Source organism: Lygodium microphyllum, chromosome 29 (assembly GCF_053477565.2).
Source record: "Lygodium microphyllum isolate KBCC chromosome 29, Lygodium_microphyllum_v1.1.10, whole genome shotgun sequence".
NCBI lineage: Eukaryota > Viridiplantae > Streptophyta > Polypodiopsida > Schizaeales > Lygodiaceae > Lygodium > Lygodium microphyllum.
In genome coordinates this window covers 103,833,149-103,905,237 of record NC_141163.1, presented here as the reverse complement: position 1 = coordinate 103,905,237, position 72,089 = coordinate 103,833,149, and the positions used below count along the sequence as shown (strand labels likewise).

The window sequence follows — 72,089 nt, the reverse complement described above, 5'->3', positions numbered from 1 at the left end:
AAATAGTTCAATAGTAGATTTCAAAAGGGAACAGAACATTAAGAAAATCGGGAATCTACTACAAGAAAATCTATCTTGTATCATCAACAAGCATGTTCCTCATTTTTTATGTGTTCACAAGAAGGATGAAAAGAAAACCACGAACAAGAAATCTTCATGCAGCTTGATAGAAACAATTCTCCCACTGCTTTAACTTGAGAAAAATTGATTATGTTCTTCATATTATTCATAGAATTCATGAAGATACCACAAAGATACAAGAGAATACACCACTTTGAATGACAGATGATTTTTTATGCCGAGAAGTCCTTAAAAATAGCCAAAAATTACGAATTTCAGGGGAAAAATAGACTTCATCGAAGGCATCGGTGGCAAATCAGTACAATTTTAAGAAGCAATGCCCAGAAAAGGCTTAAAAGACCCACTTGACAACAATTGGTGAATTTTCATAATTTTTGGGCATGTCAGATGAGGCCCTAGGAGATGCCTGGCAGTGGAGGACTTCAAGATGGATGCCGGGATTTTTCAAACTACGAAACAGACACCAAATGCAAAAGAGGGAGTGCCCGAGAGGCCAAGTCTAAAGTCAAGTGGAAATGGACTTAGTCCATGCAAAAGGTTATGATGTTTTCCTCCCTTTAGGGAGCCCCCCCCAAAATTTTTGTGTGATGGGGGGGGGCCGTTTTTTCATCGCTTATTGCAGGGAAGAAGACACCATCAATTTTGGAGAAAATTGAGAGATGGGGACTGAAAGCAACCCCCCAACTGATCTTGGGCCTGTCCTACTCTTGATCTTCGCCCTCCATCGCTCCATTCCACTCCTCAAGTGGTTGCCCGGTTCAAGAGATCAGATTTTAGTCTTTCTCTCTTTTCCCTCTCTCTCCTGCAAGGGGCAGTTCCTTCATGTGAAGAAGAATGAAGCCCGGTTGATGCCGGCATGGTACGGGATTGCTTTCCAATCAAAGGTGGATTGAAGATTGCAATGTGGAGGCAGGCTGAGCATCAAACAGGCCCTGATTTGTAGACCTGCAACAAGTTTCAAAACCCGAAATAATAAAAAATACATGGTAATGACATTTTCACAAAGAAAATTGCTCTTTTTCCACATTTGATGAGGTTAGCAATGTTCATATGGGCTGAAAATTGATAGACATGTTGTTTTCTATTGGTTTTAGTCTTTCATAATAAAAAACTCAGAAAAAATACACTTAAAGTATAGGAAATAAATGGAAAAAATCCGAAAAGCATGGTTTTTAGAGTAAAAATGGGGTTTTTAGGCTTAAAATCGAAAAAACATGAAACAAAACACCAACAAAATCTACATGGTTGTTTTTTAAGGACTCAAGAACCACAGTTCTGAAATAATGATAATTTTTTTCCATTTTTATTGATAATAAATAGGGGAAAATAAGGAAAAATGAGGAAAAATGCTTTTTAAAAGGGGGGAAAATAGGAAATAGACTATGAAAATTATGGAAAATTAGAGATGTGTCTATGAGTGTATAATGAGGATAAATCAAGAGGTTTTGCCTCAAGTTATCCCCATTTATATGTTTTTGTGAGTATTTACTGCTTATTTCGTGTGAAATACACATGAAATTACTCTTTTACCTATCACCGCAAGCAAAACTCTAAACGATAGAGGGAGAGGGGAGTTTGAGTGCTGAAATATAATATAAAATCTAATGTATTTGCTGCATTATTCATATAGGATGATGTTAAGTTAAATAAAGGGAAGTACATCACGAGTGTAAGGCTCGGTGTCTTCTCTCATCGCAGCAATTATGAAAAGAATGGATTTGCACAATGCAGGAAGCTATTTTTCAATTGTTTGAGCACTTAATCATATACATATTTGCATCAAGCATCGTTAAATGGTATCAATTACAAGCTCCTGGATGCATAGCACTTGGTTTTTTTTAGGACTTAACCTACATAGAGAGAGTAAGCAACCCGGCTGGTAGGTTTAGACGGTGGATCAAAAGGGGATGGATAAGTGAGGATAAGTGCATTCCTGGAACATTAAATATATTGGCACTAAGAGGGGAGTTTGTTTCAAATGTGTCTAAGTGTGGAAGCAGCGCATCGAGGGGCTAATCCCCAAGATGTAGGAGAGCTGCAATAGGGCCACAGCAATCAGCTGGTTGGGTGCCCCTGTGTGTAATATGTGGCATTTGTTACCGATGTATGTGTAATCTCCCTCTGAGGAGATGGGAAAAGAGAATATCTGTTGGACTACATACTATAAACGCAAAGTGATTAGTGTTTAGGATAGTGTATCCCTCGATAGACGCTCCTCGTCCACGAGGCCATTAGGTGGGGTTGTCAGTTGAGGGCATGAGGTCTGGCTAGTGCCTTAGCTAGTGCCGGCCCATTTTAGGCCCCATTAGTGGTGCATCTATCGGGAGCCACCAACAAGTGGTTGTTCTAAAATCTAGGGTTTCTAGGGACCAAATAGTTGGTTTATGTCCTCTAACGACAGTTGGAGATTGTAAGATGTTATTCTCCTCAAAGGAGCATCCCGTTGCACATAAGAGGCAGTGGTTCTAGTAACCTAAGTGTTACAAGTAGCTCTTTGAGTGCAAGTGGAAGTCCTAGTGCTTCCCTACTTTTAGCTAATCAACCCACAACAAGTGGGGGTGTAGTTTTACCTACACAAACTCCTGTTGTGAATCCGGTTGTAGCCATGGCACAACCTATCACAATTCCAGTAGGGACACCAGATTTGCCGGCATTAGGAGCATCGTTGCCCATTTTCCATGGGTTAGCAGAAGAAGATGGAGAACTCCACATTAAGGAGTTTCAAACACTCGTGTTTAATTATCGAATCCAAGATGGACACCTAATGATATTCTTTAACATGACGTTAAAAGGAAGAGCGGTAGTATGGTACCACGGTCTCGAAGTCGGAACCATAACTAGCAGTGCCCAATTCTTTACGACTTTCTGTAGAGAGTTTTCCTCTGAGAAGGGTAGACAATATTGGTTGCGTGTGTTGAATGTAATACACCAAGAGCCAAATGAGAATGTCCAGGCCTATGCCAAGAAATTAAAGCAAGTTCTTCGTAAACTAAATACTTATATTCCCATTCCAGTGGCTGCCCAGTGACAATATTTCCTACATGGATTGGATTTTAATATCCAGGTGCAGCTGAGTAGTGTTTCTTTGGCCGACATTAATACTACTATTACCCAAGCAGAAGGAGTAGAGTCGCGCTTGCAAGCGGCTTATGCAACAAGGATAAATTGGAATGGTAATAACTGTTGAGATATCGAGCTCCACTCGTGATACGCCAGGGTGACCGTTGTGTATTTATGTCACCGACTTGTCAGTTGCAGACGCGGTTGGTACACCGCCCATGAATAATAGCTACATGATAGCTATCCTTATCTACTCTAGTTCGTGGCTCAGTTAGTATGCCACCTTAGTTAGTTGAGTTTGGTTTGAGACCCATATAGAGGGTTCTTCTATTTCTTTGTACTAGAGTTCTTTTGGCTTACACAACTAAGAAGAGGAAAACTGTTTTCAGCCTCCACCCTTGTGTGTCTTCCCCCATTGTGCAAGCCAGAAAGCTTCAAGCGAGACTCCTTCCTTCTCTCCCACAATCTTGACATGGTATCAGAGCCTTGTTCGTGGTAAGGAGCTCAAGAAAGCAAGCCAAGCTCGTGGTGTTCTGGTAAGAGGAGCAGTGTTGCTTTCATTTTCTGTTTTGGGAGCAGATCTCTGCAGGTAGCACAGTCGAAAATTGCAGGAGTGCATTGTCTCAGGTTGAGACGCCCTTCGCGGTGAAGCAAGAGGGCAGTATATGCTGCGGGAAAGAAGCTATAGCTCTTGGCGACCCTGTTTTTTTTATTTGAGGCCATTTCGGGGCCTGTTTTGGAGGCGGAAGTTTTCTGCACGCACTCAGAAAAAGGCTCAGTTTTATGCTGTTCAACCACTGTTCTACAGGTCGGTGAAAAGTTACTGTAGAAATTGCATCGTATGCTTGTGCGCATAGACATTGGGAGTTTCAGAATCATCCTTGGTTCCTGTTTATGCAAAATCGTCACTAGGAAGTGACTGTGTGATCAAATACCACTTTCGCCAGTTTTGCAGATTTGCCCTTGTGAGGGTGAAGCTGAGTTTTTGCAGTGACAGAATTTTTCGTAGTGTTCTGTAATGGCGTCTGATTCTCTTTCACAGATTGTAACTTAAAAGCTTGACAAGAACAACTTCCAAGCATGGAAGTTTAGAATGACGAATTTCCTTATGGGAAAAGGATATTGGGAATTTGTTGTAGGAAATGAAGAAGAACCAGTTCTTCCTGATGTTCCCAATCAACAGCAAATGCAGGCATTTAAAGCATGGCATGAGAGAGCCAGGAAAGTTATGTATTGGCTGTCTATCAGCATTTCAGACTCTATGATTGTGCATATTCAAGATGCAAGTACGCCAAAGGAGGCATGGGATACTTTGTCAAAAATGTATAGCACAAATACGCAAGCCAGGAAAATGCAGCTCAAGCAAGAGTTGCACAATGCGCAAAGAGAAAATATGAGCATCAACGACTACCACATGAAAGTGAAGAAGATTGCATATGCACTTGCTTCCATTGGGTCACCAGTGGAAGATGATGATTTAGTTTCTGTGACCTTGAATGGTCTAGGAAAGGATTATGCACAATTTCGGACATCCATTTCAGTTCGTGAAAGATTTCCTGATTTTGAGGAGTTGATTGCTCTTCTAATTTCTGAGGAACAGAGAAATGGTGGTGCATCTTCTTCAGGAGGAACTTCAAAAGAAGCTGTCTTCTACTCAAATGCTGGAAGAGGTAGAGGCAGAGGTAGAGGAGGCTGTGGCAGAAATCAGAATATGCAGCAAACTCAAGAAAACCAGTCCTATGGAGGAGGACGTGGAGACTTTAGAGGTAGGGGGAGCCAAAGAGGTCGTGGTGGATGGCAAAGAGGCCAAAATGCAAACAGTAATGTTGAATGCTACTATTGTGGTAAAATGGGTCATATGGCTAAAGACTGCTATAAAAAGCAGAATGACATCATGAATGGAAAACTGCAACAAGGGAATTATGCATCTTCTAGTAGACAGGGTGATGACAGAAATGAGCACTTGTTTATGGTGCAGCACATGAACAATTCTGTGACAAGTGCAGAAGAAAGCAATGATGTATGGTATGTTGACTCAGGTGCATCAAACCACATGACAAGTCATGCAGAATGGATGGAGGATGTAAGAAAAATGGAAAAACCAGGATTTGTGGAGACTGGTGATGATACTGCACATCCTATTGTGCAGATTGGAAAAATTCCTTTGTCTATGCAGGATGGGAAAAAGAAATACTTGTCCGATGTATTTCATGTCCCGAATATCACCAAGAATCTGGTTTCAGTTGGTCAAATGGTTGAGCAGGGCTTGCAGGTCAGATTTAATCCTCATGGATGCTTTGTTGAGGATATGAAAAATAAAGGTCGCTTGATAGCAAAAGGAAATAAGAAGGGCAGAATGTTTACATTGGATGCAGACATGTCTGAATTGAGTGCAGCAATGTTTGTACATGGGACCGGTGTAGTTGCAGATATTGATATCTGGCATAAACGCATTGGTCATGTTAATGTACAGCGACTTAAATCAATGCAGGCCTAAAATATTGTTGCAGGATTGCCAAAATTCAAGGTTGCAGAAATGCATAAGGTATGTGAAGCCTGTCAATTTGGAAAACAGGCAAGGAAACCATTTCCTAGACATGTTCAAGAGAGTAAGAAGCCATTGGAATTAATCCACTCTGATGTGTGGACAACTAAAGCTGCATCTCTTGGAGGCTGTCATTATTTTGTCAGTTTTATTGATGACTATAGCAGAAAAGTTTGGGTGTATTTTATGAAAAAGAAAAGTGAAGTTTTTGGGCATTTCAAAACTCTTAAAGCGATGGTTGAAAAAGAAACAGGCCTGCAGATAAAATGCCTAAGGTCAGATGGAGGGGGAGAGTACCTCTCAAATGAGTTTGCAAGGTTCCTGCAGGAGCATGGCATAAAGCAGCAATATTCATGCAGTCATACCCCACAACAAAATGGAATTGCAGAAAGAAAAAACAGGCATATTGGAGAGGTATCTCGTGCCATGCTCAATGAAAAAGACTTGCTAGATTTTTATTGGGCTGAAGCAGTTGCTACAGCAGTCTACATAATGAACAGGACTCCCACTGCAGCAATACATGGAATGACTCCAGAGGAGAGGTATACTGGTAGGAAACCAGATATTTCTCATTTGAAAATTTTTGGTTGCATTGCCTATGTACATGTGCCAGATGAGTTGAGATCCAAGTTGGATCCAAAAGCTGAGAAGTGCATCTTTATTGGTTACTCTCTGCAGCAAAAAGGGTATAGATGCTATAACCCTTCTACTCGTAAGTTTACAATGAGCAGAGATGTTGTTTTTGATGAGATGAGTAGCTGGTATAAACCAGTAAATGTGATTGATGATGTAGATGCACAAAATGGTAATGCTGCACAAAATTCACAGCAGCAGTCACAAAATATTAGTGGACCTGGAGCGTCCTCTAGTAGTGGTTCACATTCTTCGCCATGGACAGGCAGATTGAGATCAGGAGAATCTTCTCAAAGTAATGTAGATAGTGGTATGTAGGTATCACGAAAAGGAAAAGAGAAGGTTGATCAGCCCATGTTTGATGTGAATGCAGGTCACTCTTATGTGGATGGCGAATCCAGTGGCTCAGAACAGAGCATTGATGATGAGTTGGGTATTCCTTCTATTGTTACACCTGGAGTAAGGAAGACCAGGGATGTTTTGAGAGCACCTGGGAGTGAACCTACTTTGTGCAGGTCTACGAGAGCTAGGTATCTTGTGGATAGGCTGAAATATGATGGATTTACAGCCATTCACTATGCATATATGGTTAAAGTGATATAGGAACCAAAACCCACTTCTTTTGAGGAAGCCATGGAAAAAGAAAAATGGGAGAAAGCCATGGATGAAGAAATGGATGCCTTGGAAGCAAATGCTACATGGAAATTGGTACCTTTGCCTAAAGGTAAAAATGCAATTGGCTGTAAGTGGGTTTATAAGGTGAAGCACAATGCAGATGGTTCTGTGAATAGATACAAGGCAAGATTAGTAGTCAAGGGGTATGCACAAACATATGGTATTGACTATGAAGAAACATTCAGTCCGGTTGCAAGGATGGCAACCGTAAGAGCGGTCATTGCTATGGCTGCATCAAAGGGATGGTCTTTACATCAGATGGATGTAAAGAATGCCTTCTTGAATGGTGATTTGCAAGAAGAGGTCTATATGGAGCAGCCACCAGGTTATGTGCATGCTGTTTATCCTGAGTTTGTTTGCAGGTTGAAGAAAGCCTTGTATGGCTTGAAGCAAGCACCTAGAGCATGGTCTGACAAGATAGGACAGTATCTTGTCACTATTGGCTTTCAGATTTCCAAGGCAGATTTCTCACTTTATGTGAGAAAAACAGAGAAAGGTATTATGCTACTTATCATTTATGTTGATGATTTGATTATGACAGGTGACAGTGATGAAGATATCCTTCATGTGAAAATGCTATTGAAGCAGAAGTTTGAGATGAAGGATTTGGGAGAGCTGCATTATTTCTTGGGCATTGAGGTGATTAGATCAGCAAGTGGGATACAGCTCTTGCAGAGGCAGTATGTATTGGACATGTTGTCCAAATATGGGATGACAGGCTATAAGCCTATTTCAGTTCCTTTGGAGCAGAATGTGAAGCTGAGCACAGATGCATGTGAGCTTCTAGAAGACCCTACTATGTACAGACGCATAGTAGGAAGTTTGATTTATATGACTATTACCAGGCCAGATTTGAGCTATGCTATTGGATTGGTAAGTCAGTTTATGCAGGCTCCAAGGAAACCACATTTGGATGCGGCTAGACGCATACTCAGGTATGTGAAGTCCACATTGCAGTATGGACTATTTTATGAGACTGGGGTTCAGATACAGTTGCATGGATACACTGATGCTGATTGGGCTGGCAGTATTTCTGATAGACGATCTACCAGTGGATATGTGTTCTCTTTTGGGAGTGCTGCAGTCACTTGGAGCAGCAAGAAACAGCCTACAGTTGCCTTGTCGAGCACAGAGGCTGAGTACAGGGGTGCAGCAATGGCTGCATGTGAGGTAGCTTGGTTGCATAAGCTACTTTATGATATGCATCAGTCTACAGATAAACCAGTTGTCATTTATTGTGACAACATGAGTAGTATACACTTGGAAAATAACCCAGTCTATCATGCTAGAACAAAGCACATTGAGGTGCATTATCACTATGTGCGAGAGAGGGTTTTACTAGGTCTTATTGATCTAGTTTATGTCAGCACAGAGGATCAGGTAGCTGACATATTCATGAAGGCATTGGGCGCAGAGAAGCTGCGCAAGTTTAGAGACCTGCTTGGTGTGCAGGAATTGGGATTGAGCTCGAGGGGGAGTGTTGAGATATCGAGCTCCACTCATAATATGAGGAGAAGCCATATGCTCAATGCCCCACCCTCATAAGGTGCCACCAATGATCCATGGTGCTCAAAGTTGTAAGGTCCCCCATTATGAGGAGAAGCCATATATGAGCCCAGATATTGGTTGAGTCATGACTTGTATGTTAGATGAGGTGTATGTAACCAAATGGCAAAAAGGTGACCGTTGTGGATCTAATATTTGGGTTAGATGGAGTAGTTAAGCTAGTAGTGACTCGAGGCACATTACATCAAGTTGCGGGGTAAGGGAGTTATCAGGGCCCCTAGCCGACAGCGATAAAGGGAATACTCCCTAGCCAACTAGTGGAGGTGCACATGGAAGGTCAACAAACACATGTGCATATGGAAGGGCAATAGACACATGTGCACATGGAAGGTCAACATACACATATGCATATAGAAGGTCATCTATCATGATCCCCTTCACATGCTGTAAAGGCTAAACCCCTTCACAGCTATCAATCATCTATCTTTCACCCAGTCAGAGTTGTTCTAGCTAGCCTTAAGCTCTTCACCTATCTTCTTTCTAGATAGCCATCTAAGCTTCACAGTGGAAGCACACGAGTGGAAAGAGCCATCTTTGTATTAGTTGTTTGGAGCTAAAGAATTTTTCAATTCTCCTCTTATCTGTTGTGTACTCTCTATCTCTTTCTTAGACTCCCTTCACTACACCGTGTAATTTTTACATGGTATCAGAGCCCAGGGCCTCTAGGTATCGAAGAGTACACAAGAGGCAAAGGTGTAAGAAGCTAGGAATAAGGACTTAGTGTAAAATAATATTGATATTATGCCATGTCACACTGGCATTGGTATAATAGGAGAGGACATGTAATTTTTCACATCTTTTTGACACATTAATACAATTACTATCCTTCTCTCCCATCTTGCTCACAGCTTCCATGGCTTCTCTCTCTTTCTTGTCTTTCTCTCTCCAAATCTAGTCTTTCTTTCTCCTCATCACTCTCCTTCTCTCTTCTGCAGTCTTCTCTCTCTAGTTCACTCTCTGACAAGTGGTATCAGAGCATTGGTCTTTGATCCATTTTTCCCTTCTATTTTGCAGTCCTATTTTCTTCCATCAAAATCAATTTCAGACAAGTAGTATTGTACAAAGATAGTAACTAGTGGAGTGCTGTAGACCATCTACAGTTAGTAAGAGACTACATCTGGAGATCTCCAAGGTCAGATATGGTAGAGGATGGCTAAAGTGGCAGGTCGTCATCAAATTTCATGAAAAATTGGAGGTAATTAGAGTAAAGGAGAGTTAACCAGGCTTAGTTCGGAAACAAACTGTGGTTACTTTGAAAAGAGGGAGTTCTCTTTTCCCTTTCTTGGAGTTTCCTGTAGGTTTCATGGAAGTTCATCAGCAAGATGTGCTCATATCTCTCAGACCTTTGATCTTCTTGGCCAAGGACCACCTGGAATAGCTTCCTTGCTTCAATACCTACAGGATGACTACTCAGTTGCTTTAGATTGGCTCAGCAATGGAGCCAAGAACAGTCCCAAAAATTGTGGTACAATTTTGGCACTGATTCTAGCATGTTTCTTGCATCTGATGCTTCATCTCCAGCCCTTGGCACTCTCTCTGATCTTTGGCAAGTGAAAACCATGAGTGAAATTGGAGGATTGAACTCTATTCAAGAACCTTCAGCTCTCCTACAAACCCTAGATGAACAGTCCATGGCAGCCATGAAAGCTTCAGCCCAAGCTTTCATTTCTCAACAATTTCTTGAAGATTCTTCATCAATTCAGCCCGTGGCATGATCTCAGTGAGGAATGTTTGGTATTCAAGTGTTTAAGCAAGCCCCGAGGCATTGATTCTTCACGAATTTGATCATATTGGAGCTTGTATGGATTGATTCTATGGATATTTCAAGCTTTATGATGGATTTATGGTGGATTTTGAAGAATTCTTCCATCAATGGGATTGGAGCTGACATCTATCATCTTCTTCAAGCTTAATTGAGGTACTCATTTTACTTAATCTTTGAAATCTCTCAATATTCCACTTGTTAATGCTTTTCCACTTGTTGATGGGAGATTATTGATCAATTAATTCTCTAAATTGATCAATAGATCAAAGATTAGTATTATTCCTCATTAATCTCAGCCTATTCCATTGAATTTCAGTCTTGATTCAATCATTATGTCATCATAGATATCATTTGCCAAGTTTGATGCATAATCTTGACTTGTTTTGGTCGAATTCTTTTGCCCAAGCTGAAATATTGTACAAGGATAAGTACTAAAGCAATTAGTGAGTCACTGAACTGCATTGGTAAGACCCTTTCCCTATCCAAACTTTCAAGATTTCATTCAATTGCATCTCATGAAAGGGGCTGAATGAATATTTCAAGAATTCATTTCATGATGATTGATTAGATTAGCAAGTTATTGCCATGTTGATATACCCACCGAGGAAAAAGGTGGATGCCCGGGGAGATAGTGGGACAAAAGAGAGGTGACTCTCCCTCATTATCAAAGATCCTGAAGGGGTGCAACCAACCGACCCGGGGGGAACTTTGCCCACCTCCCAATGATTCAAAGGCCATGTAGGGACCTTGTCATACCGTTTTATCCCTCACACAAGTACAGCAAGTGGAGAATTGAAGATTGAAGACTTTCCAAAGGCTCAAGTATCTTCAGGATCAAAACAGGGTAAAATATGGATTTTACAGGGCACTACAGGGCATTTACAAGTTGTTACAGGTACACCCTTCATTACTGAAGTACAGGTGTAGGTACTACAGGGTACCCTCAGGTCCTACTCAGCCTTCTATAGGGTTTGGTAACCATTTTGGATTACTATCTTACCTTACAGGGTCAAAATAGGGCACTTACAGGTTAAAATAGGATGCAGGCTTGGACATTTCCGACTCAAAAATCGAGTTGCAGAATTTTATTTCCTAAATATTTTATAGCATGCTATAGCTCTTCTCTAAGAGGGCATTATTGGCTTTGATTTTAACTAAAAAGTTTTAAAATCGGAGTTCTCTAAAAAAAGTTATAGCCATTTTTCTGACAGTGGGTACTACAGGACTACACTATTATGGCAGGACATAAGGGTAAAAATAAGGTCCAGGAAGATTATGCTCAGCAAATCAGAGATTCCATGTTGGATAATGCACCTCAAGAGAGCCCTGAAGAGCCTAAACAACAAGGGGAATTTAGTATACTCAATAATACCTTGTGCGTACATGAACAAAGACATAGGGAACGTCATGAGGCCATATTATCAAGAATGGAGCAAATGATTTTGTCTCTACTAATCAAATGAAGTCTTCCATTGAGAAGTTAGTAGATCCAATGACTCAAACAAAGGCTTCTATTGATAAGTTTGTGGAATCTAATGCTCAAATTATTGCACAATTCTCCCAATGGATGCAAATGCAAATGGGATCTAAAGAAGCTAAGGAGAAAGCTTATTCAAATAGTGAGCCTTCAGTCCCACTTCAGCCGTCTAACCAAAACGGTCATGGTCATGGGATTATTGGAAGAAGAGGCATCCCAAATAGCCAATATGAAGTAGGTGAGGCTTCTCAAAGGCATGATGACTATTTGGGCAGTTTGAATGGAGCTAACTCTCAAGATTTTGGGCTGAATACTCAAATTTTTAGGGGTCCTTTACCAACAGGAAGATTGCATAGTGGTTCTCAACCACCTATTGGGAGATTTCCATCTCAATTTGGGGGTTCAATGCATGGTACTCATGATCAATCTATTTTGGGACAGCAACCATGCCATGAAAGAGAGCTAAAGGATAAGATTGTTTTAGCAAAATTTAATGGTCAGTCATCTTCACCATCTGATTTAGAGGATTGGACCTCTAAGATGGAATCCTACTTTGATATATTCCCTAAAACTGATGACATGAAGATTCATTTTGCTTCCTTGCATTTGGAGGGATTTGCCCATACTTGGTGGAGGTATATAAAAAAAGAACTTATGGCTGAAGTATTTGTCTCCCCTCTTGAAAAAGAGAATTTGGCACGGAGATGGTATGGTTTGGAACAAAGAGGCCTAAGTATAAGAGAGTACACTAACCAATTTCTCAACCTAACCATGTATGTAGAAAGCATCAGTGATGAGGCTAAGCTCCACAAGTACATGTATGGTTTAGAGCCATCTTTATCAGCTGATGTCATGGCACAAAATCCTACTTCCCTTTTAAAGGCTATTGAGGTTACAGAGCGTTATGGAAGAAAATATAGAAGAGAATCTTCATTTCAGCCTGGTTTTGGATAGCCAAGGACTCTTTTTAAATAGGGGCAAGTTGGTAACACTTATGGCAGCAATCATGTGCCAAATGGGAGCTTATGGGTACCAACTTATCCACCATTCAGTGCTTCTAAACCTCAAAGTAATTTCAGGACAGCAAATAGTCCTAGAGTTGACTTCAAACAAGGGGATAGCAAGCCTAAATCCATTTCAGCCAATATGAATCCTAAGTCTATTCCTATGGATCTTTACAAAGAAAGAAAGGAGAAAGGCTTATGTTTCAAGTGTGGGGAAAGGTATACACCTGATCATGCCTCAAAGTGTATATACAAAAATGTCAAATCCAAGCTTCAGAGTATGTTAGTCTTTGAGGATTTTCAAGATGAGATGGATTGTTGAGATATTTGCAATCACACCTAATGTAGCCTCTTTGTATGAGGCAGTCTGGGCTTAGGACATGCAGGCTGTAGTAATCCCATATGCACAGAGAGGGAAGATTGCTACCCATCCAACAACTATAAAGCATTGTACTTGACTACCACTTTTCATATGGAATGAATACAATGTCATGATGCTTTGTACTTTTAGTTAAGTGTCGTGTCATTCTCAGTCATACACAAGATTGTGTTTATGAGTCCAAGTCTCAATCTTGGAACCTAATTCACTTGTGTAACAAACAATGTCTTTGTCTCTATCATCATGAGTTCATTCTTCTTCTTCCATCCACCATAGCTCACTGCCATGTCCTAGATCACGCTCATTTCGACATGGTATCAGAGCCCAGTCAGGCATGGCATTGCTTCTCCATCCTTTCTTGATTCCTCTCAAAAAAAAAAATCGGGAACCCCTCCACGCCACACATAACCTTAAAACTAGGTTATGCCATAGCCTCCACTCTCTCTCTTTCCCATTTGTCTCTTCATCATTCATTGTTTTTTGCTAGCCGAGAGCAATCGTCCTTCTCCTGTGGACTCAAACATCTACAGCATCGTCCTGTTGATTGGAGCTTGCACGACTGCATCCTGGATCTCAAAACTGACCTCCTTTGCCAGGGAGACTGACCGTAGCCTGTGTGTCTCGTGAATTCACTAGATCTCAAAACTGACCACAACTTGTGTGTCCCGTGAATTCACTGCTTGCACCACTCACAGCATCGGCAGTGGTCTCTCCAAGAGTCAATCATCAGGGATTCCAACTATATGGCCTTTCACAGATTGCATCACACCATCAATATCTCCTACACAGGCCTATTTCTTAAACAGCTTTTAGATGGATCGTCTGAATTGCAACACCTGAGTTCTCCCTTTGTCCCCGTCTTCTCTAAGAGAGCAGCTACCTGTCCTTCCTCAGAAGATGAGAAAATCTGCCTGGATCGAAGGTCTCTCCTCGATCCTCCATTCCACCATATCAGCCGGCTACACATCGTGTGCATCTATAGGACTTGTTTCAAAAGCGGGTTTCCTCAGCTTACGGCGAGCTGCTAACAGGAGTGCATCATTTGACAATTTTGTCTACTGCCCCTCAATATTGAAGCTCGAAAAAGAGAGGTTGCATCATTTACAACAACATTGGCTTCAGGGTGAGCCTGCCATAGTGACAGATGTACTCGACAAGACCAAAGGCCTGAGCTGGGAACCTATGGTGATGTGGTGGGCCTTCAAAGAACAAACCAAGGACAAATTTGCTGAAGAAAGCTGCTTATGCGGCTGCATAGCTGACAGAAAATCAGCGCCAGAGTGATTGATAAATCTGATTTTGAAGCCTTCAACAATCATTTCACTCCGGGCTTGTGATTTGCAGTGGCTTGATTGATACTCAGTTCCCTTGATGGTCATATCTATGCACATATAATTGCCTATATATAGAGTAGAAGTGATGAAGGTTCCCATGCTGCAAGGCCTCGATCTTAGTCACACCAAGGTTTCAAACATTGACGCTCCATTGCACTCTGGTTCAAAGACATTTGTGAGGCTTCGCAGTAGGAAGAACGTTGAAATAGTAGCAGATGAGCTTCTGGTTGAGGACCTTTTCAGCACACCCACATTTGGAGCAAGGACACCAGCTAGGCTAAGGCTGTCTGTGGGAAAAAAACAGGCGCCAAATTTAGAGGCTGGTGACCAGGTGGCTCTAGGAGACGATGTGGAGATGATGAGTGAGCACAGACGCTCCTTGTTTGAACCTCTGGGTCCCAAGAGGGGTCGTGAGAGGTCGCCAAAGAGTCTGCTACCACCTCCAGATTTTGAAGCAGCTTCATACCCTCGTGGGTGGTGGATTTCTGGAAAGAAAAGGAAACTTGTGAACGTAGATGTTGTTGAGAGTATGAGGCGTATTGTAGTTCATGAGATGCATCGCAAGGATCAGGAGATTGAAGGGTTGGACATGGATATGAAGACTACCAATGCAATCAAAGACCAAGAGACTGAAGAGGACCAAATGACCAATGCAAGCAAAACGGTGGAGAAAAAGAAGAAGAAGAAAACCTACATCAAGATGAAGAAGGACAAGAAGATTTGTTATGCTCATGATGGCATACCTAAAAAGACTGAAAACCATAAGGGCCTGCCGGTCCTTGATACATCAATTTTTTATTGACTTCTTTAGCCTTGTAATGTTTAGCCCAAATGTCTTTATCATAAGCTTGTAAAACTCCTCATGTAGCCTTGTACTACAGCCTCTATAAGGCCCCTGCTAAAGCCTCTGAATGACCATCATGTTTGTGGTACCCACACTTAGCCTTTTCTGCGACAGCCTCTAGTGTTTTGCCATGTTTATGGTGTGCCCACACTTTGCAGGTGTTACTTTCACTAAAGCCTCTACACACTTTGTACTTTCTGGTTGTGATTGAGGAGGGGCGTTGAGATATTTGCAATCACACCTAATGTAGCCTCTTTGTATGAGGCAGTCTGGGCTTAGGACATGCAGGCTGTAGTAATCCCATATGCACAGAGAGGGAAGATTGCTACCCATCCAACAACTATAAAGCATTGTACTTGACTACCACTTTTCATATGGAATGAATACAATGTCATGATGCTTTGTACTTTCAGTTAAGTGCCGTGTCATTCTCAGTCATACACAAGATTGTGTTTATGAGTCCAAGTCTCAATCTTGGAACCTAATTCACTTGTGTAACAAACAATGTCTTTGTCTCTATCATCATGAGTTCATTCTTCTTCTTCCATCCACCATAGCTCACTACCATGTCCTAGATCACGCTCTTTTCGACATGGATGAAGTTAACGCAATTGCACTTAATGTTAAAAATGAAGATCTTGAGGAAGAAGTTGGGCAAGAGTATTTCTATGATCCAGCCAACTCTTTTCCTTTTGATCCAGGTGGAAGTGTTCCTTTTGATCCAAGTGAGACTTGTCATGAGCCATTTGCTGCCACTAATTGTTCTATTTCCATGGATGCTTGGACAAGATCTAAGAGCCCTAATACACTACGTATGAAGGAAAAAATTTGTGGAAAGCCAATGTTCATTCTAATAGACAGTGGCAGTACTCATAGTTTTGTGAATAAGTCCATCATGGACAAGCTGAATTGTATTCCCATAAATTTACATCAGCCCATTAGAGTTCAAGTGGCCAATGGTGAAGAGGAAATCAGCACAAAGATATGCCCACAAGTTTCTTTACAGCTAGCTGAAAATTTTGAAGCAAAAGTAAACCTGATCACTTTGGAAATGGGGCCTATAGACATTGTGCTTGGTTGTGATTGGTTGATGACATTAGGCAGGATCACTATGGATTTCTCATAGTTGTATATGGAGTTTATCTTCAATGGACAGCTCATCCATTTACAAGGAATTCTTAGTAGATCTGATTTTCAGCTTATTACCATTCAACAACTCAAAAGGGAGTACAAGAGGCACTCACAAATATTGGTTTTGCATTTGAATAAAGAGATGCAAGGTCAACCCAATAATTCAGCAAACCATCCAGCCTTGTGACAGCTCTTCTTGAGGAGTATAGGGATTTGTTTGAGGTACCTACTTCATTACCTCCCAAGAGAACAGTAGATCACCCCATTGATTTGCATCCCAACTCAAAGACAATCAATAAGCCACCTTACAGATTATCAAAGTCTGAATGAGAGGAAGTAGCCAAGAAAATCAAGGAGCTTCTTGAGATGGGATTCATTGAACCAAGTTCTTTGCCTTATGTATCTCCAGTTTTGTTAGTAAAAAAGAAAGATGGATCTTTCAAAATGTGCATTGACTACAGGGATCTTAATAAGATCACAGTGAAGAATAGGAATCTGATACCAAGGATTGATGATTTGCTTGATGAGCTCAATGGGGCTCGATTCTTTACAAAGATTGATTTGAGGTCAGAGTATCATCAGATTCGCATGCGATAGGGTGATGAAGTCAAGACTGCTTTTAGGACTAATCGGGGGCTCTATCATTTCTTAGTGATGCCATTTGGGCTTACAAATGCTCCAGCTATCTTCCTGAGCCTGATGAATAAGATTTTACAACCTTTCCTCTTTCAGCTTGTCTTGGTGTTCTTTGATGACATTCTGATCTACAATAAGACTTTACAAGATCACTTGGCACATATGAGGAGGGCTTTTTATGTATTGAGACATCACAGACTTTTTGCTAAGGAGAAGAAGTGTTCTTTCATGCAGACTGAAGTGGAATACTTGGGACATATTATCAGTGAAAAAGGAATACAGACTGATCCCAAGAAGGTGCAATGTATAAAAGATTGGCCAACACCCACTACTACTACTTCTCTTAGAGGATTCCTTGGTTTATCTTCATTCTATCACCGATTCATCAAGCATTATGCGGCCATTGCAGCTCCTTTAACTGATAGGTTGAATAAGGAGGCTTATTTTTAGGATGCTCTTGCATATAGTAGCTTCAACCAGTTAAAGGGACTCCTTACCTCTGCTCCTATCTTGGTACAGACTTTTCCTAAGAATTTACCATACAGTGTGATGCTAGTGGCCGTGGCATTGGGGCTGTTTTGTTACAGGAGCATGGAGTGATTGCCTTTGAGGGCTGTAAGCTTACAAATAAAGAAATGGCCATGAATGTTTATGACCAAGAGATGTTGCCTATCTTGCATGCAATTAAGAAGTGGCACCGTTACTTGTATGGCAGCCGATTCAGAGTACATAGTGATCACAGGGTTCTTAAGTATTTCCTTACTCAATCCAATCTTACTCCTAAGCAACATCGGTGGGTAGCTACACTACAGAATTATGATTTTGACATCACTCATACAAGGGCCAAAGACAATATAGTGGTTGATTCTCTTTCTCGTATGTGGGCTTGCAAAGTTTCAGCTATGACTGAGTTGGATAGTGATTGGATTAAAGAATTACAGGAGGCTTATCTTTTGGATGAAGAATTCAACCATATTTTTTAGAAATTACAGCAATTTATTATGGAAGAAAACTCGCATTATTAGTTCAAAAATGGCCTTATTTGGTTGAAAGGTAAGATTATTATTCCTTCTACCTCTTCTTTTACACGGAAATTTATGGAGGAATTACATTCTTTGTCTTTAGCTAGACATTTAGGAGTTTTCAAGACCTATGATAGGATCATCAAAAGTTTCTATTGGAAAGTACTGTGGAAAGATGTCAAGGGCTTTGTCATGAAGTGTATGCCTTGTCAGTAGAATAAGGACAACACCCATGAGCCAAGAGGTTTGTTATAGCCATTACCTATTCCTACAGGTAAATGGACTCATATTACTATGGATTTCATTACTGGCTTGCCTACTACCAAGAAGGGATGGAATAGTATATATGTGGTGGTAGATAGACTCATCAAGGCATCCCATTTTATTTCAACCAAGATTCAGTTTACTACCTCTCAAGTGGCCATTCAGTTTATGGAGCAGCTTTTTAGACTACATGGATTATCGTAGGTGATTATTCATGATAGAGACTCAAAGTTTATGAGTAACTTTTGGTAGGCGGTATTTACATATGTGGGCACTAAATTGGCTCCATCTATGGCCTATCATCCACAAACCGATGGACAGATAGAAAGAGTCAATAAATGGTTGGAGACTTATCTTTACCATTTCTGCTATGATGTCCAAACTTCATGGAATTCTTGGTTACGCTTGGCTGAGTTTGCTTATAACAATTCTACCCATGCTAGTATTGGAGTTTCACCCTTCAAGGCTCTATATGGTTACAAGGTGCCCTTACCCATAGTCATCTTTAATGAAAAGATTAATCCTCATGGGAAGGAAGAATTAGAAAGAATGCAGACCCTTCTTCAGCAATGCAAGATGAATCTTGGGAAAGCTTAAGACAAATGAAGATGTATGCTAATGAGAAGAGGCGGCCTTTAGAGTTCCAAGAAGGAGATTTGGTCTTACTAAAGGTGCCCAAGTCCTGGTACTCTACATTAAAAGATGGATCTAGTAATAAACTCGCCCACAGGCTTTATGGCCCTTACCGAATCCTTAAGCGAATTGGAGACTTGGCATATAGATTAGAGCTTCCCTCTTCCACAAAGATTCACAATGTCTTCCATGTTAGTCATCTCAAGCCTTTTTATGGTGATCCAGTGGATATAGTTGATGAGCTGCCACCTATTGATGAAGAAGGTCTTATTCAGTACATCCCAAAGGCTGTTATAGGTCAGTGTGAGAAGAAGCTTTGATCTCATTCTATCATGGAATATTTGATCAAATGGAGAGTTTTACCACCTGAGGAAGCTTCTTGGAGGCCTGATTCTATATTGGATGAGTTTCCTTTCTAAGGGATACATTGGTGGCTGAAGCTTATTGATTATGAAGCTAGTGATGATGCAGGCAAGGTCAGGACAGCACACTATTTTAGAACAATTTTTATCGTGCCTAATTTTCAGAATTAAGCTATCTACATAGGCTTAAATTACTCTTCAAGAGCTTTGTTTTGATATATGGCATGCCTCATTTGGACACTTCTACTAGAAGTTATGGTAGATTTGGTCCAGTAGAGTCTGTTTACACAACAAGCTATCTACTTCATTTTGAGATTATCTGTTGAAGATTTTATGGTTCCATATACTTTTGAAATATTCTACATCATGTACATAGCTGAGGCCTACTCTTGTTCTTCAATTTTAGTCCATATGGTTGGTCATACTTCATTCATTTTCCCATTTGTAAAGCTATAAAAACAGAGTAGTACTCTATTCTATCCATCCTTTTCTAGTCTTTCAGGTTTGTTTTTTAGGACAAAAACTTTTGGAAAGGGATGGATTATAAGAAGCTAGGAATAAGGACTTAGTGTAAAATAATATTGATATTATGCCATGTCACACTAACATTGGTATAATAGGAGAGAACATATAATTTTTCACATATTTTTGCCACATTAATACAATTACTGTCCTTCTCTCCCATCTTGCTCATAGCTTCCATGGCTTCTCTCTCTTTCCTATCTTTCTCTCTCCAAATCTAGTATTTCTCTCTCCTAATCACTCTTTTTCTCTCTCTTCTGTAGTATTCTCTCTCCTCTTTCTCTCTCTCTATCATTCACTCTCTGACAAAAGGCTTCAATAGCAAAGAGGAACAATGTCGTCTTTTGGAAGTGGTAATGGTGCATCAAGAAGCGGTGTAGGAGGTGCTGCTACTGTACCGGCTATTCAAACACGGAGGATTCGTCCACCAACCTTCAGCAAAGGAAAGTTAGATGGTACAAAATACACCTTGTGGAAGTTCAAATTATAACTATCCTTGATTATTATGAGCTTTTGGAGACTATGCTGGGGACTGACGCAGAACCATAGCCTACCCCTGACCCATCAAATTCTAGTGTGATGATTCCTCCGAATACAGATCTTCTATGATATTGGAAACAAAGGAATACAAATGCATTGTGTGCCTTAGTTACAATTTGTTCTGATAGTGTTTTGACTTTGATTCAGCATACAACCAAAGCATCAAACGCTTGGAATGTACTGAGGAGTCAGTATAAAACGTGAAACCAAACAGGTTCAAAACTTGGAGAATCAACTAGTAGAAGAGAAGTTTGCTGAAGGACAGACACTTGAAGCATTCATCACTTAGATTAAGAATGTACACGACTAGATGGCTCGCACTGGGATACAAAAGACTAGCGAGGAGCTAGCGACGAGGAGGTAATTTTGGATTTGTTCACAAAAGTTTGATGGACTAGTAACTATCCTTAATACTCAGGTGAGATTTCAAGCTTTGACTTTTGAGGAGTTTTGTGCATTATTGATGGAGAAGGAGTTGAGGCTAAAAGCTTGACAAGGAAGAAACAATGGAGAGGGCCTTTGCATGCCCGGATCTATCTCGTTTTCCCAAATGAGAGCTAAGCCTTCACACCTTGCCCTCCTTGCTACATTCTCTGCCAATGCAAAAGGCAAAGGTGCTTACTCCACCAAAAATAATGTTGACAGAAAGAAGAAGGGCGGTAATAAGAAGTTTCAAGGAGAGTGCTTCGACAGGAAGAAGAAAGAACATGCAATCGCATATTGTCATGTCAAGAAGGTAGATGAAAAGAATGGTACCCTTAAAAGTAAAGGGAAAGAGACAGCCAATACGACTGAAGCAGAGTTGGAGTTATTCATGGTGACCATTGAGAAAGTGTGCTCCTCAATGCAAGAAGAATCTGTCATTGGCTCATGGGTGTTGGATAGTGGGGCCTCCCATCATATGACCAACCAAAAAGGTCTATACAATTCTCTGCATCCTCTACAAGAATCCATCACTGTGACGATTGGAAATGATGCAAAATGCCATGCTGTGGGCACATGTACTATTTCTTTTGTTGCTCCAAATGGTGAAGTCAAAAAACTTTCAAATGTGTTGTATGTTCCCAAAATTAGGAGAAATTTGTTATCATTGCTGCCATAACTAATATTGGTCATGAAGTGATGTTCAAGAAGAGAGATGCAGATATTCTCGACAGTGCTAGCAAAGTTGTTGGCAAAGGAGAAAGAAGAAACAACCTATATGAGCTAAGTGCTCTTATAGCCACCACTATACTGGGCACAAGTAAGCTTTGGCATGAAAGGTTTGGACACATCAAATTTGCAGTGTTGAAGGAGATGCACAAGCAAGGTATGGTTGCTCACCTACTTGTAGTGACTAAATTGAAGGAACCATGTGAAGCTTGTATGATGGGCAAGCAACAAAGAAAGACATTTTGCACAGGAAAGCAAGAATAGAGCACAAGCTCCTCTAAAGTTGGTTCATGCTCACTTGTGCGGTAAGATGCCTTCAGAGGCCGTGGGGGGATCTTCTTATTTTATGTTGATTGTTGACGACTACAGTAGGAAGATGTGGGTGTACTTCCTTCGTGATAAGGCTCAAGCTTTTGGTAAGTTTAAAGAATGGCTAAAACTAGTTGAGAATGAAACAGCGAAAAGTGTGAATAAATTTAGAACAAATGGTGGTGGTGAGTTCAACTCAAAGGAGTTTGAAGATTTTTGTAAGAGCAAAGGGATCAAGCATCAATTGATGATGCCTCACACCTCAACAGAATGGTGTTGTGGAATACAAGAATCACACCATTGTGGAGATGGCAAGATGCATGCTAAAGGGCAAGGGATTTCCTAACCATTTTTGGGTAGAAGGTATTAATACTGCAGTCTACATTCTAAATCGGAGCTACACAAAGGCTTTCAAGGGAAAAACACCTCATGATGCTTACACTGGTAAGAAACCATCTATCTCACATTTCAAAATTTTTGGATGTGAATGTTATGCACATGTTCCAAATGAGAAGAGAAACAAGTTAAAACCAAAAAGTAGAAAATGTATCTTCTTGGGTTATAGTGATGAGTAGAAGGCTTGCAAATATGGCAAGTTCTTCTATGTAATGTGCCTGCTCCTCAAATCGCGGGACACATCTTAGCAGTCCATCGAGAGATATATCTAGAAGATGCTGCCTGGCACTCCCAAGGAATGACACAGGGTTTGCCAACTACGGTCTCTCGAGTCTGCCTCTACAACAACAAAACTTATTCGGCCGTTCCCAGTAGGATCGACCTGAAGTCCGGGTTCCTAGCCAACATTGTCTAAGGTCATAGACCGACTTTTTCCTAACATTTCTCATTAACATTTCCTTTGAGGAAAGCTCTCAGCTAACCGAGATCACCCTTGCGTAGGATAGACCTATTGGTCACATCCACCACGCTTCCCTCAGGGGTTGTTTTAGTTATCTAATTACCTACCACATTATGTTTGACATATAAAGGCAGCTTCCTTAATTAACCCATTAATCACAGGTTCCTGTACGTAATTTAGGGCACAGACACAAAGACAAGTTAAAACAAGATCAAACACTTCCTTAACTTATCTTCGAAAAAATGTGTGTCTCCTGCCCATATAAGAGAATTAAGTGTTCCTTTCTGCCTCCTCAGAAAAAATCCTTCCGTCTTCCGACAACAAACCCTGAAGGTTTATCCTCCCAATATTCCGCCTTGTAACTAGTATCAAGGCCTCGAGATCCCATCTCAAGTCATGTAGAACACTTGTGTAGGGCTCGGAGGCATTGGGATTTATGGCCAGAGGCCCCACTGGTACCCAAGCGTCCTCCTACGCCAAGTAATTTCCACGGAGAGACCTCTCGTGGCGGGTTCGGTCCACATTCCCAGCGCGGAATCATAACCCCCTTGGTTAGGGTTTGGGGTAGCTAGTGCCATCCTTCCTTAATTATCCCTTTAGGAAATCAACCACAATTGAAGCAACCAGCTTAATAACAATCACTAGGGAAAACATCCCTTTTGTTTCCATGGCAATCAGTCATCTCAGACCCGGCTGTGCAATCATCAAACACATCCCACTTGGATTAACACCCAAAACCACATTAACAAATAGTTGAATGCACAACCTCTTGATTCAAGGCATCACAATCCCATTGCACGCACAATCAGAATTTAACTTAGATGTATCAAAACACTTGCTCAAGGGATTTATAACCTTTTCAAACAACCAAGCATAACTTGGGTCAACAATCCTTTTAGGGTTAGGTCACCAGCTTCAATTAAGCTAGGAGCGTATCCATTTGCAATAGTCCACAGCATGATCGACAAAACAATTTGCAGGCAATTATACTTATTCCTAATGCACTGGATCTCATGAAGGTCTAGGTTTCTATCCATCGGAAACTATCATTTCATGTGTTTCTTTTAGTCATGATCGCGAAGCATGAATTCTAAATGACGATTCATGCACTGAACTGGTTTAAAAGCTATTATTTTATGTGAAATAATGCAAAAACCTTATCATTTTATGTGTGTAAAAGCTATCATTTCATGCATATAAACTTATGTGAACTCCATACTCTATCATTTCGTACATGCAACCTAGCGCCTAAGTCTCATACGTGTTCCATGCACATAGCTAACCCCTTCATTTCTTTCATGAGAAATAAAACGTATTTAATTACAAAGCTTAAAGAACCTGAGTTTGATTTGTGATCGTAGGGACATTCGTTACGTTGGTTGCTCCGCTTGCCTATCCCGCATTACCGGTACCAATGGTAGCTTTGGCACCTATGCTTCCCACGACTTTCTTCTTGGGAAGCATTTGCCCCACAGAGATTGGACAGTACGGACCTCGATGGATTTCAGGACGATAGGCTCGGGTAGGAAGGGTCGTTAGATAGGGGTCCTTCACCAAAAGCTGGCTTCACGAACGTGACTCCTCGAGGCTACACACCAACTCTCACTCCCTCTCTTTCTCTCTCTCTCTCTCTCTCTCTCTCTCTCTCTCTCTCTCTCTCTCTCTCTCTCTCTCTCTCTCTACCTTCTTTTCCTCTTCTTCTCTCTCTCTCTCCTCTTCCTCTTCTACCTCTTCTTCTCCTTCTCTTCTTCTCTTCCTCTCCTTCCTTCACTTCTTCTCTCCTTCTCTTCTTCCTCCTCTTCTCCTTCTTCTTCTCCTTCTCTTCTCACTACTTCTCTTCTTCTTTTTTCCCTCTTCTTCTCCTAGTTCTTCTCTTCTTCTTCTCCCACTCCTTCTTCTTCTCTCCTTCTCCTTCTCTCCTTCTCCTTCACTCCCTCTTCTTCTCTTCTCTCTCCCGCTCCTTCTTCTTCTCTCCTTCTCCTTCTCTCCCTCTTCTTCTCTTCTCTCTCCCTCTTCCTTCTTCTCCCTCTCTCTTTTCACCTTTCCCTTCTCTCTTCTCTCTCTCTCTCTCTCAACGCTGATCTTGGAAGGGGGGGGATTTCTTGACCACCGGGTGTGATGGCGCAGGCCTGGGTGGGGAGGGGGGCCCACTGACGAAGCTGGGGGAGGGGGCCTGGATCTGTCAACTGAATGCCAAGGAGGAGGGGTGCTTGTCCAGGATGATAGGGGGTCTACCTGTACGTTAGGCTGGAGAGGGGGCCGCTGTGCTGCAATGGAGGGGAGGGAAGGTGACAGAGCAAGAAGGGGGGGACATGCTGCATAGGGGGGGGCGCCGGGGAGAGCTCCCTCCTCTCGTCGTAGCCTGGGGGGGCTTTATAGAGGGAGGAGGTATGGGGGGAGATGGCGCTCCCGCCGTCTGGGGGGGGCTGCATGCCCCCCTCTTATAACTTACTTTTACTCTCTCTCTCTCTCTCTCTCCCCACCATGCAGTCGGCAAGGAGAGAGAGAGGGGATTAAAATTTTTTTAAAAACTGAAAATTTTCTCTTAACGGGGAGGGGGAGGGGGTCCTATGGGGAGCACGAGAATATTACATTCCACTTTATCATCAAGCGAAGAAGTAGTCTAGTATGAACTTGTCCTGAGAGCTATCCGTATCCTTAAGGAGGAGAAAGTATCATCTTCAAATGATGAGGAAAAAGTTCACCAACTTGGCATCACCACACTGGAAAAGCCATTGTCGCATTGGGTGAAGCAGCTCTATGACCACAATAATCTTGTGCCTACATTTGTTGAGGAGAAGGCAAACAGTGTGGCAGACCAAGGAGGTCTCAAAGAATAGAGGAGCAAAGGAGGGCTTCCACTCACATAGTCAATATGGCCTTGATGGCTGAAAAAAAAAATTTAATGGGTTAGTAGAGGAAGATATGGAGATCCACATCAATGAGTTCTAGAAATTAGTGTTCAATAGCCTAATTTAGGATGAAGAACATCTCGTGATGTTTTTCAACATGAGTCTAAAAGGAAGAGTTTCAATGTGGTATCATGGCTTAGTCAGGACCATAACCACAATCAACTTATTCTTTATGGCCTTTTGAAGAGAGTTTTCCCTTGAGAGAGGTGGTCAATATTGACTGCATGTTTTGAATATGACACATCAAGAGGGCCATGAGAATGCTTGATATACACCAAGAAACTAAAATAGGTGTTTCCCAAATGACAAACCTCTATTTCTATTCCACCTGCTACCCAACTATAATACTTTTTACATGGATTAGACTTCAATATCCAAGTGTAGTTTAGTAGTTTTGCTATTGCTGATATAGACACTGCTATTACACAAGGAGAGGAGGTAGAGTCACGCTTACAAGATGCCTACACATCTAGGACTAACCTAAATTTAAGTCTAGGTCTTGGAAATAATTTGGCATTGATCAGTGGAAGTCAAGGTGCAACTAGTACATCTATGACCAATTTGAATGGAAGAGAAAGCATAATGTAGGACATACCCATAATGTAGGATGTACCCATGCTATCAACCCCTCTCAATGTTGCTATGCCAATGGCTAGTCAAATGATTCCACTAAATGATGAAAGCCAAATGGCAAACCCTAATGTCATACCGACTAATCAATGATTGATCCCTAGTCAGGTAGTTAGGCTTGTTGAATAGCAAGTGGATGATCAGGGTTATGACTCTAGTATGTCAAATATTCTTGGCAAAGTCAAGGACATGATGAAGCATTATTTTGATATGATAATGGAACACTATAGAAAAATAGCCGCAGATGTTAATTTCCTAAAGAAGTAGCAAAACTTGATAGAAAATCAATGACTTGAAGAGGGTGGTTCATCAAGATTTACTTGTAAGTGGTGCGGTGGTCAGCACTTTCCAAGAAACTATCCTAATGTCAAATGTGACATATGTGGGAAGTCTAGCCATCTAGCTAGTACTTGTTGGAGTAAAATCATCTCTTTTTAGTAAGGGAGTAGGCAGCCAAGTTTGATTAATCATCAAGCACAATGGAATAACCTTCATTAGGATGAGGGACGAAAGCAAATATTTTAGAGAGAAAAAGCTATTATAGAAGAGCTACCTAGTGGTAGTGGTGTCAGCCTTATCAAAGCTATGCATGTCAATACTATTGAAACTTCCAATTTACAAACCATTGCAAGAGGACATAAGGCTAAAGAAGACGATAGTGATAATGTAAAACCTATGGAGGCAAATCCTAAATAGGATGATAAGGGGACATAAGTCCTTAACCATGATGTGGATGCTAGTCCTCTAAAAGCTTCTATGATGAAAAGGTTGACTCTAATAAGGAGTTGCTAAAGAAGAAGGTAAAAGCTAAGATAGAGGCACCTAAGCCTATTCAGTGTGACCAAGAGAAAAATGAGTTTGGCGGGAGAAGCAAACCATTCCTAATTATCATGAATTTGACATAGCCAATTCTCTTTGCAAGGTGATCTCCTGTAGTAGCTGATCAAGTCACTACCATGAGTGAATAAGGATTTTAATAAGATCCTTTGCATTAGGTATGTCAACGAACCATGTAGTAGCTAATCAAGTTATTTCCATGAGTGCATAAGAATTTTAAGAAGATACTTTTCATTGGGTATGTCATCGAACCCTTAGGAATAGCATGTGTGGGAGAGGACTGGCTTGAACATGTTGAAAAGCATTGCCCAAGGATGGTAGCATATATTGATAGCATATTATTGGGTCATGCCATTGTGGATATTGGATCCTCCATCAACATTATGAGTTCAGAATAATTGATAGAAAGGCTAAGACTAGAAATCCAAAGGATGCCTCCACAATTCTCCGCGTGGCTAATGACAGTTTAAGACAACCCCAAGGTTGCATTACCAAAGTCCATGTGACTATTGCTAATTTGAAATAAATTTGTACTTTAGGGTTATTAGATTTATAGGGTGGCCAAGCTATCAAGTATTATTAGGAAGGCCATGGATTTGCAATCTGACTGTCAAGTTTATATATCCATTGGCCACTTGATTTTTTGCAAAGGTGCCAGACATATAATAGTAGATGCATATCTTGAATCTCCTCAAAGTGAGAGAGTATCCTTATCTTTGATAAAATTAAATGCATTAGAGGATCCTTCTAGTAGTGAAACTTCATCAAGTGATGAATAAAGAGAGGGGTCCACTATAGAATATGTTTATCAAGTGACTCTAAATGAGCCAATAGAAGCTCAAGTCAAAATCAGAGATGCAGATGTGATTGAGCTAGATCTTGAAACATTTGATGAGCCACCACTTATTAAATTAAGATCTATGCTTAGTCTAGAAGAGAGGAAGGACTACATGTCCTTGATCCAAGAATTCTATGATATTTTTATCTAGAGCTATAATGAGCTGAGGAGTATCCCTCCTAGTCTGGGCTGTGCATTCTATTCCCTTGAAGGAAAATAGCCATCATATTCGACAAAAAGTGAGGTGTATGCCTTTTGAGCTAAGGGATGGACTATTGAGGAGCTACAAAAATTGTATAAGGCTAGCTTGATATTTCCTATACAACAGATGGAGTGGTGTTTACCAATAGTTTATCAAGAAAAAGAAAAATAATCAAATCTAGCTTTGCATAGATTTTAGGAAGCTTAATAAAAATACGATCAAAGATTACTATCCATGGTCGTTTATTGATCGAATTCTAGATTAGTTAGTGGGTAGGGATATCTATTCATTTATGGACAGCTTTGCCAGTTATAACCAAATGGCTATGGCAAAGGAAGATAAGTTGAAAATGATATTTATCACTATATTTAGCACCTTTGCATATTTCTTATGGAGTGATATTGAATATAATGCTAAATCACAATCAATAAGCTTCATGAATCTAAAAATTTAAAAAACTAGAAGCTAATATTAAATTAAATTATAATAATCATAAAAATTGATTTTTTGATGAAAATTTTAAGGGTGAGAAAATTTACTGAAAATTGACGCAAAGTTTATGAGTATATAATGGCTATAGAGCATGAGGTTAACCTCAGTCTACACCCATTTGTGTGATAAAGTGATCAACTAGAGGGTGTTTTTTATGGGAAAAATATCGTGAAACATAGAAAACACCCTACATAATGAATGAACACATTAAAAAGAAAAAATGGTAAGAGTTTTACATAGAAATATAAGTGTTTGTGAATTGAAATGAAGCATATAGGGTTCATTCAATATTTTTAAAGAGAGGGTAGCATGGATTAGTCCAGTATCATTTCTAAGCAACACAACACTTTGTTAGAAAGAAGATCATTGAAAGAATATTTTTCACATGACAAATTGGTTGGTTTGTAATTAATTTGTTTGAGTACTATATGGCATTATACCTTGCATTTGCATTCTCATACATGGTATCAAGAAAGAGAAAGTCTCATGAATGCATTGCAATTGGTTGCTCAAATTATTGACACCAATGATGAGAGTGTCATGATCTATGAGGTATAGGATAGTATGATTTTCTTTGAGGACTGATGAAGTGAGGAAACAAAATTATCTCTTAGAATGCTTTATCAAGAGAGTGGAAAATGTTACAATTGTGTTCAATGTTTAAGATGGTGCATCTTGGGCTAATCCCTAGGATATAGGAGAGTCATAGGAGCCATAGCGATTGGTTGGGGAGTGCTCTATATGTGTGTGCAATGAGGTGTTGATTACTTAATGTGTGGTATGCTTTCTTTGTTGGAGTTGTGATGGGAAAAATCATTGGACTATGAATTGATATAAACATGTGATTTATTTACAGTAGTATATAGCCTCTAAACACTCCTAGCCATGAGGCGGTGAGGATGGTTTGGTGAGCATAGGAGCCTGGCTAGAGCCCTAGAGCCAATGTCGGGCCCATTTTGGTCTTGACAAGTGAGTATAATCATTGAAGATGTAATATTTCCACGCAATAAAAGTTAGTTGGTTAGTTCGAAAGTTATCTAGTCAATTAATACGTTAGTAAGATTACTAATTAAAGACTAACTAAGGTAAAAATTGACTAGCATTAATAGCTAATAATTTTCATTCAATTAAAAATATATTTTAAAAAATAGAGAGTCATAAATCTGACATTTTTCTTGGATTGATAAGGACTGTAGCCACCCTTCACGAAAAGTACAATGTGAACGGGACTTATGAGCCATATTAATCACTAGTATTAATGTGTATAGTTTGAATGGTCCAAAAATATTAGATTCTTGGGGGGGGAAAAAACAATTATATTTTAGATGTTATCCTTAAAAAATAGAACTAAAAGTCATTTAAAAGAAAAGACAAGTGATGTTTTAGTTAGTTTTGGAGATTTTATAAAAAGAGAAATAAAGAAAAGTGACTGGCAAAATCGTGCGCGCCGCGATCGCAGTCTACAGGCAGTAGATAGCACTTTGAACATAGAAAAGAAGAAGGAGTGAACTAAGAGCTTTCTAACCAAGTGTCTTGCAAGTGTCTTGGATTTTTACCCCCCTTTTGGAGCCAATGCAACCATCAAATTTATGATCTGAGCATCAGATCATTGATTCTTCTAAGAGCCCCTCCACTCTTGTTCTCAGACTTATCCCCTCCTCTCTAATTTATTATAAATATGAGGCATGGGGAGGCACAAGAGAGCATAAGGAGACCCCAAAAGGCTGCAAGAGAGAGGGAGAGAGCGAGTATACCCTCCAAGAGATTGTGAGAGAGAGCTTGAGAGAGAGAGAGAGAGAGAGAGAGAGAGAGAAAGAGAGAAGAGTTACCCCGAGAGGCTGCACAATTTCCCTCTATCTCGATCCTTGATTTAACCATATTCTCTTATGCTCTCCCATCTCGAATCTATTCCACCTTCTTAATCTCTTGAGTCTACTTGCGGACAATGGCCTCCAAGCAAAGAATGTCGCGTGCAGATGACAATCTTACAACCAGAAACACAGCTTCGGGCGAAGGCATCACTGTCAATCCAATTGCGATGCCAGTTGTAAGTAATGTATTTTCAAATTGATATATGCTTGTTTTAATGCTCACAAGAGATACATTAGGCTTCGTACCTTGTGGTGCTAGAATAGGTCATTGAAAATGATAAATCGCATCTCAAATATTCAAAGATGAAGTTTGTGAAGTGCTTGTATCAAAGGGAGTTAAATTTCACCTAGTTGTTATGTGATGAATCCATGCATAGCATAAGCAACATATAGGACACTAAAGTATTGAGCATTGATGAGTCTTTGATTAATCTTTACCGAGGATAATATTGTTTAAAGTTTGCAAATGCATATACACGGTACATACATGGGAGAGATTATGTAAATTTTACATCGATGACATGCAACTCCTTGCCTTAGGAGAAAGGAAGATAAAGCCAAGAAAAAATGTTGCATAGTAGGAAAATGCTAAAAGATAATTGTCAATTAGAGAAGAGGCATAAATGCTATTGCTAGATTGATTGATTTGCATTGGAATGATAGGACTTACGTCATGTATAGTATTGGAACCTTTAGCATATGCCTTAGGCTAAAGGAGGGAATATTAAGTAAATTCTACTCTTTGGCCCCAAGGGAGAGAGTGAATATGCAATGGAATTATTGTGGCGTCTATTATTGTATTGTTTGGGAAAAATACAATTAGTTTTGTTGGTTGATTGAACAACACCCTAAATGTTTTTATTTCAATCAAGGGATTGTTGCATTGTGATTTGGATAAATATTCAAGGCTTGTGTTGATGGCAAATGCATGGTAGGAGTTTGTAATGACAAGTTGCCATGGGAATAAATGAATGTTTTTCTAGAATATGATATTAAGCTGATTGCTTTGATTGTGCTTGAATTTTAATTGGATTAATTAAGGAAGGATATTTTTCACGCGTGGATCATCTTCAAGATCACATCACGGATTATCCCGAGAGGGCACTGCTCAATTCACAAGCCGATGGTCGAGTGGTGAAAAGGCCAACCACGGAAATGGCATCTCACTCCTAGACTGCTTGTGGGTCAAGTGGAACTCTGGACACCCCTTGCCTGTCCAGAATGGAGTTGGAGTCCAACGTCTGGGACGTTGGAAGATCCTATTCTAGATAAAGGATGAAAATTTCGGTGCCATGAGATTTGGACCGAGTACTTCTGTTGGACAGAAGGGATTCATAATTCTCTTATATTGGCAGGAGACAAAGATTAACTTAAAGATAAGTTAAGGAACTTGGTTGATAAAAGGACTGCTTGTTTTGTTTTTGTATATGTGTTGTAAATTACGTGAACAAACTTTGTGCCCTAAAAGGCTTAATTAATGAAGCTTATTTTAAATGTTGCACATAAATGTGGTAGGACCTAATTAGACAACTAAAGCTATCGAGAAAAGTGCGGTGGATGTGACTTGGGTCCGTCCTACGGAAGGGTGGTCCCAGTTAGTTGGGAACTCTTCTCAAAAGACGTAATAATGAAACTATGAAGACCTAGAGTCAGTAGAGTTAGAATCCTGATTTATATTGTTTTAGGGGAGCGGAATGGGACTATGCCTTATGGGCAGAGAGGTTGAGCTTCGCATCCCTCTCGTTTCCCATTCTCCATGAACCAAGTGCAGCATAAATCTGCTTCGACTCTGTTGTTCCTACGCAAAGTGGTTCATCTGGAGCTCGACGCTAGCTACTTCCTAGAGACTTGGCTGATAAGAAAGAAACCCTGACTTCAGGTCGGTCCTAAGTGGGAACGGCCGGATACTTCCGCTTCTAGGCGACTCAGGAAGACCTAGATCACAAACCGTGTGACATTCCTTGCGAGTGCGAGGTGGCACTTTCTAGAATCCCCTCCCGATGGGCTGCTAAGACGTGTCCCACAAGTGGACAAGCAAACACGTTACAGAAGATAATCTAGAAGATGAGCCACATGCTACTATAATGCAAAGTGAGGATGGGACAATTTGTGAAGATGTGGATGGAAATGAAGAGGACAACCATGATGAGTATTATGATCCTATGGATGGATTCCCATCTGACCTATGTGGTTACTATATAAATGATCTTTGGAGGATTGATCACTTTTCTCTAAGTTTGTGTTCCATCTCTCATGATCTGTAATGTGCCGTCCTATCGGCTATCCAAGCACGTTTTAGCAGTCCATCGAGAAATGAGTCTAAGCGTTACTGTCCGGCACTCCTATGGAATGTTCTGAGGTTTGTTGCCTAGGGTTTCCCGAGTCTACCTCGCAATGGAATGTTCGTGGCCAACGAACCCACTAGGATTGACCTGAAATCTGGGTTCCTAGGGGTCAAGGTCTCTTGACACCATTCTAGCGTCGGGTTTTGGACATCCTAATTTCCACAGTGATACCCAATCCGAAGCGGATCCATACCGCACTTGCTTCAAAGAGAATGGGAAATGAGAGGGATGCATTGCTCAACCTCTCTGCCCATAGAGCATGATCCCATCCCAGTCCCCTAAAACGGCATGAATCGGAATCTATCTTATCCATACCTAAAGGTCAAATGATGGTAAAACCTTGTGAGAAGCCTGCCAATTCTCTGGGACCACCCTGCCATAGGATAGACCCATCGAGGTTCTGCCCACCCGTTTCCCTTTATAGATTTAGTTTTCTATTTAGGTCCTATCACATTTATGGTGACATTTAAAATCAGCTTCCTTAATTAAACCTTTAGGGAACATGGTTCATTCATGTAATTTATAGCACAAACACGAAAATAAAACAAAAAGTCCTTTTGACAAACAAGTTCCTTAACTTATCTTCAAGTTAATCTTTGTCTCCTGCCCATACATGAGAATTATGTATCCATTCTATCCAATAGAAGTACCCAGTCCAAATCACATGGCACGATAATTTCCATTCTTTATCTAGAATAGGATCTTCCAATGTCTAGAGCTCTACTAACCCCAAGTGACCTAGGAGTGAGACACACTTTCCATGGTTGGCCTTTTCACCACTCAACCTTCAATCCGTGAATCGAGCAATGCCCTCTCGGGTTGAAACACAACATGACCTTGGAGATGATCCACCACTCAAAATATCCTTCCTTAATTATTCCAATTAAGAATCAAGCACAATCAAGGCAATCACCCTAATATCATCTTCCAAGAAGAACATTCCTTTCTTCCCATGGCACTTGTCATTATAGACCCTTGCCATGCATTTACCATATAAGCACTTGGAATAATCATCCAAATCACATTCACAATCAGTTTAATGCAAAAGCATTTAGAATGTTATCTAATCAATCCACAAAACAATGGTATCCTTTTCCAAACATTGCCTGGAATAGTCACGATAACCTCCTATCATGTGTTTGCTCTCCCCCTTGGGATCTTGGTGTTTCCATGAGGAAATTACTTAACACTTCCTCTACTCAGCTAGGACATTTGCTCAAGACATGAGTTCTAATAGTCTCTTACTTTGATTGATAATCGAACCTTATTCCTAACGAGTACAAAAGCATCGTCTTTCCTTCGACTTAGGGTTTCCTAACTCTTGATCTCTTCATTTGCCTTTGAGGCCTAGAGCTGTTTGTATCCGTTCTAGTCCTTGAATAGGATTGATATCATCGTAGCTATTGGAGAGATCTCAAGGTGACTCTGTTTTAGCCCTTATGATTGTTGTTTGTGTTAACCATGCCCAACATCAAGACTCCCAATCTATCAAATGTAAGCTATTAACGAGAGCTTGGACAATAGTCTAGAGCTTTGATAACGATTCTTTTCTAGACTAAGATGTTTGCCATGCAATCCTTCAAGCATGCAAGTTGCAACATATACCTTCAAAGCAAGGAAAACGCACCTATTATTACGAAGATGGGAAGTTGACAATGCTTGTCTTTATATGTTTATGAATTCATCGTATAGCATTCAAACACAATGGTCTTCTCTTGATATGTGCATTCAAGGAATTCGATCTTTCGAGTACTTGCGATGCAGTTTATCCTTTTTAATGTTCTATTCTCGCGTGGAATGATAGGGGTCTAATGCTCCTCATACAAAAATTCAAAGTAGGCATCTATTAATTTTGGAAACACATTACTTACTATCGGTATCACATGTGGATTGGCGATGACGTCCTTCTGCAAGCCTTTGTTTCTTGTTATGAGGTTTCCATCCACGTGCATCATTTTCCGCTTGGGGGACATTCTCGATCATCTCACGAGTCGTGTAAGATTTTTGCACCTTGTGCTCGAGTAGTGGGGCCGTTTGTGAGTGGTGGATAATCCCGCAAGACAGGTATATGTTTGCAACCACTACGAGGAAAAGTGAGATGTGTGGCCACCCTCTTCGGAGGGGAAAGGAAAGAATCTCACTCCCTCTCTCACTCTCTCTCTTTCCCTCTTCTTCTTTTCTTCTTCTTCTCCTCCTCTTCTTCTCCTCTCTCTCTCCCTCTCTCTTCCTCTCCTCTCTCTCTCTCTCTCCCTTTCTTCTTCTCCTTCTCCTCTTCTTCTCCTCTCCCTCTCCCTCTTCTTCTTCTTCTTCTTCTTCTTCTCTTTCTACTCACCTCTCTTATTTTCTTCTTCTTCTCCTCCTCTTCTTCTTTTCTTCTTCTTCTCCTCCTCTTCTTCTCCTCTCCCTCTCCCTCTTCCTCCTCCTCTTCTTCTCCTCTCCCTCTCCCTCTTCCTCCTCCTCTTCATCATCATCATCATCATCATCATCATCATCTTCTTCTTCTTCTTCTTCTTCTTCTTCTTCTTCTTCTTCTTCTTCTTCTTCTTCTTCTTCTTCTCTCTCTCTCCCTCTCTCTTTCCCTTTGACTTTTATACATGCCTCGTGGCCTCCTTGGGCGGCCATCCCCTTTTTGGTCCATTCCTCCACCCTTTTTTCCTCCTCCTTCCTATTAGCATTGGCCTGAGCCCACATCTCTTATTCTTCACAACTTGCACGAGAAAGAGCCTAGCACTCTTTTACAAAATGAAATACACTAGGTCTGACATTCTTCTTGCTAAAATGTTAAGGTGTGCTTATTCTTGTGCACTTTCTTCTACATTTAGAAATTTTTCTATGCTTTCTGTCTTCAATTTTTTTTTAGTGTATCCCTTTGTCTTCCTCTTACCTTGGAACTATCTTCCACTTTTGATTTTCTAAATTTTTTCATATTGGCCTTTCGAGGTTTAACATTTACCCCCTCCTAGCTGAGTGGAAATCCCATGGCACTTGATGATATGGGCTGAAAATGTTGAGGGTCGGTGTGAAATGGCTCATGGTTCCTTTGGAGAGGTAGGTCATGTTGGGGACGCTCTATGAAGTAGGTTTTGAAGGTTGTCGATGTTGGAGATAAACAATTGTTGGTTGAAAAAGGCCTCCATAGTTGTTGGCTTGCCACACTGCTATACAATCTTGGCAAAGAGTGTGTATCTTCGTAAAGTGTCAAGAGGTTGCATTCATAGGAGTAGGCCATTATTTGACACATTTTACCTTATTGGGATCCACTCTAATCCCTTGTTCTCCCACAACATGACCTGAATATTCAACTTCATCCTCCATGAAAGAACACTTCATCGTCTTGGCAAAGAGTGTGTATCTTTGTAAAGTGTCAAAGACCTCTCTCATATGCTTTAAATGCTCATCCTTGGATTTACTATAGATTAGGATATCATCAAAGAAAAAAAGAACTGTTTTGAACAAGAAGGGCTCTAATATTTTATTCATAAGGGCTTGGAAAGTAGTAAGTGCATTGGAAAGTCCAAATGGCATAACCAAGAAGTGATATAACCCTCTTTCAGTTCTAAAGGCTGTTTTGAACTCATCTCCTTCCTTCATTTGGATTTGATGATAACCCGATCGAAGATCTATTTTGGTGAAGACCTTTGCATCTTTAAACTCATCCAAAAGATCATCAATTTGGGGAATAGGATACCTATTCTTGACCGTTGACTTGTTCAAATCCCAATGATCAATACACATCCGAAATTATCCATCCTTCTTTTTTACTTAGAGCATAGGAGAGACAAACGGTGATTGACTTTGCTGAATTAAACCCATTTGCAGCAATTCCTTGACTTGACGCTCTACTTCTTCCCTTTCAAACTTGGACAAGCGATAGGGAGGTTTGTTGATGGGTTTTGTATTGGGCAACAAGTCAATAGGATGGTCAACCTCTCACTTTGGAGGTAAGGATGATGGTGGCTGAAATAAATCCTTGTACTCCTCCAATAGCTCTTCTAATATTGGATTCCTTTCCTTTGAAGGAGAAGATGGATGATTTGTTGATTGTCCTTCATCTACTTTTGCAAGCAAAAGAGGGAAGATACATGATTTTGCATTGATTTCTTTTTGCAACTTCTTCATGGAAATGCATTCTATTTGTTTGTGGTCTATGCCTTTCAACTCTATGTGTTGTCCTTGCAAATTAAATTCCATTAGCATTTGCTCCAATTCCAAGGTAAAATTACCAAGTGTTTTCATCCAATTACAACCAATGGCAATGTCAATAGGCCCCATATCCAAAGTGATCAAATCCACTTTTATTGTGCAAGAGGGTGATAACTCAATTGAGGTACATGGACACACTTCTTTACTAGAATCATATGCACCATTGGCAACTTGTATCTGCAAGGAAGAATCCATATCAATGGGTAGCAACTTCAGCCCATTCAAAGATTTGGTGTTGACGAAGCTATGAGTGCTGTCTGTATCCACTAGAATATGTGCAACCTTGCCATTAATGAAACCTTTGAGCCTAAGTGTATTTTCCCCTTTGCAACCGGTCCATGCATCATGTGAGATGGTATACAAGGAAACATGAGAATCATGATTACCACCTAGATCAAAAGGAAATCCATCTATGGGATCATAGAATTCTTCGTTAGTGGCATGCTCCTCTTCATGAATCTCTTCAACCATTGGGTATGCATCAACATGCAGTAAATTTCCTTCTTGATCTTCTTCTTCTTCTTCAACTTCCACTTCCTGAGTGATCACCATGTTGATTTTTGAGTTCTTAGCTTTACACTTCAGCTCATGATCTTGTGACCACTTCTCCCCACACTTGAAGCATGATCCTTTTGTATGTGTTTCCCAAAGTTTGTCATGAGGAAGGAAGTTGTTGTTAGAACTATTTTGGGGCAGTTTAGGAGCATTTTCAGCTCTTGAAAAAGTATTTCTTGGCTCAACCATATTTCTAAAAGTTTGCCCCTATTTTGATACAAAATTTCCACTCTGTTTAGAAGCATAAATAGTGGGAAATGTTGGCACTTTGTTGTTATAACTGTTTGGACTGTTATAACCTCTGTTTTCTTGTCTAAAAGAGTCTCTTGATTGGCTAAAAACTTGCCTATACTTTGTAGGTTGATTGGAAACATTATTGCCCATACTTTTTTGCTAAAAATTTCCTGCATCCCTTTTGTACTTCAAAGAATATCTTCCAGCCAATTGTATGGCCTCATGTAATATTTTTGATTGTTGAGCTCCTACCTCTGATGATAGGGCAGGGTCAAGACCAAAAATGTATTTATTCAACTTAGCAAAATCTGAAATACGTTCAGCATACATGGAAAGATTCAAGTAGGCATTAGAATAGTCTCTAACGGACATTCCCCTTTGAGCACACGCACACCATCTTCTTTGAAGCCTTTCTTTTTCCAAAGGAGACACAAAGACATCAATCATCGCTTGCTTGAACTCCTCCCAAGAGTCAAAACTTTTCCCAATCTTTTGCATGTAACACCACCGAGTATGGGCATAACCTTCAAGATGAAGGGCCGCGAAATAAATTTTAGCCTCTTCACTTCTAGGGTAAAGGGTAAAGTACAATTCAAGCTTATTGATCCACTCCTCCCATTCTGAGGGTGATGCATTATCTCCTTTGAAATTAGTGATATTGATCTTCTCTTTATATTCATTTTCATTGTAAGATGGCTACCCATGAGATTATTGTCTCCATGAATCTTTATTCCATGATTTTTGTCTAAAAGTAGGTGGCCCAAAACCATGAGATGAGGGTTATCCATTTGAAACACGCTCTTGGTTTGGAATGTCATGGGCTGATCTTCGCTCATCGTGCCTTCCACCTTCATGAACTTGATTGTTGACTGCATTTCCTTTTTGTGCATTTGAGGGCTGATGATAAAAATTCTTGTAGAAGGGGTCACATCCATGATAATCACTGTCCCATCGAGTGTTGTCCTATTCCCCTTCATGTCTATGATTATCCTTTGGACTTCTAAACTGAGGCCTTGGGGTATGAATACCATGGATTTGTGAAGGATAATGGTTTGCCCCTGACTCTGGATGGCTCTCCCTTTTCAAAGGTGTGCATTACTGGCTGAGACTTTTCTTTGTTTGGATGGAAAGGATTACCAACAAAGGAAATCGCATGGGAGTCTTCAATATTTTGAGGTTCACTTTGTGGTTTGCTTCCAATTTCCTTTTGGCTGAGATAAGCTCTTGAAATAAGAATTTATTGCTTTGCTGTAGTTTAGAGATTCCTTGGTATACTTGTGCCATCCCTTGCAACAAACCTTGATTCATATGGGTTAAACCTTCATTCAAAACCTTCAAATCCTTAGAAAGGCCTTCATTGACATGTCCCAGCTCTTTTGACCAATGTAATAAAGCTAAATTCCACAGCAAGCTTTTAAACTAAAAATACAAGAAATAGACATAAAATGCCAAGAAGCCATAGCCAAGGTTTTGGAAGCTAAAGAATATCAATAATGATCAAGGAAATGTAAGAAGACCATTGATGCTTGTTGAAGATCTAAAAGAGCCTTGCCATTAACCATAGCCAAGCTTCAACTGTTGAAATTTTGTGGACAAGAGGTACTCTTTCGCTTCCCTCCAAAGGTGAACCTTTTGTTACCACTCGTCAGCTTTTCTCTAATGAAGAGATTCTAAAGCTGTTACAAAAACAGAGAAGGGAAATGCTGGATGTTAAGAAGGTGATAAACTCTTCAGGAGTTTCCTTTTCCATGATCATTGATCCCGTATGGAAGATGGTTTGTCAATTTCTCCAGGACAGGTTTATGCCTACCAAAATGCCATCCTAGTATTTGTCCAAGAGCTTTTTACAGCTTCCAGGATGGTGTTGAAAGGAGTTGCTATTGATTGGAGCACTTACCTCCTCACTAAAATGGATCAACGTTTCGTCAAAGTTACCAAGGGTAATGTTACCAATGTCACATATGGATCATACTTGTCTGCCTTCTTGACCTACTCAGGTTTACAGAAGAGTGTGCCTCCACCTCCCCCATCAAATCCAGTTCCTCCTCCTCCACCTTCAGATGAGTCAGAACCTATTGACATAGAGGATGATGATTCTCCGCCTCCCCTGGTCATCCAGCGCAAATGCTTGAAGCGAGTAGCGGATAAAGCTCCTTCAGTACTTCCTTCAGTGTCCATTCCTACTACCTCTGGCAGTGATCTCCCTGGGTATCTTGCTTGTAATAACCTGTTCAGAGCACATCGAGAAGGTTCATTGGACATATCAGCTCCCTCACTGAACAGTCTAGTCTCGAGAGATGCAATTCCTTTCCTCTGTAAATATATTCAGAGTTCATTGAATTGTTAGTGACAGCCTGTGTTCAACAGCTGTACGCGTCCTTTTATGAAGAACTCATGCAGTCTAAGGACCAGTTGCATAAGGCAACATTCGAGTTAGCCTCTGCTAAGGATACCCTAGTAGATTTGTTTAAGCAAATGGAACAACAAACCCACCTGGTTGCCACCCAAAGAGATGAGATCTCTTCTTTGAAGATCCAGTTTTACTAGAGGCTCAATCAGAGGTTACTAGCCTTTCAGAGGAGAAGGAGAGGATGTCCAAAGAAGCGCAGGAGTTCCAAACTCTCTTAGATGACAAACTTTCAGCTTTACAGACTGCTAATGACACATTGGCATCCCAAGCCTCCCAAATCACGCAGTTGCAAGATCAACTGGCAAAGTCACGATCTGTTCCTCCAAGCCCTAATGTTCCTTTGATCCCTTCTCTTTCACAGCAGGACTTGGCTGCTCTTCAAAGACAGGCTACCTTGTGTCCTCTATTCCAAGATAAAGTTAAAAGATTGCAGTCCAGAACGGACTTGTTATGGTCTACATTTGAGTAGTTTCAGGAATATGTGCGAAGATCTTCTCTAATATAGATCTCAGATCTGGATATTATCAAATAAGGATCAAGGAAGAAGCTATCTTGAAGACTGCATTCAGCACAAGGTATGGACACTTCGAATTCCTGGTGATGTCATTCAGGCTAACGAATGCTCCTGCTACCTTCAATAGGTTAATGCAAGACATCTTTAGGCCCTATCTTGATGACTTCATACTCGTCTTCTTTGACGATACCCTAGTCTACTCTAAACAGGAAAAAGATCATGAACGCCAGCTTCACATTGTTCTTGAAACAATGAGAGCACACAAGCTTTATGCCCAGAAGAAGAAGTGTGCCTTTTTCAAGTGACAAATTGAATATTTGGGATTCATTGTATTAACAGAAGGGTTTTTAGTAGATCCAACTAAGGTCAGAGACGTTCTGGAATGGCCAACACCAACGTCTGTTAAAGAAATACGTAGCTTTCTTGGATTGACAGGATGGTACAAGATCTTCATCAAAGATTATGCTTTGATTGCAGCGCCTCTGACTGACCTACTAAAGAAGCAAGTAGCAATCATATGGTCACCTACCAAACAGACCAGCTTTGACAAGCTAAAGCAAAGCTTAGTATCAACACCTATCCTGAAACTTCCTAATCTTAGTGAGTTTGAAGTGGTAACTGATGCTAGTGCACTTGCTTTAGGATGTGTGCTTATGTAAGAAGGTCATCCGGTAGCATATTCTTCAAGGAAATTGAAGAGCCATGAAAGGAATTATGCTACCCACGATCTGGAGCTGTTGGCTGTCATCCATGCTCTCAAACTTTGGAGACATTACTTGCTAGGTAACAAATTTTCCCTAGTGACGAACCACAAGAGCTTAAATGGATCTTCACCCAGAATGAGCTCAATATGAGACAACGTCGATGGATTGAAGTGTTGGAAGAATATGCTTTTGAAATCAAATACAGGCCTGGAAAGGAGAATGTAGTTGCCGATGCACTCAGTTGCAAGGCATTTCTAAATTCGCTTATTTTGCAGGATCCATCAATAGCAAGATCTCTAGCCACAAATGTATCAATGCCAAACAACCCAATTCTTGAGCTAGCTAAAGAAGAGGCATGTCATGACCCCATCTACCAGAGATTGCTAAGGGAGATCCCCATCAAGGATCATGACCCGAAGCTAAAAACGAAGTATCAAGAATTCTCTGTCTCAGTGGTGGACTTGTCTACTTTAGGACCAAATTATGAATCCTTGCAAGCCAAACTCTCAAGCAAAAGATACTTTGGGAAGCCCATGACTCCCCTTTCTCAGGGCATCCTGGCTATGCCAAGACCCTTAATGCAGTCAGAAAGAGCTATTATTGGGATAGGCTCAAGGGTGACGTTCTCAAATATGTCACAAAATGTTTGTCTTGTCAATGCATTAAGGCAGAGCATGTCAAAATGCTGGGGAAATTGCAACCACTTGACATTTCCCAAATGAAATGGGAATTCATTTGTATGGACTTCATTGTTGGCCTACCCCAAGTTCAGGGAGGATACAACTCTATTATGGTTGTAGTAGATATGCTCACCAAGGTCGCACATCTCATCCCTGTCAAGACAAACTATAAAGCTTCAAACATCGCAAGATTGTTCATTAAGGAAATATTCAAACTACATAGGTTACCTAGAATAATCATTAGTGATCGTGACTCTCTATTCACATCACACTTCTGGAGGGCTATCTTTGAGGCTATTGGGACTCAACTATGTTTCAATACAGCTTACCATCCCCAAACTGATGGTCAAACGGAACGAGTCAACCAAGTCATTAAAGATATGCTTAGGGCATACTGCTGTCACGAACCCAAAAGATGGATTCAGTATTTGCCACTGGTTGAGTTTGCCTACAATGCTTCTTACCAACAAAGTATTCAGATGACCCCTTTTCAAGCATTGTATGGGCACAATTGTCGTACCCCTTTGAGCTTCTCGGATCCAATTTTGAGGGTAGAAGCTTCAAGGCAGATACTGGAAGACATGGATGATCAAATCAAGTCAATAAGTCAGGACATCCAAGCTGCTAAGGATAGACAAAAAGCTTACATGGACTTGAAACGGCAAGACAGATCCTTCGTTGAAGGTGATATGGTCTTCATCTGCGTACACCCTAAAAAGAGTTCACTGTCCTTGGGAGAGTACAAGAAGCTAAGTCCAAGGTATTGTGGACCTTATAAGATCACTAAGTGCCTAGGACCTAATGCTTATAGACTACAGCTGCTCGCAACCCTAAAGGTTCATAATGTATTCCACGTTAGCCTATTGAAAAAATATCTACCTAATCTGAATCATGTACTTGATGATCAGCAAATTGTAATGCCTAGCCAAGGAGTCCTTGAGCTACGACCTTATAGAGTCGTAGATGTTAGGGAGAGGCATTTGAGGTCAAGGACCTTGAGAGAATACCTCATCCAGTGGAAAGATTATCCCAAAGAGGATGCCACCTTGATGGACGAAGATACTCTCAACCAACAATACCCCTAGGTCCTCTCGAGATGAGGACATCTCGATTCCTCTAAGGGGGAGAGGATGTAACATGCCATGCTTCCTCCCATAGGAACCCCCCCTTTTTAATTTCAAAAAAAAAATATATTATCTACAGTTCAATTTTTTTAAACCCCCCCCTCTCCCACCTGGGGAGCTGCATGCCCTCCAGCACCACCACTCCCTCTCTCTCTCTCCCCGCCGACAGCACGTCAGGGAGAGAGAGAGAGGGAGTGGTGGTGCTAGGGGGCATGTAGCTCCCCAGGTGGGAGGGATAGCCATGCCACCCACCTCCTCCCTCTCCTATATAGGGGGAGGCCCCTCTCCTCCCTCAGCTAGACAGAGAGCAAGCACCCCCCCTTTCCCTACGTCGCCACCTCCTGCAACAGCAGTAGGCTTGCAACCGACAGACGACTCCTCCCCCCTCCTTACTTGAGTGGTAGCTGCACCACCCTCCCGGGCCTTTTGGCTGAAGTTCTCATGCTGCAACGGCAACCCTTGGACCTACGCGCTAGCCAACTGCACCACCACCACCAAGCTTACGACTGAGCCCACTCCCCCCATGACAACAGGTGGCGACACCCTCCTCTGCCATGAATTGCGCGCCTTACGTGTAAGAGAGAAGAAGAAGGAGCGAGGAGAGAAAAGTAGGAGTGGGGGAGAGAAGAAAATAAGAGGGAGAGAAGGAGAAGGAGAAGGAGAGGAGAAGGAGAGAAGAAGGAGAGGGAGAGAGAAGAGAAAAAGAGGGAGAGAAGAAGAAGGAGAGAAGAAAAGGAGAGAGAGAAGAGAGGAAGAAGGAGAGGGAGAGAGAAGAGAAGAAGAGGGAGGGACGGAGGAGAGAAGAAGAAGGAGAGGTAGAGAGAAAAGAAGAAGAGGGAGAGAAGGAGAAGGAGAGAGAGAAGAGAGGAAGAAGGAGAGGGAGAGAGAAGAGAAGAAGAGGGAGAGAAGGAGAAGGAGAGAAGAAGGGGAGGGAGAGAGAAGAGAAGAAGTACGAGAATGAGAGAGAAGGAGAGAGTAGGAGAATAAGAGAGAGAGAGTAGGAGAATAAGAGAGAAGAAGAAGAAGAGAAGGAGAGAGAGAGAGAGAGTAGGAGAATAAGTGAAAAAAAGAAGAGGGAGAGAAGGAGAAGGAGAGAAGAAGAAGGGGAGGGAGAGAGAAGAGAAGAAGTAGGAGAATAAGAGAGAAGGAGAAGAAGAGAAGGAGAGAGAGAGAGACTAGGAGAATAAGAGAATAGAAGAAGAGAAGGAGAGAGAGAGAGAGAGAGTAGGGGAATAAGAGAAAAGAAGAAGAAGAGGAAGAGGAGAGGAAGAGAAGAAGGAGAAGAGGAGGAAAAGAAGAAGAAGAGAGAGAGAGAGAGAGAAAGAAGGGGAGGGAGTGAGAGTTGGTGAGTAACTTCAAGGAGCCACACTCAAACCACCCCCTCGACGAAGGACCCCATCCAGCGATCTTTCCTACCCGAACATGTCGTCCCGAAAACCGTTAAGGTTCGAACTGTCCAATCTCCGCGAGGCGAATGGCTCCCAAGAAGAAAGTCACGGGAAGCGTAGGTGCCAAAGCTACTGGTAATGCTGGAGAGGCAAGCGGAGCGACCAATGCAACAAACACGAATCAAACCCAGGTTCTAAGCTTTAAAATTAATCAGGTATTATTTCTCGCGGAAGAGATGAAAGGGTTGGAAACGTGCATGGAACAAGAACGAGTCTTAGGGTTTTTGTTTACTCTAAGCACTAAGTCGCATGCGTGAAACGGTAAAGTATGGAATTCACATAAGATTATATGCATGAAATGATAGCTTTTACACACATAAAATGATAAGGTTATCACCTTACTTCACATAAAATGATAGCTTCCTAACCAGTTCAGTGCATGAATAGTCATTTAGAATTCACGTTTCGCAATCATGGTTAAAGAGAAACACATGAAATGTTAGTTTCTGTTCATGAGATACACTTGCACCGTTGGACAAAAACCTAGACTTTCATGTGATCCGATGCATTAGGAATAAGTACTCATTGCCAGGAATGAAGAGAGATAAAGGTTGTTTAAGACGTTCAACTTTACTAAGTGCACCATGTGCATGATGGATAAGGTTGATTGGAAGATTCTGCATAGAACCATACTAAGAGAAATGGAGGAAACGCATGCATCTAGACTATAGCTTGAAGGCCCAAATGAAGAGTCCTATGTTGCCAAGTATTTTAACTGAACTTGGTTAGAACTAGAAGAATAAAAGACCTTTGGTTGGGTTGCGAATGGAGGCGTGACCGTTGCCTTGATTGTCAAGTGAATGCTTGGGTTAGGTTAAGATACCATAAGGAGGAACCCAAGGGAAGAGCAACTCAAAATAAGTTAACTTACATTTGCTTGCATAATCTTGTTTGAGATTATTGGGATCTCAGCAAGTTGTGAACGATCTAGGATCGGATGCTGGGAGCATCCGGGAAAAAGACCCAGGATCGGATGCTGGGAGCATCCGGAAAAAAAGGAGTCACACCTTAACACTTGGTCGTACAAACGACCTCCAAAGTGTTTGTGATTGTACACTTAGGTACATTATTTGGTCTCTTTGTTCAAGGAACTAATTCAGGAAAAAACACTTAATGCTTCAAGTTAAAAGCCTGGAGGGAGAGGCAGGAACAGTTACTTTCTACTGTCTGCCTGGCCCTATCCAAGGGGGTCGTTAGCCACGCCAGGTATATGGACCTAACCCGCCGTGAGAGGTCTCTCCGTGGGTGCTACTTGGAGCGGGAGGACGCTTGGGTGCCAGGGGAGGCTCTGGCTATAAATCCCTTGTCTCCGGGTCTTGCACAAGAGGCTGACGTGACTCGAGATGGGATCTCGAGGCCCATATACTAGTCAACGAGCGAAACTTGGAACAGCAATCCTGTAGATTGCTGGGATAGCCTTCAGGAGTGATATTGGATGTACTCCAGGATTTTTATAAATAAAAAGCAGATATTGGAGAAAAGGAACTTGCTTGACATTGCTTTTGTGTCGGTGCCTAAGTTGCATGAAGGAACCTGTGGTTAATTTGATTAATTAAGGAAGCTGCTTTTGCATGTCAAAACATAATGTGGTAGGTAATTAGATAGCTAAAGTAAACTGAGGAAAGTTCAGTGGACATGACTTAGGTCCGCGTCCTACGGAAGGGCGGTCCCGGTTAGCTGGAAACATTTCTCAAATGATGAGATAATAAGACTATGAAGACCTAGTGATAGTAGATGTAGAATCCTGGTTTATTCTGTTTTAGGGGAAAGGAATGGGACTATGCCATATGGCAGAGAGGTTGAGCTTCACATCCCTCTCGTTTCCCATTCTCCATGAACCAAGTGCAGCATGAATCCGCTTCAATTCTGTTGTTCTTACCCAAAGTGGCACATCTGGAGCTCGATGCTAGCTTCTTTCTAAAGACTTTGCTGATAGGAAAGGAACCTTGACCTCAGGTCGATCCCAAGGGGGAACGGCCGGACACTTCCGCTCGGGGCAGACTCGGGAAGGCCTAGATCGCAAACCCTATGTCATTCCTTGCGAGTGCCAGGCAGAGCCTTCTAGACCCTCCTCTCGATGGGCTGCTAAGACATGTCCCACAAGCGAACAAGAGGACACGTTACAGTGGGTGGTGGTATAATCATTAGCATATGATGGCAGGGTTCAAAGCGCAATGGCAATGGCATTATTGTAGAGAAGATGGCGACTGCCAGGAAAGTTGGCAGCGTAGAAATAATGGTCTGTGTAATCAAGGGGGCGTATATTCCGTGTAGGCAATAGATGGCGTTTCAACGTAGTCCAGTGTTTTTAAAAAATGCAGAAAGAAGGTGGCATCCTTAACGTGACGTTAACAACCAGCTGGGTGGCATATCAAAGCACTAAAGCCTTCAACGGCTGCAAAGCTTTCTAAGCTTTTGATCTCCTAAACATTTAAGTTATGTGGCTTAAGGTATTCAAAATTGCCTTAAGTTTGAAAAGCGTAAAAAGCTTTAAGCTTTATGAAAAGCATACCAAACGTATAAGTATTTAGAAACTATAGAAGAAGGCACTTGTGGTGCTCTAGCCTTGTCCTACCCAAAATAAACTTATTGTATCTTGAGAGGAGTGTGGACAATCGCATGCGAGAGTGTGCTCTTGACGTGCTTTTTTGAGAAGTTGGAGAATTTGGACATTGAAGTGCAGAGTGTTGGCACAAGGTTGTCAAGGTATGAGAATTCAATTCAATTGGTTCTTCAAGTTTGTGTTTTTTTGAACAATTGCCGTAAGGTTTGTGTGAAGCTCTACCCAAATTTGGGTTTTTTAGTTATTTGAGCTACAAGAGGCATTGTTTGGCATTTGATTTCATGTGTGGTTCGTGTGATGTTTGTCGAAACAAGTATATCTTTTTGTGTTGTGTTGTGCATTTGACAAAGTCAATTATTATCACTTGCACTCCTTAACGTCTCATTATTCGGTTGTGAGTGAGGCTTGCTCTCGATCACCGCTTGTGTAACATCACCACTTGTAGTATAGAGGTGTGTAAGTAGTAAGTACAAGTAAATGTAAGCAGTTGAGCACATGCGAGCTTCAACCCCCAACATCTCTATAGCCAAACATACCTGCTCTACAAGATCTAAGGCCTCATAATCTTGGGAAGATATGCATATAATTCACAAACTTATCCTAGTAAATATTGTGTGTGTGTGTGCGCACACGTGTGCATATACGTGTGTCTCCAAACTTTGCAATCGCATGAGCTTAGCTCATCAAGCTCATTAGTATGCCAACAAGGGGCACATACAAAACTTTAAGAAAAGAATTTTGTGAGTAACAAAGTATTGAGAAGCTATATCAATTTTCCACGTAAGATTCCTAATTTTCCTCATGGATATTCTCTCTCTCTCCACACACATAAACATGTACATTTGTACACATGCAAGCATGCATAAAGAAGTTATTGCATATGCAACCCTTAGATCTGGCATGAATTAATCCATATGTGATGGAAAACTTGCATGGTCTTCATAGTGTGCATTGATCAATGAATGACCTATGGTTGTGAGAAGTCTATATAAGATAAGAAGAATCTCATAAAGCTATTAATGTATTTTTAGTAGGTATTATGTATAACTTTTGTGCCTTGTTTGAGTTTTGAGGCCATTGAAACAAGAATTAGATAAATGTATGTGCACATAATGCATACTAGTGTTTAGCGCGTGGCTGCTTCGTGCTAGCTTTGTTGCCTCGAAGCGATATTGCAGGGCAACTTCGCTCAACAATCGATTTCTCATCTTTCTCTCTCCTCTTTTATCTCTGTTTCTATTTTTTAATTTATTCTCTCTCTCTCTCTCTCTCTCTTGCTCTCCCCCCCAAATTCCATGTCTAATTTTCTTTCTTTCTCTCTCTCTCTCTCTCTCTCTCTCTACCTTCTATTTTAGTTTATTTTTTCTCTTCTTCTCGTTCTCTTTGTCTCTCTCCTTTTTCTTCTCTCCCCGCTTTTCTTCTCTCTCTCTCTTCCCCTTTTATTCTCTCCCCTCTCCCTCTCTTTTCCTTCTCTCTCCCTCTCCTATTTTTTCCTTTTCTTCTTCTTCTTCTCTCTCTCTCTCTTCATTCTCTTTTTAAATTTTTTCTTTTCTCTCTCTCTCTCTCTCTCTCTCTCCATTCTCTTTTTAACTTTTTTTTGTTCTCTCTCTCTCCTCTCTTTTCCTTCTCATTCTCTCTTCTCTATTTTTTATTCTCTTTTTAAATTTTATATTTTCTCTCTCTATAAATCTCTCTCCATGTTTCCCCCCCCTCTCTCTCTCTCTCTCTCTCCCCTCCTTTTTCTTTCACTTTCTTTTCCCCCCTCAGTCTCTCTTAACATATGTACATTTTATATTTTCCCTATATATAGTTCTCTCTCTTCTCCTCTCTCTCTCTCTCTACCCCCTTTTCTTCTCCTCCCCTTTCTCCTAATTTTCATTTTTTTCTTCTTGCCCTTTGTCTCTTTTAAATTTTATCTTTACTCTCTCTATAATTCTCTCTCCATGTTCTCTCTCTCTCTCTCTCTCTCTCTCTCTCTCCCCTTTTCTTCTTCTTCTTTCACTTTCTTTTCCCCCTGAGTCTTTCTTAAAGTATGTAAATTTAATCTTTTCCCTATATATAATTCTCTCTCTTTATGTTCATATTCTCTCTTTTTCTCCTCTCTCTCCTTTTATTCTCTCTCTCTTCGTTCCCTTTTCTTCTTCTCCCCTTTCTCCTAATTTTTCTCTTTTTCTTCTCTCCCTCTCTCTTTTAAATTTTATCTTCTCTCTCTCTCTTTCTCTTCCCCTCTCTCTCCTCTCTCCCTTTCTCCCTCTCTCAAAAAATATTTAAATTTAAAAAATACTTTTCTCTTTTCTATTTTTCCCCATCTCTCTTTCTTTTTTCCTCTTTCTTCTTCTTCTCTCTCTTTCTCTCTCTCGCTTTTCTTCTCTCTCCCCCCTCTCCTCTCTTTTCCTTCTCTCTATTCTTTTTCTTCTTTTCTTCTCTCCCTGCTTCTCTATGTCTCTCTCCCCCCTTTTCTTCTCCCCCTCTCTTTTTTCTTTTTTATTTTCCTCTCTCTCTCTCTCTCTCTCTCTCTCTCTCTCTCTCTCTCCCCTTATTCTTCTTTTCCTCTCTCTCTCTCTTTCAAGTTTTTTTTCTCTCGCTCTCTTTTTTCTTTATATATTTTTTATTCTCTCTCTATTTTTCTATTTTCTCTCTTTCCCTTTCTCTCCCCTATTTTCTCTCTCTTTCAAATTATATATTTCCTCTCCGTCTCTCTCTCTAAGTCAAAAACTATATAAGAAAATGTTTAATTAAAAAAACTATTCACTTTTCTCTTTCCCCCCTCTCTCCGGCTTTTCTCTTTCTTCTTTTTTTTAATCTTTCTCCTTCTTCTTTTTTTTCTATCTCCCTCTCAAAGTATGTGAAAAACTATGTCAAAAAAAATTAATTTTTTTTTAAAATATTTAATTTAAAAGAAAGTTTAAATTAAAATTTTTAATTTAACAAAGAGAGAGAGAACCTAGGCCCTACCATGATAGAGGGGGGAGGGGAAAAATAAAAATGTTTAATTTAAAAAAACTATTCTCTTTCCTCTTTCTCCCCTCTGTCTTTTTCTCTTTGTTATTATTTTTTAAAAATCTTTATTATTATTATTATTATTATTCTCTCTCTCTCACGCATATCTCCCTCTCAAAGTGTATGAAAAACTATGTTCGATGAGAGTGAGAGAGAGAAAACCTAAGCTCTACACATGAGAGAGAGAGAGAGAGAGAGGGGGGGGGGGGAGGGGGAGGAATTTAATTAACAAGGGGAGGGAAAAAAGAAAGAGAGGAATTATAAGTGAGAGAGAGGAGAGGGGGTTTTAATTTAAAAAAGAGAGGTGAGGGAGAGAGGAGAGGGGGTTTTAATTTAAAAAAGAGAGGTGAGGGAGAGAGGAGAGGGGGGAGGGGAAGGGGCTTAATTAAAAAAGGGAGGGGGGAGAGAAAACGAGAGAATACATGTGAGAAAGAAAGGAAGGGAGGGGGTTTTGATTGAAAAAGGGAGGTTTGGAAAAGGGGGTAGGTTCGAGAAGCCCTCTGGAGGCTCGTCGAGACTTTCTAAACCTACTATGAAAATAATATAGTAGTAAGATATATAAATGATATGAGGCATTTTTCTCCCTAAGATATGGGCCATTCCCCTTTTCCTAATCCTCTTCTCATCCTCACAAAGCTTAACATATGCTTTACATTCAAGTCTTACATCTATAACTAGTTGTGACTTGCCCTTTATCATGTACACATAAATGCTTGCCCAAGAGTGTGCAAAATGAAGTCTCTTCATGGTCAAAGATGGTTTGTGCTTTACCTTTGTATATATCTTACACACACACACATAGAGAATTACTATGCTTTGACTATGGGTGCTTAGTCAAACTCATTTCATCTTGTATGTCTATGTTTTCAATTGGGTGTTGGAGTGTAATGCTTCCCATTTAGCTCTCACTTTGATGAAGATACGATCTTTGTAGGCTCGAACTTGTTCTAGCCTTCAATGTTGACACCTTATTGCCTTTAACTAATGACTTTCGAGATCCCCTTCTTGCATTTAGCATTGACTAGTGACTTTAGAGGCCATTCAAGTTAACAATTGTGGACTAGTGACTTTAGAGGCCATTTAAGTAAACAATTGTGGAAATGTGCCAATTGCCAACTTTGCCTTGCAAGACATCCTACAACCATTTACTCTTGGATAGAATTGTGCTATTTTTGTGTAGTTTCAAGGATCTATAGTTTGGTGAGAGACTCCCTAGGTTTAGAGACATCCTTAGGCACAAGGAAAATGAAAATTTATCTATATTGTTATGTAAATATATATTTTATTGGGACACATGGTGTGTGGAGCCCCCCAAACCTCTCCACATGGTACGTGAAGCTCCTTACTCTTAGCCTGCTCGACTCCTCATCACCCACTCGCTTGTTGTGATTTGACCTCCTACCTGCAATCCTCATGCACTTGCTCACTCGCATTGCACACTCGTCACCTGCATCCATATGATGTGCTTGGCCGCTATCTACCTCACGTGCTTGTTCGCATCCACCTCATGCACATGCCCACTATCTACCTCACGTGCTTATCAGCATCCACCTCATGCACATGTAGAAAATATATATAAATAAAGTTAATATATGTGTGTGTGTGTGTGTGTGTGTAATATGTATATACATTTGTGTGTACACACACACACACACACAAAATCGTGCACGTGTGTATACGCACTCATGATATATATGATGCATATACGATATAATAATATATAATATACAAGATATATACAAAATCTATATATACTATAGACATATATAATATATGTATGATATATCACACGTGTGTGTATTGTAGAATTTTAGTACTATTATTACATATATTAATAATTATATAACATTATCAAGGTTAATATGATGTACATAATATATAATAAATATAATTTGAAGAGGTAGTAAAAAATATGGGAAAGATGATAGAAATTTTGGAGAGAGGAGTAGAGAGAGAAAAGAAATACGAGAGAGAGAGAGAGAGAGAGAGAGAGAGAGAGAGAGAGAGAGAGAGAGAGAGAGAGAGAGAGAGAGAGAGAGAGAGAGAGAGAGAGAGAGAGAGAGAGAGCGAATGTGCAAGCCAATGCTAGAAGTCTCTTTCTCTCTCTCTCTCTCACACACACACACACACACACAAAGCCTCTATTAGTGGATATGTATTCCTAATCATGCATGCTAATGTTCCCCGTGCTAAGATTGGTCATTTACACTCTCCCAAATGGAGAAAAAGTGATGTTGTGATCATATTATCATCAAAGATTGAGAGAATTAAAGCTCTTTTAGAAAGCGCAAATGATGAGATGCTCTTTAAGAAAGTGCAGATGATGAGACATGTGATAAAGGCTAGACCTCTTACCAAAAGTTTAGGGGATGATCCTATGAGTTGATGATAGCTCTATGTAGCATGGATGTGGGGTGGGTTGGCAATCAAGCTATCGATTAGAGTAGCCAAGTGGTTCAAAGCACTGGCCTAAAATCAATGTGAAGTATTGACCTAGCACCTGTGTGAAGCACCGAGAGAATACAAAGAAATCCTTAGCTCACAAAAAAAGCTTTGGACTCTTTCACACTCTGTTTCTTTTTGACTCAAGCACCCATGAACCCTCTTGCCATTTGAAACACGCATTCAAATCTCGGTGCGAAGCATTGAAGAAGCTTTGAGAATACTAATGCGTTGGTACAAAAGAGAGGTTAGATAGATTGGGTTACACATTATAGAAGATAGGTTAGAATCTAGATAGATTAGTATGCATTCAAATCCCAAAGAAATACACCAATTGATTGGGGGCCCAAAAAACAACTTTGGTGTCGGGAGATTTTAATCTTTTAGTTTAAATACAAGCAAATCCTAAAATTTTCATTATAAATCATAAGTCATTGAAAACGAAAATTGTCTGCTGAGAGATACTAGGGTTGTGTTTCATGCAATTTGGCAGTTCTGTTCTGCCGCACCAACAAACATCATCATCGTCATCCCAACATCGTCATTGCCCTTCCCTCCCTCCCTCTGTCTCTGTGTTATCGCGCGTTCTTCTTCATCAAGCGTCCTGTTCCATTTGTCTGTAAGTGCGATACTCAACACAATTCTTCTCCTAGATCGGTTAGCAAGTGCTACAATCTAGTGACTGTTGTTATGCATTGTTTCAAAGCTGGCATTCAAAACCTAAATTTCTCCTTTGCTCAGGGTTTTGCAGTAAACCTAAATTTTTCCCTCTGTCCCGGATTTTGATGATTGGTACAGGAAAAAAGTAGGAAAACTTATTCTGTGCTTCCTGCAAACTCTCTCTACTGCGTTTTCCCGTCATGGACCGATTTGCACCAGATTTTCTGTGTGTCGGGTCGGTCTTGACTCTGTGATTTTTGGTTCTGCTCCGTTTGTTGTGTTATTCAGGAGCCTTTTATTAGGTTGGGGCCCTGTTATGATCGTTGAGCTAACAGTGAATCAACCACACATGGCGAGCAGCCGGTTTATCTGCCCACTATCGGCTCAATCGTTGAGCTAATTGTGAATCAACTGAGTGCAGGAAGCCACCTGTGAATCTGCCCAGTATTGGATCACTGGTTTGCAGGGTTTTGGATGTGCGTGAATATAATCTGTTCATCGCCGTTCTCTATGGAGATGCTAGTTTGGGTAGGATATCCGATGAGTGCCTGAAGACAAATTCTAAGTTGGAACCCTGTTATCATCATCGAGCTACTGTGCCGCCTGTTTATCTGCCCAGTATCAGCTCAATCATTGAGCCAATTGTGAATTGAGTGGGTGTGGTGTGCCACCCGTTTATGAGCCCAGTATTGGATGAATGTTTTGCAGGGCAGGGATGTGTTCAAATATACTCTGTCCATCACCATTCCCTATGGAGATGCTAGATTCGGTAGGATACTATATGAGAGTGCCAGAAGTCAAGTTGCCTGGTAGCATGGTTGACCCCCTGATCTATAGTCCAAGGTGACTGCTTGTTTTTGGGGTCTTAGAGATACGTAACTAAGTCCAATTTGAGTCCCTATTTTGTTTAATCATCTGGTAAAACTCACTGTTAGCGATTCTCGCATATGCTGATCTCGATCAAAGAATGGTTGCATCCTAAATTTAGTAATTATTGATCTCTTCAGGTTGCCTCATGTTTCTTGTTATACTAGTATTTTTGATTCTGGAATCTGTAGTTTTTAGTTTGTCCACTGTTTTTGTAAAGTGGTGGTTCAAGGCAGTTAATTGTTTAGAATCAGGATTAGCAGGATGTGTGGGTGTTATCCAAGGGGACTTGGGAAGTCCTCGTTTGCTGATGGAAGATCCAGTCGGGTTCCTTGTACACTTGACAAGTGGTATAACAGGCACCTGTGTTTGTGCATCCCTTTCAGGACAGGATCAAGAAGAAAGCAGCAGCCCCTCATTTCATCTGAGAAACTTGTCAAGGACCAGCATTTGGAATCCGTGGATATCCTGGCAAAGCAATGGATCCGAGCCGATTTGTGCTGCCACCATCCAGATGGGATACAAACAGCGTACGGCTATATGATTAGATGTGGTTTTGTCCTTTATTCCCTGTCAGGGTGGCCTTCCAATGTTAATGGGTCATGCGGTTTTCGTCCATACATCAGTCCATCTTGATAAACAGCAAGTTCCCCTATCCAGAGCAACTCTTGGATATGGATGTGGCTTTCACTCAAATGAGGCATCCTCTTATATTCCTCTCTAGGGTGCTGACTACACCTTATTCTTTTGGATGCACAGGCCCTGCGGAATTACAATGCAGCCCGGGAAGCTGAGTTCAGGTAAAGAGGAGCAAAGGTGTATTGTGTTTGGCTCTGTTTTCTAGTGTTAGGGCAAAGGTCTGTATGCTAGGTTGCTGCCCTTGCATGAAAACTTTCATAACAGTTCTGTATTTTGTGAGTTGACTGCTGAACAAAAGGTAGAACACATTATATATAGAGGTTTAGGATTTGTTTCATTTTCTTGAATTATTAACTCGGGCCATGTCTTCAAGAGTTTTGGTTTTGTTTTTGTTGTTGTGTTTATGATTGAGCAGGTTTGGTGGGGGTTTTGGAGGCAGAGGATTTCCAGAGGGGAAGTTCTCTAGAGAAACTATTTTTCCAAGGGAGCCTTTTCACAGAGAGATTTTATTAGAAAGAGAAGGATTTCCAGTACCTCCATCAGCAACTGGATTGTGGCCTACCCCAAGGCGACGGAGTTTGGAGGAAGAGCTCGCTTTCATTCGTGGGTCTCAACGACATGAGAAAGTAGGATTTGTTGACAGTTATCGAGAAGCTGATGCATTCAGGGGGGATGTAGGGAATATCAGAGATCCAGATAATCTACGAGAAATCAATAGCTACACAGATCTTGATGGTTTCCGTGACTACAGGGAGCCTGATGAATACAGGGATTACAGTCTAAACAGAACCAACAGATATGGAGCTCATACCCGAGATAGCTATGATGGAGATGATTATGAATATGAATATGATTATGATCATGACTACAGACATCGTGTTCGCAGCAATAGTAGGGAGGGAAGTCGTGATGTGGATCGTGACTATTCCAGGCATTCAGACTATGATTCGGAGCATGAACGCAAAAGGCGAGATCGAAGCTCTCGCCGGCATAGGGACAGGGAGCGAGAAAGAAGAGGTAGGAGCAGGGAAAGGGAGAGAAGTCCTGAAAGAGAGAGACGCAGGGAGAGGTCTCGCTCCTACAGTCACGATGAGTGGGATCGCAAGTCACATTCTCCTAGAAGTAGCAGTCGAAGCAAACGTGAAGGCAGCCATGAGGAAGGCTGGCATGAGTCACGAAGTGAAAAGCGTGATAGAGATGGAAAGCGTTACCATGATCGAGCTGCTGTGGTAATCACAATGTCTACTTCTGACATTTTAAGTTATATTTTGAAGTCTTCTGCTGTATTGCAATTATTCTGAGTGCTATATTGGCTATGTAGGCCCCATCTGCAACTCTTGTTGTTAAAGGACTGTCTCAGAAAACTGTTGAGGATGATTTATATCAGGCCCTGGTAAGTGAAGACTATTATCATTATTAGAGTGAAGTGAATTGTCTTTACTTGCTTAGTGTCTTGATACCTTGATATGATAGTCTAGAATAGGTAGTAATCTTCACCTTATTTTACAGAGTGAATGGGGTCCATTGAGGCATGTTCGGGTCATTAGGGAAAGGGGCTCGGGTATCTCAAGAGGTTTTGCGTTTGTAGACTTTCCATCAGTGGTGAGTTGCAAGATGTATTAATGTCATTTAAAAAGGTCTGACACTTGTGCCACGATCATTATTAGTAACTATATACTGTGCACAAATTATTAGGAAGCTGCAAGAAAGATGATGGAAGACTTAGGGGATGATGGTCTGGTCCTTGATGGGCGACGTTTACTTTTTGAATACAGGTTTGTGCCATTCTTTTTCTCCTATCATGATAATGCACGAGTGTCACTTTGACCCAAAGCTAGAGTTTTAGGGATTGCAGTAGTAGTATCTTTTGCAGGTCTTTAACCAAACTGCAGAATACATAAAGGATTATCTGAAGATGGGACAACGTAGTTTGGAGTAGTCTTTATAGAGCTGAATTTCTGGTCATCTATGATTTTTAATGTTTTGCGGCTTGAACGACAGCTGCAGCATGCACTTTCAGCTCCCAGAGAAGCTATTGAAGCTGACAGCTCTATCGACTTGCTGATTAGACTTTGATTTTGTGAGTTACAGTAGCAAACCAACTGGAGGTGTAGGAGCTCCCCAATCATTGCCTACCTCTGGTATTTCCAGAAGTGGTGCTTCAGCTACAGGTCTTGCTGCTGTTGATTGGGTGTGCACCATCTGTGGCTGTGTGAATTTTGCCCGCCGCACCTCATGTTTTCAGGTGAGTGCAGTTTCAGTTCGAGTACCTGGCTTCAATTGGAGTTTTGTTGAGTGTAATTTTGATGTGTCAAGTGTCTTTTACTGCAATAACTGAGTCTCTAACCTCACTACAAATACTATGCAACATGAGTGTGACTATACACATACAACAGGGTCTATACATGACTGGAGTTTTCATTTACAAGGCTGGAATTCACGTAAATAGATGCATGTGCAGAAGAGAAACACTCTTTAGTCACACTTAACAACACTTGGACCTGTCAACAGGCATATAGCAGGGGTAGAGTGTTGTTGAGCAGCTAGTTTGTGCCAATAGTTTTATCATTTCAGCTTACCCGTATACATCCTTGCTAGAGTCTATATGTGTGGCCTAGAGACATTCCAACTGCTGCTTTTCTCACAGCACAAGTTAAGATGTGCATGTATCATACTCTAGCATAAATGTCCTGTGAAAGTCTGTATGGCCTTTATGTGCCTTTGTCACATGTCTGAAGTTGCCTGGTTTGAAAACCTACTTTTAAGAAGGTACATCTGCTTTGTCATATGCCTATTATTATGCAGAGGAATCACGCATGTGTTATCTTGCAGTGTAGTGAAGTGCGAGCAGATGATGCACCTCCTGCAGATGGACCTGTCTCATCAGCCAGTTCAACAGGAAGAAAGGGGTTAGAAGCTGGTTAGTTACATATCACTGTTATGATGCTTCTAGTAGAGTTGTTTGAATGTTCGCTGATTGTGATCCTTGCGCTGCAGGACCGACACATGTCTTAGTTGTGCGTGGCTTAGATGAGCATGTCAGTGAGGAGACCTTGCACTACGAATTCTCTAAGTATGCTCCTATTAAGGTGAGAGTGCTTTCTAAATCTTATGTAGCTGTTTTTGTTTTCCAATCAGATATCTAAATGGCCTGTTTTTACTTTGCAGGATCTACGTCTTATTAGGGATAAGTTCACACAAATATCAAGGGGATTCGCTTTTGTTCATTTCAACACGGTATGCTGGATACCTTTTTCACTGACTCTTTCAAAGTAGATAATGCAGCCAGATGAGTGTCTTAGACTTGCAGTAATTTACCAGGTAGAAGAAGCAACCAAAGCATTGGAGGCAAGCAATGGAACAACTCTTGAAAAGAACGGACAAGTGTTGAGAGTAGCATATGCTAAAAGTATCTATGGGCCTAATTCTTGTTCGGGTAATGCCAGTAGTCTTGCTGCTGCTGCTATTGAAGCAGCTGCATTCTCACAACAGGTGGGCCTATGGTCAAGTTATAAAGTTTGTTTTTGAAAAGTTAAGGATATTTCTAGTAATGAATATTTTCCTTCATACATAATTGTGTGAATTCAAGCTATATTTTCAAAAGCGAGGTTGACCTTAAATTCAAATAGGCATCAGAAGTGAAGCACTAGTAAACACAAGATATGGTGTGGGTTGATAATTGGGGACTCCTGATTGCATGATGGTGTAAATATCCTGCTGGAAAGTACACTAATACAGGTAGGGCACAAGAGTTATCCAACATACAATTGAATGGCCACCTTAAAAACAGGAAAAACATAGAGATCTGTAGCAAAAGTCCTGGATATTGGGGATCACTGAAGTAGTAGACATATCCTGGTTCAACTAGTAACAGTTGTGGGAGTAGACTGTGCAAAAGTGCAACTTTATCATTGTCATTTGCACCCATCACTTCAGGCAGCTCAATATTAGCAGCAGTAACAGGTGGCTTAGGAGAGCCAAATAGGTGATCTGCAGCAGGATATAGAGTAGTGGAAGGAACATTGGTTCTGGAATGGCAAAATGGCAGCAGTAGTAGTGATGTCTCCAGCAGTTAAGCATAATCAGCAGAAGACTGAACATTAAGGATTACACATCTTCCACCTGTAGCAGGAGAATCAAAATAACTCTGTACAGAGTTGAGCTGGCTGCCCTGATTGTAGCTTCATTTCTCCTGTATTTATCATAACTTGCAAAATGATTGTGTACTGCCTTGCTTTTATTGATGGACATCCTCTTTACAAGATGGATGGTGGTTTGGGCTGAAATTGTAGAAAGTGCCTTCTTTTGGGCTACCTCTGTACAGAGTTGATGCAGAGGCATGCTGCCTCGATTTTAGTCTCATTTTTCCTTCTTTATCTTATGTTGCAAGTTCTTCAAGATGGCCTTTATCGACATGATTGGAATAACCTTATCTCTTTCCCAATTATATAAGAAGATTTTGCCAACACATGACCGTCCCCCTTACAATGGCCATTCTTGAGGATTGTTAGAAAATGATTGTGGGATTTCCTCTTTAGAAGATGGATGGTGGTTTTGGCTGCAATTCTAGAAAGGGCCTTCATTTAGACTAACTCTGTACAGAGTAGATGCAGAGGCAGGCTGCCCTGATTGTAGCCTCGTTTCGCTTGTCTTTATCATATCTTGCAAGTTCTTCAGGATGGCCCTTTATTGGCATGATTGGGACAAAACTCTCTCTTTCCCAATTGTATAAGAAGATTTTGTGGACACGTGACTGTCCCCCTTATAATTGCCATTCTTGAGGATTATTATGAAATGATTGTGGATTGCCTTGCCTTTTTTGATGGACATCCTCTTTAAAAGATGGACGGTGGTTTTGGCTGCAATTATAGGAAGTGCCTTCTTTTAGACCGGTAAAGCTTTGAGCTTCTTCTTGGGACTCCTCTTGTTGGTCTTGTACAATTTAGATATTCTAAGGTGGCACAATTTTGTATAAGAATTCATTTGCTGGTCACTGTTGATCTATGCTTTCTTTTCTTTTATGCCTGATGCTTAGATTTTTTTGTATCTTCAAGTGGTTATTAAAGGCTAACGCCTCATTCTTTGCTCATTTTATTAAGGGGCTATTTTACTTTCTATTGAATAACACTTTACTCAATACTCGATCTCAGTATGATGCTACTGGCTGGATTTCAAAAGATCATGTGGAGAATGCTCAAGGGGTGCCTTCTACAGGCAATGCAGCTCCTCAATCAGGGTTTGTGTGGGATGAAGCATCAGGTTACTATTATGATGCTGCTTCTGGATTTTATTATGATGGCCACCGAGGTATGAGGTCCTTTGCTGCTTTAATCTCATTGGAGTTGTGGTATCTAGGTTGTGAGTACTCTCATCCTTCCTGTCTTGCAGGCCTTTATTATGATGGCAATACTGGAGTTTGGTACACATATAATCAAGATACTCAACAGTACGAGCCGTATGTGGAGTCATCAGGAGCAGAGGTTACCACAGAAAACATGGTGGATACTGCAAATGCCCCAAATGGGATCAATGCATTGGAGAAAACCAATGATGAGGCTGGTGGAAACTCTATATCAGAAGCAGCCCCAGCTACGGAGCATGAAGAGAAAAAACCCTCATTGGCAGAGGCAGTTCAAGCTGCTGCTCTTGCTGCTCAGGCTGCTGCAAAGAAGGACAGGGAAAGAATGAAAGAGAAAGAAAAAGAAATTCGTCTTGCTTCAAAAAATACGTTACTTGCATATAAAAAGCGTATCAACAATGCTGTAAATCTTTGGAAGCAAAGGCAACAGGAGGGCCAGGCTGTTGGTGAAAATCTTTCGACTCCTGTAAGTACATTGCTGCGAGATGAGAAGCAAGAGAACAACTCAGTATTGAGCGGTTCTGTTTCAGCAATGGTCTCTACTCAGAACCATGCTATTGCCAAGAGGCTAGAAGGTGTTACATACTCTGGCCGAAGTACCATATCAGGCCAGGTAGCCACAGGCAACCTATCTGGCGAAAACCAGTCTCTATCTGAAAGCACACGCTCAACTCCCAGTGCTACTGTGCATACATCCACAGTTTCTGCCAAAGAAATAGGTAGGGTTGATGTAACAACTGGGTCTGCTACGCAACCTGCTTCGACAGAGGGAAGAAATAATCAAACTCCTTTCAAGACAGATGCATCAGCACTGGGCTCATATGGACCCATGGCTGGTGCAAAGAGGAGGTTTACAGAGGCTCCACAGCCCATGTATAGAGACAGAGCAGCAGAAAGGAGAAGCCTTTATGGCTCTTCTTCTGCATACGATGATACATTGGATCTTGATAGAGGTAAAATTTAATTGTTTTAGTACTACTATTTTGAATGTGAATGGCTTCTGCTTTGTTCAATTAAAGGGTTGTTTATAATGATTTTACTCTGTCAAAGAGAGATAAAATTGTAATATATCTGGTGTAGTAGTATTTGTATTACCAGGTTACAAAAAAGCCTAGTATTTACTGTGTGTTATGAACTAATTCAAACTTTGATTACCAGGCACCGGCACTAGAAGTCGAGGTTTAGAGATGCCATTTCCACCTGGGGTTGGCTCAAAGGGCACTGGTGTTATTACTGCCTCTGCTTTGGCAGGTCCAGAAGTCCAATCATTTGAGGTGATAACAGCTGATAGAGCTATTGATGAGAAAAATGTTGGTAATCGTATGCTTCGCAATATGGGTTGGCAAGAAGGCTCGGTAAGAAAGCGTTTTATAACTTTGGGTTTTCTTATGGAGAGCTGTGCATGTTCTTAGGTCTGGCCTTGTGCTTACTGTAACAGCTATTTTGTTATGTTGCAGGGTCTTGGAAAGGATGGAAGTGGAATAGTAGAGCCGGTTCGAGCACTAACAACAGATGAAAGGGCAGGGCTTGGAAGCCAACATCACAAGGTGGATGCCAGATTCGAAACACAACCAGGTGACAGTTACCGTACTGTTATACAGAAGAAGGCACTTGCGCGGTTCCACGAGATGATATAGTGGAGGTAATGCTTGTGCCCCATGAGAGGAGTCATGCTCCTTGAGGACAAACTGGCCTAGCCTATTCCTGTGTATATACTTTGTGCTGCTGTTTCAATGCATAAATTGGAGCAAAATCGCTCCACTCAAGGTAAAGCACGGCAGCCATTCTTTGTGATATATTTTTTTGGTTGGAGGGTTTGTGTAAGAAGATGCTTCTCACAATCTAAGATGTGGAAGGTCTGGTCTTAATGTAGACAGTTCTCGCCAAAGTAATAATATTTGTTTTCATCACCTGGCATTTCCTACCCCTGGCTATTGTTCTGTTTCTAGGATGTGCCAGTAGTATCAGGCCCTTTCAACTTAACATGTTGTGTATTGGTGTAATTAACAAGAGCAGACAAGCCACCTGAAATGTTCATGTGAAGTTGCAAGTCATTCAGTTTAATAGTATTTGAAGGAACTTGCTGCAAGGATGAAGGTGCTAGTGAACTTTGTTGCTTATCCAAGGTGTGTCACTGTGTGAACTCTGGACTCCTATACTGTTTTTTTCATCCGTAACTCATTTTGGCGCATGAGTACTTATTTTATCAATATACATACCAATCTTCCCAGTCAGTATTAAAGGGTTGCATCGATATGTACCAGAGGAGGGGGAAGGTGCAGGCAAGTTGATTGCAGGCAAGTTGATTCAAGGTGTTTCACTTACAAGTGTGTTTCATATGTACACATGCAGGATTAATATTGATGATATATTGGTCATTTTGAACTGCATCTGTTTGCTGATTGCATATGGCATTTCCTTGAGTGGAGTGTTAGCTTTTAAGTAGGTGAATCTCTTCAATTATCCATTTTATCCCAAGCACCCATTAATCTCAAAGACACCACCAGGGGTCTCAAAGATCTAAGCATCAAGTCCAAAACTGTTGATTTGACATTTTATATTGATGGTTCACCCTCCCGGAAGCCTGCTTGTTTGGAATTAGCAGAATTTGTTTTGTTGATCTTATATTTGAGGCTGCCAACCATCTGAGGATAAGATCTTTGACAACCTTATTAATAAGCTACTCTGGGATCAGCTGTTTTTAATTTGTGCTGTAGATATATCGTGGCGAAGATCTTCTGTTCTGCTGTGTCCTTTTTGATGTAGAGTTTCACTTCTGATGAGGTTTTGCACATTGCCGGCAAGCACAGCTCCTGGGCTCTAAGCTTGTCTTGAGCTTCAATTACACCTTACTCTGTTCCCAATGTACGCACTATGTATGCACTATGTATGCACTCAGATGTAGGTTTCCATCTTGTTCTCTGTAAGTTCTTTTGGTAGCTTTTAAGGGAAATGGCAGGCGGATGAGAGTTGACATGTTTTTGCTGCTTTACAACTTTATGCCAAGTCACAGGATGATGCTTAGTGTGCGCTCCCTTGTGTGAGCCCACATGCATGTTTGTACGTGTATGCCTTTTATACACAAAACATATAATTGTGGAGATGTACATAAACATACTTATGCCCATGAAGAAACACACACGTGGTTATTTTATATAAACAAACATACTTGTATTATACCCTTGTTCACACACATATACACCTGCAGTTATGGGTATAAAAAAACACATCCATGCAAATAGACTAAAGAATATATTAATATCCCTGTACGTAAAAATGTGTATGAGACTTGCTGAGGTAATGTCCAAAGCACCAGCTTGGCTTTGGTCTTGCACGGAGAGTATACTAGACTTCCTAACCTCTAGTATCTTTGTGCTGTGGCCTTTCTCCTACACAAATAGCGAAGCAACCCACAAAGAAATCCCTAGTCACTATTCCTACAATTAGATAAGTACAGTATAAAGGAAAGCCTTGTGGATAGGTAATTTAACACCACCCCAAGCTTTTATTGTGTGTGCTCTTTGATGAAATGCTTGCTGATCCCTTGTATACCCCTCCCTCTCTCTCACACACACACACACACACACACACACACACACACAATCAATTGACTAATCCAAAGCACCTTCCACTCCCAATTGCATCTAGCACTCCCCATTGTGTTTGTCCACATTGTGTGCATGCACAACTATATCTAGAACCTATCAGAGTTATCTTCCACTCTGAATTGTATCTAATGCTCACCCTCTTCTCTTTGTTCACGTGTGTGCATGCACGTGCACAATCGTGGTTTAATTATGGAATGCTTGAATACATTTTGAGTATCTCATAGTATGAATGGGTGGTGAAACTTTTACAACTCATTAATGCATTTTTAGAAATTTCACTTTTGCGTTGCATTCTTGAAGTGCTATCCATCAATGTGTGACATAATAGAAAGTCCATCTAGTGTCACATCCAAATATTTGCCATATTGTTCTATAGCAGGTGTCAATGGACATCTATAGTTGGGCCACCATTTATGCTCACCCCTTATTTCCATTCACCATTCCATATTTTTGAATACAAATCACTCAAGATATGCCCTTTTAGAGAGAGAGAGAGAGAGAGAGAGAGAGAGGTGATCATGGTGGTGGATTGTAGTGGCAAGGTAATAGTGGCATGTGGTGGTGGTAACATGGTTGTGAAGTGTGTGGAGGAACAAGGGTGGAACAAAATAGGTGAAAGAATCTACGAAAAAGCTCCTCATAGCATAAAGTTGTTTTTTCCCTCTTATTTTACGCTAAACTATATTAAAGTCTTTTTGAATGCATAGTGAACGACTAAGGACTTTCAAAAACTCGTGGAAGCAAAGGGGATTCATGAGCTCATTCTTGCATCTTTAAGCTTTGCATTTGATTTACCTTAGCTAATAAAGGATGGCTATATTTCTTGTTCACTACCGGACAAAGAAATGCCGTCGTTCGCTCATGGATGTTATTAGAGACGTCTCCTAAAAGAAAAAATTGACCTAAAATCTTGAGAATGGCAAGGCTACACCTAGAAATGAATTGAATATAATCCTAGGCATTTTATTGATAGAAGAATGGTTGTAGTACATTATGTTCCAAAAGCTAGGGATGTCTTCAAAGAAACATTTTTCAAAAGTCATTAGAAATATGGTGGTTAAAAAAACTAATTGTTGATGTTCATGCATTTTAGTCAAGTAAGTAGAATGAATTGTCGTGCCATGCTAACATGTGTCTATCTAAGAAATCCCAATGGCACGAAATTTTGGCAGTCCATCAAGATGTGATCTAGGTAACTTCCATTCGGAACTCCCCTTGGAATAGCCAAAATCTATAACCTAGAATTGCTTGAGCCTACCTTGCAAGAAAAGCTCTATCTCAACCCCACAAGGATTGAAGGCCTAAATTGTTGGTAGTCTCTATCAGCATTAGCTTGAGATGGCTACTTTACTGTCATCCCTCAAATTGAAATGAATCATTGCGGCACTTAATTCAAAGAGAGTGAGAAATGAGGGGGAGTAATACGTGTCGACCCCTCTATCCATAAGGTAGTCTTGACTTCGACCCTTGGAATAGCATTGGTGGAGATCTATGATGACACACTAGGATAGTTAGTGTTTGGCCCTTCTAACTTGTCCTAATCTAACATTTTTGTTTTTCTATGGAAGCCTCTCAACTAAGGACGACACAGTAGGATAGTCAGCATTTGGCCCTTCTAACTTATCCTAATCTAGCATGTTGATTTTTCTATGGAAGCCTCTTGGCTAATGACAACACACTAGGACAGTTAATGTTTGGCCCTTCTAAATTGTCCTAATCTAGCATTTTAAATTTTCTATGGAAGTTTCTCAGCTAATCCTAACACATTTTGATTTGACATATAAAGACAACCTCATTAATTAACCCATTAAGTAGTATTCTTTCATGTAACTTTAAGCACAAATATGAATAGAAGGTAAACAATCCTTTTGAAAAATAAGACATTTATTTTGATTTTAATGTCTTTATTCTAAATTACAACCATTTTTCCAGTTCATATTAGGATTCCACCCGAAGGCCAAAAATAAATCCACCAAGTCTACCCTCCGTGAGTATTAGAGTCTTTTAGGAGATCCATCTCGAGCTCATAGGGGTTATGCTAGCCCTAGTACACCCAAGGAATTATAGACAAAGCCCCTAGGCTCCTTGGATCCTCCTAGCTAGTAGCAAGTCCCTACAGAGAGACCTTTTGCATCCAATGCTAGTCCTAGCATCCAAAGTGATAATTGAGCTCCTTAGTGAAGAGCTAGCACAAGTAACCTTGGGGGAGGTCTAGTGTACATATCCAAGAGTTAAACTGTGTTGGATAAATTGTTTCTTAGAATCCACAAATAGTTCAAACATTCCTTTCAATGTGACAAGCAGTGTGATAAGTGTACTTGTGCATAAGTGTTTTTTTAAAAGGCCAAGGCCTAGAAGTATAGGTTCCACTTGATTTAAGTCATGCTTTTGATCTCAGGTCTTAGGCTTTGTCGATGAGACAACTTTCATTGGTCAATTTAATTTCCAATCTAAGTGACAAGAATGAGATGCTACTTCTATTTCAAGAATCGAAGGGCTTTCTTCTTCAAAATCTAAGTTATCTTTTGGTTTCCATTTCATGTTCTTTATTGGGATTTATTTTTCTATCCAACAATAAAATTATTATCGAGAGACTTTGTAGACAATTTTCTAGCAAAAGTCGAGGTTTTTTCTAACCCTTGATAGCTTGAGAGATCAATCTCTCTCTACTAGTTAATTCAATGAGATAATCAAAATAGTACCCTATCAATGCCACTAATTATCTTGAATTCCTTTGTGTTTAATCACACAAGGATTTTGTTTCAAAAGAGAGAAGTTAACTCTAATTTTTGAAAAATCAACCATTTCATTATTGCAATATAAATATCTAAGCGTTTAGGAAGTTCTAAGCATAGACTAGGGTACCATCACAAAATAGGTTTTTGCCTATTTGGATTTCCCTCTTAAGCACATATACTTTTGTCCATCTTCTTGACTCTCAAGGAGGATCATGGAACTTGAGTAGTTGTGATCTATGTCGTTATCATTATTCAACTTATATTCTTATTATTGTTGTATAAAAAATACTTTTCAAAAACACAAGGGGCATTGAGACTTGCGTTGATGTGACAAGGATATCATTTGTACATGCTACTTCTCGCCCATTTTTGGTGTTCCTTTGTTTTGGGGGACACCTAGATTTGAGTTGATGTGATGAGAATATCATTTGTACGTGCTACCTCTCACCCAGCTTTGGGCATTCATTTGTTTTGGGGCCATCTTGTGCACACAAATTCTCTTAGCATGTCCCTTGTCTTACTCCTCCTTCGGGTCTTTATTGGTCCCTGTATGACTCGTGTGTGTCATCAAGTCAAGGCTTTTGACATATTCTTTTGTTGGTTTTAATGATAGAGAGTAGGAGACATTTCAAGGGGTGAAAGTGGTAATAGATAGAATAGTGATAAGAAATGGAGAGGGGTGAAAGTCATGCCTTTTGGACTTATTAAGTCCCTTCCCACTTGCCTTTGATCCTTGGCCTCCTCCCGAGCACTCCCTCTTCCGCATCCGGTGTCCAAATTGCAGTCTGAAAAATCATGGGCGTCTGTCTTGAAGTCTTCCACTACCGAGCATCTCCCAGGGTCCCGTCTGACACGCCAAAAAATTATGAAAATTCATCAACTGTCGTCAAGTGGGTCTTTTAAGCCTTTTTCAGGCATTGCCGCTTAAAATCGTACTGATTGCCACCGTTGCCTTCGACGAAGTCTATTTTTCCCTTGAAATTTGAAAATTTTGGCTATTTTTAAGCACTTCTTGGCGGACGTCTGTCTTGAAGTCCTCCACTATGTCGGGCATCTCCCAAGGTCCCGTCTGACACGCCAAAAAATTATGAAAATTCATTAACTGTCGTCAAGTGGGTCTTTTAAGCCTTTTCCGGGCATTGTCGCTTAAAATCGTACTGATTGCCACCGCCGCCTTCGAGAAGTCTATTTTCCCCCTGAAATTTGGAAATTTTGGTTATTTTTAAGCACTTCTTGGCATAGAAAATCATCTGTCACAAGCCCCATTGTGATGGCCAACCTTTTTCAAAGTCATAGATCAATTCGGAGTTATTACTAGTTACAGATGTCAACACTTTGAGGAATAGAAAATTGACTTTATTAGACCCATGAGTTTCAATCTCAGTACTCATCATTAGCAACCTCATTGAGATTATGAGCGACCAAGGAACACACTTCATTAATGAAGTGATTACACATATTATCTACCTTGATGGTCATTCACCAAAATTCATCTCCATATTATTTGCAAGCTAATAACTAAGAAAAGTCAACCAATAAGATCCTTCTAAATGTCCTTACAAGATAGTTTCAGCCTAGAGAAGTGATTGGGACAACAAGCTCATGGTAGCCTTGTGAGTCTATTGTATAGCATACAAGACTACAATAGGCTAAAAATCCTTTTGGACTAGCCCATGGTGTTAATGCATCAGGCCTATCAAGTTCTTGATCCTAAGTTTATGTATAGTAGTGCATGAATGCTAGGAAGTCAAGAAAGCTTTGGATCAAGCATCTTGTTCACCTAAAATGTGAGATATACATACCCTAGTGGGATTAGGGAGAATGGACTAGGGAGGGCACATTGAGTAGTCACCCAATTGCTTGTCCTAAGGGATACCATCTAGATCCCATGGAACTCACATGCTTAGCTAGTCAGGTCTCTTTTGGGTCTAACTCATAGGAGAAGTGCTTGGTTGACCCACAAGGATCAAGCTGAGGTACTCAACTATGCCACCTAATAGCAATTTAATACTGAGCTAAGAGAGATCACTTGTGTAATTGTGATCAAATCTCAAAGTAGTCTAGCACCACACTTGGCTCAATGAGAGCGAGAGACAAGGGGGAGTAGAATGTAAACCCCTCTTCCCATAAGGCATAATCTCATCCCAATCCCTTAAAATGGCATGGCTCTAAGACACACACCCTAAGTCAATTAACACATTGTCTCCATTAACTTGGTTCATAGTTGAAAAGTACCTGACTTATTGAGTTCACCCTTTTGTAGGATATTTCTATAAGGGAAGTTATCCATTTGCTTCCCATACACACACCCAAAGCATTTTTTAGTTTTCTAATTATTGCTACTACATTTAATTGGGACATATAAAAGAAGATTCATTAATTACCCCTTTTAGTACAATGTTTGTTCATATAACTTAATTCATAGACACAAAAAAACAATATCAATCGGTCCTTTAGAAAACAATTGCAAACATATGTGTGAATATGTAACTTCTTCAAGGTATTACGTCTCATTGGCAAGTGTCCCTATACATCAAGACCTATATCCAAATCACTTGGATACTGTAATCCCCTCGTATTTAGAATTGGGTCTTCAAATGTCTATAGATATTAGGTCATGAAGGTTTTTGTCTCCATCTCATGACTAGTGTGCGAGCTGGAGCCAAATGACAGGGGGCGAGCAAGTGAACCAATCGAGGGACCCACCAAGGTCAAAAATGTCAATTTAGCTAAGGAAGGGGAGACCCCATGACCTATCTTTATAGCGAATGACTTGGCTGAGCAAGATGAAGCAAGTCTCGTTACTCTCTTGTAGGAGTATATTCCCTAGAGGAACTCAAAGGGGTAGACCCAAGTGTGGTAACTCACAACATACCCATGATACCTAAAGCAACACCTACCAAGCAGCAGTCGTATCCCATGAATCCAAAGCATGCTCATGCTATTAAGGAAGAAATTGACAAACTAATGAGTGCAGGATTCATCTACGAAATTGAACACATGGACTTGGTCTCACCCGTAGTCATTGTCCCAAAGAAGAATGGGAAGATTAGAGTGTGTGTCAATTACAAGAAGGTAAATGTAGCTACGAAGAGAGATAACTACCCACTGCTGTACACCGAGCACATGCTTGAGAGAGTAGCTGAAAAGAGGCCTACAGTTTTCTAGACGGTTTCTCTGGATACAATCAGGTGCTAGTGCATTCTAACGATAGTAGACATAAGACTGCATTCACCATTGGATGGGGGAGTCTTTGCCTACATACTCATGCCTTTTGGATTGACTAACACACCAGCCACTTTCCAAAGATTGATGTGTACAATATTAAAAGATATGCTAAGGAAGGAGTTAGAAATCTTCGTGGATGACTTGTATGTTCACTCTACGTGGCGAGAATACTTAGGCTCCGAGCGGTCTTTGAACGATATCAGCTATATCACCTCTCATTGAACCCCTTGAAGTGCCAGTTCTAGGTAAAGCATGGATGTATCCTAGGACACATGGTGTCAAAGAATGGCATTGCCAAAGATTTCTCAAAAATCAAGGTTATTGTCGATCTTCCATGCCCAACTGATTACAAGGGTGTTCAATGGTTTTTAGGCCATACAGGGCATTATCGAAGGTTTGTGTTAAACTATGCATTGATTGCTAGACCTCTATACAAGTTGTTGATTCTATTCAAATGGACTGAGAAATGCCAACGCACGTATGAGGAACTAAAAAATATTCGAACCATAGTACCAATACTACGAGCCCCAGATTGGACACTCATGTTTCATGTGCACATTGACGCTTCGAAATTTGGACTATTCGATGAGCTTTGCTACTAGAAAACTCATTGAGATTGAAATGAATTACTCGAAAACAAAGCGAGAAGGCTTGGGCATGGTGTTTGACATAAAGAAATTTTGACATTATCTTTTGGCTATGCCTTTTACTTTCTTTGTTGACCATCAAGCCTTGTTGTACCTAGTTAACAAACCATGCGCTACAGGATGCATTGCTAGATGGCTTCTTTTCCTTTTGGAGTTTGATTTCTTCGTGATGGTGCATAAGGGGAAACAACATTACCTGGCTGACCATCGATCTCGCATCCCTACGGGAGAAGTGGTTGGAAAAGGCATTGTGGATGAACTACAAAACACACATCTATTTTCCTTATCTAGCGAAAAATATTTGTTTAGAGCTGACATGACGCCATATTGGGCAAATGACATAGTTCAAGTGCTTGAACATGGACTACCGGAATGACCGATAGAAAAGGCCCAACTTAGGCGGCTTATCCTGAAAATCCAACCCTATCAATTGATAGTTGGCCAACTTTATAGGCTGTGACAGGACGGGTTACTGCGCATATGCATGTGTGAGCATGAGATGCATGACGTACTAATAGAGACACACGACGGAATCACAAGAGGACATTTTAGCGGAGATGCGAAAACTCGCAAAGTGCTGCAGTCCCAACTGTGGTGGCCTACCCTCTTTTGAGATGCAACATGGTTCGTGAAGCATTGTGATGAGTGCCAACAAACTAAATTCCTTATCCGTAAAGATTACATGGAGCTAACCCCAATTATTGCACGACAACCTTTCGAGAAATGGGGAATTGACTTCATCGGATCCATTAGTCATGCGACACAATATTCACAAGCTAAGTATACCATTGTGGCCACCGACTATCTAACCAAATGGGAAGAAGCACGAGCTACGAGAAAGAATGACGCTAGGACCATTGCTATGTTCCTATGGGAGCAAGTGATCTCATGATTTGGCTGCCCCATCGAACTAGTCAGTGACTAGGGTACACACTTCATCAATGAAGTAATAGCTCACCTTCTATCCTCGTTCCTAATCATCCATTAAAAATACTCACCTTATTACCTACATGCAAATGGTCAAGCTGAATTGAGAAATAAAATCCTAGTAAACCTCTTGACCAAGGTCGTCTCTGCTTCACGCAATGATTGGGATAACAAACTGATAGTGACCTTGTGGGCCTACCGCATGGCTTACAAGACGGCTGCAGATCCCCTTTAGATTGACATATGGTATAGAGGCAATCCTTCCTTTGGAATTATTCATACCAAGCCTTAGAATCGCCCTTCAAGAAAGATGGGATGGGAAGGGGGCATGGACGGAATGCTTGATTGAACTCAAACGCTTAACGGAAACCCAACTTCTAGCCACCCATGCGCTCATATGCAAGAAGGCAAGACACAAAAGCTGGTTTGACAAGCATATTAAGCAGTGCATCTTCGAATAGGGTGACTTAGTACTACTACACTCAGTCAAAGGACATAAGAAAAAGTTGAAGTTTCGAGGGCTAGGACCTTTTAAGGTTCGAACCATCAGCCGAATTGGCAATGTCAAACTAGAAAACCTAGAGGGTGAGGGCATAGGCTTCTTTAATGGCAGCTGCATAAA

The 72,089-nt window shown here is 40.8% G+C and overlaps 2 protein-coding genes across 3 annotated transcripts; both read left to right on the top strand.

Annotated features, from left to right (window-relative positions):
* Positions 1-14,604: 14,604 nt before the first annotated feature.
* Positions 14,605-54,107, top strand: LOC148010980 (uncharacterized). The gene is made up of 3 exons (XM_087671603.1): positions 14,605-15,101; positions 53,743-53,817; positions 53,876-54,107. The coding sequence occupies exons 1-3, from the start codon at positions 14,605-14,607 to the stop codon at positions 54,105-54,107; spliced, it is 804 nt and encodes a 267-aa protein (XP_087527729.1).
* Positions 53,228-62,229, top strand: SUA (suppressor of abi3-5). Of its 2 annotated transcripts, none has more exons than XM_087671114.1 (16): positions 53,228-53,413; positions 54,713-54,851; positions 55,081-55,121; positions 55,376-56,189; positions 56,282-56,353; positions 56,470-56,562; positions 56,656-56,735; positions 57,052-57,205; positions 57,793-57,880; positions 57,958-58,049; positions 58,129-58,197; positions 58,282-58,452; positions 60,111-60,267; positions 60,349-61,272; positions 61,478-61,674; positions 61,777-62,229. In XM_087671114.1, exons 2-16 carry the CDS (start codon positions 54,801-54,803, stop codon positions 61,954-61,956), a joined length of 3,183 nt encoding a protein of 1,060 aa, XP_087527240.1. In that variant the 5' UTR covers positions 53,228-53,413; positions 54,713-54,800; the 3' UTR covers positions 61,957-62,229. The 2 variants fall into 2 exon arrangements, with proteins under 2 accessions (XP_087527240.1, XP_087527239.1); XM_087671113.1 differs by having other exon boundaries at positions 54,708-54,851.
* Positions 62,230-72,089: the final 9,860 nt, after the last annotated feature.

What these genes read in the sequence shown, in the direction of transcription:
- LOC148010980 (XM_087671603.1), top strand. Translation starts at nt 14,605, where the DNA reads ATGAAGGTTCCCATGCTGCAAGGCCTCGATCTTAGTCACACCAAGGTT. An exon ending in AAGGATCAGGAGATTGAAGG is followed by an intron (nt 15,102 to 53,742) that starts GTTGGACATGGA and finishes TGTGTTATTCAG; the next exon opens with GAGCCTTTTATTAGGTTGGG. An exon ending in CCACACATGGCGAGCAGCCG is followed by an intron (nt 53,818 to 53,875) that starts GTTTATCTGCCC and finishes AACTGAGTGCAG; the next exon opens with GAAGCCACCTGTGAATCTGC.
- SUA (XM_087671114.1), top strand. Translation starts at nt 54,801, where the DNA reads ATGGATCCGAGCCGATTTGTGCTGCCACCATCCAGATGGGATACAAAC. An exon ending in CGTTTACTTTTTGAATACAG is followed by an intron (nt 56,736 to 57,051) that starts GTTTGTGCCATT and finishes TGTGAGTTACAG; the next exon opens with TAGCAAACCAACTGGAGGTG. An exon ending in CAGCTGCATTCTCACAACAG is followed by an intron (nt 58,453 to 60,110) that starts GTGGGCCTATGG and finishes ACTCGATCTCAG; the next exon opens with TATGATGCTACTGGCTGGAT.